The following is a 72,089-nucleotide window of genomic DNA, read 5'->3' as shown; positions in this document are numbered from 1 at the left end:
CGTATTTTTTTTACCCATAGACTAACATAGAACTACGCACAATTTGCTATCCAATATACAGCATAAGGACTTACGCGCGCAGATTTCGGAAAATCTACTCCATTCTCATCTTGCCACAAATTGCAGGTGCAGGAACCCTTGCACTGACTAAAAAAGCAACGTAACTCCCTGGAAGCCTTAACAAACACTTACATTTAAGCAGCATCTCAAGGTTAAAGGGACAGTATACTATGATATTGCTTTTTAAAGGTTTATTTGTGTATTTGAAATAGTTTGAAGCCACAACATAATCAAATGGATTGAGCTTGTAGGTACTTTATCACATTGTGGACATATACTTGCTTATTTACTTTCAATTGGATTACCTTCATCTCTTTAGAACCCACTGGAGTGTAATTTATTCTAATGCTAACACAGCTTGGCACTGATGCCAAAATATATAAACGGACAGTGAAGTCCAAAGAAAAACTTCTTCTTTTAAATAGGGCATATTATTTCAAACTACTTTCAGATTTAATTAGAGCACTTTCTTTGTTCTCTTGGTATTCTTAGTTGAAAGCAAAACCTAGGATGGCTCATATGATCATTTCTAACACCTTCTTGAAGGCTGCCTCTTTGCAATTGTGTCAAACCAATCACAGACACCACAACCTCTCACCTGCAGACTTAAAACACCTGATAATGCCCACCCTATCAGTAACATCACTACTATATATACCAATGTGTCAATTTATATTGGATGTGAGATACATTGATTTACATCTTAGAAGTGAATATTACTATATGTACCCTTCAGAAACAACTATTGTGGATGTGAGTTATAGTACAAGAATATGTCATAAACAGCATAATATTACCTTTTTTGGGCCATTTTCCGCACAGGCCTTATTATATGTTTTAACAATATTAGTGTACTAAAACACACCTCACATGGATGTGGATGAACAATTATCTGGTAAATAACAGAGGACAAAATTTATGGTGAACTATAAGAATATTTTTTTATTTTTTTGGCCTCTTGTATGAGGGAGCTGAGGTGGCTGTAGTGGATTGCCTTGTTCTCCTGGTTTGAGAAGATTCTTCTGTTTCTGCTGGTGTGCTGGCCACAGATGATAGGCTGGAGGCAGTGTCCTGCTGGTGTGTAAAGTGCTCAACCAACACACCCAAGAGTTGATTTTGTTCTCTCCATTTATTGTCCATTTGCATCTGCATATCAGACAGAATTCTCATCATCTGGGATTGGTTATGAACACTTGCACTTAAAGGGACAGTTTACTCAAAAATTTTCTCCCCTTTAATTTGTTCCAAATGATCCACTTTACCTGCTGGAGTGTATTAAATTGTTTACAAGTAGATCCTTTACCCTTATATTGGCATTTGAAATAGTTGATTTAGCATGTGGTATCCCCACCTATTCTGAAAGTTTGTGGCAGCAGGTCCTAGCTATAAATAAGCTTTGTAAACACAGCCAGCAGAAGAAATTATATTCTCAGTAGGATATAGCAGAGATAAGGTAATAAAATGTTTGATTTTCCATTGTTCTCTCCAAGTACTGGTGATTGTTTTATGGACAGACATAAGATAAAGAAACAGGTTTGTGTACACAATGTGATACAGTAATGAGATCTGATTATACCTATAAGCTCAACCCATGTTATTAGGTTATCGCTTCAAAACACAAAATCAGAGCTTTAATATTCACAAATAAACCTTAAAAAAGCTAATTTTCATACATTTTTTACTCTGCAGTTGGTAAAAAAAGCAATTGTAAACACTTTAAGGGAAAACTATTTTACAGTATACTGTCCCTTTAATAATGTTGCTATGTCCCTCTGTAGCTCTATGCTACGTTGTTGGCTCCTCTGTTGGCCCTGAAGAACCTCTCTTGGCCTCTTTGTATATTTGCTGTGCTTGTTATGAGCCTCCTCTGGAGTGCAATGTATTCCTCACCCAGGGGTGAATACAATGCATCCACAGGCTCTTGAGCAGCAGGGCTTCTAGGTGCTTGAGGTGCAGGTTCAGCTGCATCTGGTGGTGCTTGAGGTGCAGGTTCAGCTACATCTGGTGGTGCTTGAGGTGCAGGTTCAGCTACATCTGCTGCTGCTTGAGTACTTTCAGCTATATGTTCTTCTGCAGATGAAGGAGCTCTTCCAAGTGAAGAGGATGGTGGTGCTCTTCCAAGTGAAGAGGATGGTGGTGCTCTTCCAAGTGAAGAGGATGGTGGAGCTCTCAGGGTGGATTGATAGTCCCACTGATGACCAGTGTGCGACCACTCAGCCTGTCCAGTTGGCACTTCTTGTGACATAGCCTGTGTGTAAAAGCCATGACTGCCCAGAGATTGTGTTGGGGGGGGGGGTAAATACATGGACCCTTTGTGGCTGTCTTGGCTCCCCCTCAAATCTAAAAGAAGAATATTCCTCTGTCCAGGAATCTTGCCAGGGGTCATATGTCAATGGTGGTGGCATCACTTCCGGGTCCTCAACTGAGCCCATCCAACCCTGCTCATGCCTGGGAGCATAATGTTCACGTGGTTGCCTGAAGACTGGTGGTGGTGGCTGCATGCCTGTGACTGGTAGTGGTGGTGGAGGTGGCTGCATGCTTGTGACTGGTGGTTGTGGTGGAGGTGGCGGCATGCCTGTTCGCATCCTGGTGACAGGAGGTTCTGTGGAGGAGTCAAATGATGAGAGGGATTAGTACATTTATATATATGTCCATGTGGGCATACAATGTACATTGATACATGCTAGGGCCTATACTCATTCTCAAGTCAAACTCTATAACATATGAGGGATTTGAATCTGCACAGTATACAGGTATGTGTTTCATATAATAGTTATGTGTACATGTCAATGATGGAAAAAATGTGTTCTTTAAGTGACACTATGGTTACATAATTTACTTAGAACCTGCTTTCTGAGCTAAAGTATTTTGATGGCTATAGTGTCCATTTACTGAAAACTCTACATGTGGCTTGTCGCCTGTGATACTCTGAGACATGTTAGTATTGCACTATTCCACCTCATATCATGAATTGCATTGTGTTAAGTAGCATTAATGTCAAATATAATTGTAGATGTTTTTGTTAGTAGGCCAAATACCATGCTCCTCATTGTGTACATGAATGTGTGATATTAAAGTATGTTATATCTCAAATACATATCATACTGGTGTGTGGGATGTTACTCACCAGCATGATGTGCTGTGGTTGCAGCCCCTGTGTCACGAGCCCCTGAAAGTCCACGGACTGCTGTGATACTCAGGGACGTGCGTATCATATCCGGCCAGGTGTTGTATTCTGTGTCCAGGGGTGGACCACCGCCTGTTCCCCTCTGGTGCATGACTTCCTGCCCCATCTTCTCTTTCACCTGCCTCTTACAGTCATTCCACCTTTTTTAAGGCCCTCAACTGTCCTCCTCTGCGGGGCCACACTGTTGACGGCATCCTTTACCACCAACCATGCTGTTTTACGCCTTCTGGCAACGCCTTTGCCCTTCTCCTGGCCAAAGAGGGCATTGTGATTGTCCATGATGGCCTGGACTTGGGCAACATTCTCATCGAATCAGAAGTTTGGACATCTCATCCTCTCATCCTCTGTGGACACCTGGCTTGCTCCCTGGTGTGGGTTCCTCCCTATCCTTCCCTCCTCCCCCCTTCTGTCCTCATGTGCACCCTCTGTCCCTCTCCTTGATGTGCCTGGTCTCTGGGACTCTCGGGCATCTCCCCTCCCATCATCCCTTCTAGCTCTCCCTCTCCCCACTCCACTTACTCCCTGACGGAGACCCCGCTGCTCCTCCTGTCCTCTACAATACTCCTCTCCCTGCCACTCCTCTCTTCTCCTCCCCTCCGCCCTACCTCTCCCTGCCATCCTCACACTACACACACTTACACACTCACACTCACTCCCAGTTCAATCACACACAATCACAACCAAACACTCAGCCTATCACACTTTAAAATTGAAATAAAATGTGTGAGGTGTTATAAAAAAAGTGTTGTGTATTTTGTTTATGTATGTATGCAATATGTGTGCAATATGTAAAAATATGTGTAAGTGTACAAGCTTTACCAACCAACAATGCGACCTAACTAACTCCTCTGTTTGCGCCTTTCTCTCTACTCTGACTAATCCTCCACTCCACTGTAGTGTGCTGTAGTTCAACGAACCATCCAAACACACTGAAGAAAATGGCGGCTGTGCATGGGTTTATATATGACTTTTGAATAGCGTAATTACGTGGCGCATTTTTAGATGGAGTCGCAGGTGATTTTTATGAGTTAGCCTAATTTGCATAAAACTACTCTTTATTGAGATTTTACGTGGACAAAATACAGGTGTAAGTTACTTGTGACGAGTAAAATGTGTATTTGCGCACTTTTCTGATGAACACCAGTTTGTCCTACTTACGCCAGTTAAGCATCTAATGGCGCAGTATATGTAATACCCTGATGTGCGAGGTGAAATTACGGGTGGCGCAGGTTCCCTCGCTTGCGACGAAAACTACTCCGTATATCAGATCGCGCCCTAGGTTTTGTTTTTACATATTCAATTTGCAAAAGGAATTGATCATACTTTTTTGTGAATACTTGGCATAACTTGCAAACACTACAGAGAATTCAAACAGTGCATAGAAAGAAAGAAAGAAAGAAAGAAAGAAAGAAAGAAAGAAAGAAAGAAAGAAAGAAAGAAAGAAAGAAAGAAAGAAAGAAAGAAAGAAAGAAAGAAAGAAAGAAAGTTTATAATTTCAAAGCTTGAGTGTCATTTGGAGAACATTGCCCCTAGTGAGAGAAAAAAACAAAACAAAGCTTGTTAGAATTATTTGAGCTACAGCATGAACAGTGTCCTGTGTCTCACACCTTGAGTTATCATATACAATCCTTGTTTGTCCTTATCTATTTAGAGCATCTGGTTATCATGATAGGGCTCCCTCAGGGATTGTTGTTTTGCCATAATCCCTGTGACACATCTGTTTTATCTTTCATGCTGATTCACACCCAGTGCTAAGCATCTCATTTCCATTGTTGTTTTTAGCTGAATTGTATATCTGCATTTGTATGACTATACTGTATATAGTTTATTTTAGAATATGATACTATTGTTTAATTTTTTTTATGTAATACCAATAAATAACATTTACAGTACTTTGTTTATGTATGTCTTCCTTTCTTAGTGCACATCTCTCATATCTGTGTGACTGGCACAATAGAATGCCATACCAAATGTTAGAGTTTAGCCCTGCCAAATAAATTAGCCAGCATAACTGTGCCTGTTGTAAGTGCCAAGTAAAATGTGCCAAGTGAAATGGGTCAGATAAACTGCACTTGAAATTAATTGTTAGGTAGCATTTTCCTCATTGTATGAGGAAATGCAATTAAGTTTGTTTGTGATTATTTTCTGGGGCATTAGATTAACAATTTGTACTTGTGTATGTGTTTTATCACTTATTAAACTGTGCTAGTCTAGTAATTCTGAGCATACTGCATTTGCAATAATTAACAGCAGATTTTAAATAGCTGCAAAGTATATGTTTACAAGCTTATTATAATATTAAGATACAAATCTAATTTCACAAACTGTGAAGTTTTTTTTAATCAATATTTTTGTTTATTGGCTACCATGGTACAACTTCATTGTACCTTAGATTTGAAATTTTGAGAAGTATTATCATATGTCTCCTGTATTCTGTTTAACTTCATAACAAAATGATAAAGCAATATTTCCACTTGGAAATAATAGTTAATATAGGTGACTAATAGAATGTTTAATGTTATACATTTCAATTTTATGTTAAACAGCAACAAGATGTGACAGTTATTAAAATGAGTGCAGTTTCTATATGAAATGTGTTGATCATATTAAAATTAGATCTATCACATGAATTTGTAGACTAAAGGCCTGATGATCAAAACCTCTCCGCTCAGGTGATATGATCTAAAATGATCATCCAGCACTGTGAGATCCCTAGTGAAATTTTCAAAAGGCAGATTTTGCTTTACCTCTCCAAGGGGCATTCCCTGCATTTCTGTATGTAAATGAGAGATAAGTCCTTTACACTTTCTATTTTATATATTATTTTTTATACAGTAGTGTATTTAGGATTGTGATTTTACAAATTCTGATTATACTTTGACAGTTTCTGTGTAACTTTAGCAAATTAGGATCATACTTTGTATATTTATGTATATGTTTTTACAAATTATATTGCACTTTGTATTTCTTCTATTTAAAATAAAACTGTAAAACTGTCCGCTTCAGTTTCCGGGAGAGCTTTATTACTTTCTTTGGGCCAGATTATCAAACATTTTCTAGTATGGAGATAAATTATCATGCACACTTCACAGGGACTGAACTCACTGAAAGGATAGAACTTGGAAGCCCAAGAGAGATTAGAGATGCCTTCCGTAGAAATTAATGAAGCTCTCTGGGATATACAATTTTATATAGGAGAGAGGAGTTAACTGGAGAGTACCTGGGGCTGATATTAAAGGGACACTGAACCCAAATTTTTTCTTTTGTAATTCAGAAAGAGCATGCAATTTTAAGCAACTTTCTAATTTACTCCTATTATGAATTTTTCTTCGTTCTCTTGCTATCATTATTTGAAAAAGAAGGCATCTAAGTTTTTTTGTTTCAGTACTCTGGACAGCACTTTTTTATTGGTGGATGGAATTTATCCACCAATCAGCAAGCCAATCGGTCACTAGCAGGGGGTGTCAATCATCCCAATTGTACTGGATCGGGATGATTGCTGTCCGTCACCTCAAAGTTGGCGGACGAGTTAAGGCTGCTGCTTAACTTCAGTTTCAAGGGAACCTAAAACTACGGGGGTAGATTGCAGCATCCGCTGCTTGATAAATCTACCCTAAAGGCTCAGTTTGCATTAATTACAAATAAAAATTAAATGTTTTCACTACAATTTAACTTGCTTTTGTCCATATTTTAGTATATATATATTTTTTTTTTTCAAATAGTTTTTATTAATTTTTTAACAATATATAACAATAAATGGGGACTCGCAGGACCCCTGCAAATTTCAGTGCAAAACATGTAGAAAAGTGTTAAGGAAAAATTACAACTGAGGCATTCAAGTTTCAAAGATAGAGTCAGTACATTTCCAAACAGCTGTCAAAGAAGGATAAGAGGGTGGGGGGTGGGGTGGGGGAAGGGTTCATCTGTAAGGATGGGGGAGGGGGGGGCGGGGGGGGGAATACTGCTGGGGATCGCCTGAGGCGCGTGGAACGAGGAATCTTAAACTCTAACCTGGGGAAGCCATGTGGTGTCGTGTGTGTCTGTCCAGTCTGCCCAAACCATTTCAAAAAGGTCACTTTTGTCCAAACTGTAGAATATGTCCTTTTCCATGGTGTGTAAGTAAGCCATTGTTTTGAGAATATCAGGCCAACGAGGGGGGGATATTTTTTTCCAGTGCCTGGCAATATTGGTTTTAACCGATGACAGGAGATAAACGCAGAGAATCTGCTGATGTTTAGGAAGGGCCTGCAGGTTTAGGTGCAGAAGTGCAGTGGCAGGGGTTTTTGGTAGCTGAATCCCTAGAGCAGACAGAGTACGGAAGCAGATATTCCACAGGGGAGTCAACTTAGGGCATTCCCACCATATGTGAAGCATATTTCCGTGAGAGCCACATTCTCTCCAGCATTGCGGAGAAGATGTCGAAAACATCTTAGATAGCCGAGCGGGGACCAAATACCATTGGGAGATAACTTTATAATAGGTTTCGAACATTGTCACACAATGTAATGATTTTTTGGTTAAGGTGAGGGACCTCTGCCAAGCATCTGCCGGGATTCGAGAGTGAAGAATAGTGTCCCACTTACGTAAGTGTGGGGCCAGGTCTGGGGGCTCAGTACCGTCCAGCAGGCTATAATGTCTTGAAAGAGGTTTGTGGAGTTATTTTAGTATATATTACTTTTCTGTTAGCTTAAATAAGTGTGTTGTGAATTTTTAGCAAACTTTACATGCACACACTTGCTACTACCTGCTCACAATGACATCACAATGGCAGTCTCTTCACATGCACACAGCTGGCAAGATTAATCAGTGAGACCAGCTTGTTTCAAATGCTTACATTGTTTTACAAGAATTGTGAGAGAGCTTCAGACATACCCTGGAAACTCCCATGTTCAGCCCAGGTAACTGCCATGTCCCTCCCACTTCCTGAGAGTGTCAGTTTTAATTTGCAATGAACCACATACAAGGAGCAATTTAAATTGTAAAATATATACATAAATATACAAAATTACAAGCCTAATGTGTTAAAGTAACATGGAAACTTTTAAAATGTAATTAGAATTTGTAAAATCCCTGCTGGATCTAAATATAAATGTATTAAAATATAAAAGATAAAGTGCAAAGCTTAAATGCAATAATACTGAAAGTACCCAATCTAATGTAAAATAATAAAAAATGCAAAGCACACAAAGCAAAATACAAAGCACAAAGTGCAAATTTGACAATATAATATAATATTAGAATGTAAGCCTATGAGCCCAGCTGTTTGCAGATCGCCTTCATAAGAGCCGACTACAACAGTGAAACTCTTGGCAGGGCCCTCTACCCACTTGATCCCTGCAAAAGCTATCCTGTATACTGACTGTGTTCACAGCGCTGCAAAATCTGTTGGCGCTCTTCAAATACCTAATAATAATAATACTACTACTAATAATAATATACAGTGCTGTATTGCACTAGGCTTGTATTTCCTTAATATACAGAAATGTGAGAGATGTCACAGTGCTGGAGAGTACCATCCTTTTTCTTTTGAGCAAGCTGGAGAATATTTGATCAGCAGGGCCTAAGAGAGGAGAGGAAAATAAAATAGAAATTAAACTTATCTCCCTCTATGAATTCAATAAAATCAGTCATTATATTACAGGATACATTACATTGAATTATGAGCTTGAGTAAATCTCATCTTTTATGGATTCATTTTGAGTTTCAGATGGTTCTGTTTAACACGTGTTAATCTATTGTAAGTATACTTTAAAGGCAATGTTCAAATGATAGTCTAATATTCATCATTTATACATTTAAATACATTTTACCCAAACAATGCATATTCAGTCTGACTCCCTATCTACTTCTGTATGATCTTTTCTTTTGCTATTAGAATAGCGAATTCAGAGATGCTAGCCTTTATGAATGCACATGCAACTAATTAATATTTAATACATTTTCAAAGGGCCTTGCCGCAAAATATGCCATTGATGTGAAATGGCCTTCAGTTTACTTAGAATGAACGTTTGGAATTAAATTAGAGTTTGTATTCTTTACACTTTGAAATTAGTTTTGCAGTATCAGCAGGCAAGATGAACATGAAGTTCCATATGTGTGTTAGCAAAGTTTTCTCACATAACTGTAGTAATTTTTTATCATCATTTTAAATTCATCCCGGTGCTGCTACAATAAGGCTTGCAACTAATAAGGATATAGCACAAACTAGGTTTTATAGGACTAAGATTTCAAATTAATTCAGTCTGGGCTAGATTTAATAAAACCTGTTTGTGAAACTAATATCTTGGGGGAGAAACTTGCTGTAATATTTCAACTCAACATTTGCATAATTCATAATGATTTGTACTTGCACCTCATCACAAGCTCGAGTTGCAAGTTAAGCTCCAAAATGATCAATGGAGCAGCATCTATCTTGTAACTGTTCACTTAGAATAGAACAAGTGATGAAAACCAGAAATGCCTTTGAAGCCTTACAGATCAAACAAATAAAAAAGGGCTCTATAGAACAGTCCATTCTTATTTATGAACAAAAAAGCAAACCTGAAAACAGCTAAAGAGAAATAAAAGAAAAAAGTAAACAACCTGTCAGTTTTGAAATAGCAACACACAATGGTGAAACAAGATACAAGGGCAATTGAGTCTTTATGAATTCCACTTCATGTGCCAAGGATTAGGGGCACATAATGACCATGCCTCTGGAACACATTAGAAAGCTCATGGCCAGGATCTGGAGCAACTTGTTTTGCTCTATCCCACAAGATTACTTTACAATAACAAAACAGATGTGTGACTCTTATAGTTACAACCATTTACATAAACTGTATAGCAAGCATGTGTCCTAAGTGTTGTAGTTTTAATGATTATTTTCCATAGTTATAATAAAAGTAATATAAGTTGAAAAAAAAGACACACAGTGCATCAAGTTTAACCTTTCACCCATTCCTGTCATTACTGCTGATCCAAATGAAGGCAACAACAAAAAATAAATACATTGAAGTGATTTCTACTTATGACTTAACGGGAAACAGTTCCATCTTACGTTACCCCCAAAGTGGCAATCAGATTTCTCCTTGGATCTACAAGCTACTATACTGGTAATACTAACTGTTAAATCCATGTATGTGCTGCTTTACCCAAAACATCTAGATATTTTTTTTTAAATAATCTATTGAAATTGCTAAAACAACGTCATTAGGCAAAGAACCTCTTCTGCTGCTAAATATCAGTTGATCATTTTTTATATGGGCCCTGTATATATTAGTATAATGTAATTCTATCCCATCATATCCCCTATTGTCTAGTACAATAACTCTTAAAAAAAAAAGTCCTCATTTAATTATATCCCTACCTCAAAACCATTAAGTTGCATATTTATTTATGCTGCCAAAATGCATATCTATGCATTTATCTAGAATACATCTCATCTGCTACTTGCCTGCCCCAGCCCCCAAATCAGTCTTTCTGTAGAAAAAGTAACATCCTGGCTGTATTACCTTGCTTAATTTTGTGTCATCTGCAAAAGCTGACACTCAATTTCCAATGCCTCTTTCTCTTGTTAAGTGTATCCAGTCCAGGGATCATCCATTACTTGTGGGATATTCTCCTTCCCAACAGGAAGTTGCAAGAGGATCACCCACAGCAGAGCTGCTATATAGCTCATCCCCTCACTGCCATATCCAGTCATTCTCTTGCAACTCTCAACAAAGATGGAGGTCGTAAGAGGAGAGTGGTGTTTTATACTTAGTTTATTTCTTCAATCAAAAGTTTGTTATTTTTAAATAGTACCGGAGTGTACTGTTTATCTCAGGCAGTATTTAGAAGAAGAATCTGCCTGCGTTTTCTATGATCTTAGCAGAAGTAACTAAGATCCATTGCTGTTCTCACATATTCTGAAGAGTGAGGTAACTTCAGAGGGGGAATGGCGTGCAGGTTTTCCTGCAATAAGGTATGTGCAGTTAATATTTTTCTAGGGATGGAATTTGCTAGAAAATGCTGCTGATACCGAAGTAATGTAAGTAAAGCCTTAAATGCAGTGATAGCGACTGGTATCAGGCTTATTAATAGAGATACATACTCTTATAAAAGTGTAATTTAAAACGTTTGCTGGCATGTTTAATCATTTTTTATATATGTTTGGTGATAAAATTTGTTGGGGCCTAGTTTTTTCCACATGGCTGGCTTGAATTTTGCCTAGAAACAGTTTCCTGAGGCTTTCCACTGTTGTAATATGAGTGGGAGGGGCCTATTTTAGCGCTTTTTTGCGCAGCAAAAATTACAGACACAGACATCCAGCTTCTTCCTGCATGATCCAGGACATCTCTGAAGGGCTCAAAAGGCTTCAAAAGTCGTATTGAGGGAGGTAAAAAGCCACAGTAGAGCTGTGGCAGTTGTTGTGACTGTTTGAAAAACGTTTTTGTCATTTATTATTCAGTTTTTGGTATTAAGGGGTTAATCATCCATTTGCAAGTGGGTGCAATGCTCTGCTAACTTATTACATACACTGTGAAAATTTTGTTAGTGTAACTGCCTTTTTTCACTGTTATTTCAAATTTGGACAAAATTTGTGTTTCTTAAAGGCGCAGTAAAGTTTTTTATATTGCTTGTAAACTTGTTTTAAAGTGTTTTCCAAGCTTGCTAGTCTCATTGCTAGTCTGTTTAAACATGTCTGACACAGAGGAACCTACTTGTTCATTATGTTTCAAAGCCATGGTGGAGCCCCATAGGAGAATGTGTACTAAATGTATTGATTTCACCTTAAACAGTAAAGATCAGTCTTTATCTATAAAATAATTATCACCAGAGGGTTCTGTCGAGGGGGAAGTTATGCCGACTAACTCTCCCCTCGTGTCAGACCCTTAGCCTCCCGCTCAGGGGACGCACGCTAGTATGGCGCCAATTTCATCAGGGACGCCCATAGCAATTACCTTGCAGGACATGGCTGCAATTATGAATAATACCCTGTCAGAGGTATTATCCAGATTGCCTGAATTAAGAGGCAAGAGCGATAGCTCTGGGGTTAGGAGAGATACAGAGCGCGCAAATGCTGTAAGAGCCATGTCTGATACTGCGTCACAGTATGCAGAACATGAGGACGGAGAGCTTCAGTCTGTGGGTGACATCTCTGACTCGGGGAAACCTGATTCAGAGATTTCTAATTTTAAATTTAAGCTTGAGAACCTCCGTGTATTGCTTGGGGAGGTATTAGCTGCTCTGAATGACTGTAACACAGTTGCAGTTCCAGAGAAATTGTGTAGGCTGGATAAATACTATGCGGTGCCAGTGTTTACTGACTTTTTTCCTATACCTAAAAGGCTTACAGAAATTATTAGCAAGGAGTGGGATAGACCTGGTGTGCCCTTTTCCCCACCTCCTATATTTAGAATTTTTTTTCCAATAGACACCACTACACGGGACTTATGGCAGACGGTCCCTAAGGTGGAGGGAGCAGTTTCTACTTGAGCAAAGTGTACCACTATCCCGGTTAAGGACAGTTGTGCTTTTTCAGATCCAATGGATAAAAAATTGGAGGGTTACCTTAAGAAAATGTTTATTCAACAAGGTTTTATTTTAAAGCCCCTTGCATGTATTGTGCCTGTCACTGTTGCGGCGGAATTCTGGTTTGAGGCCCTGGAAGAGGCCATCCATACAGCTCCATTGAATGAAATTATTGACAAGCTTAGAACGCTTAAGCTAGCTAACTCATTTGTTTCTGATGCCATTGTTCATTTGACTAAACTAACGGCTAAGAATTCCGGATTCGCCATCCAGGCGCGTAGGGCGCTATGGCTTAAATCCTGTTCAGTATACGTGACTTCAAAGTCTAAATTACTCAACATTCGTTTCAAGGGGCAGACCTTATTTGGGCCTGGCTTGAAGGAAATTATTGCTGACATTACTGGAGGCAAGGGTCATACCCTTCCTCAGGACAGGGCCAAATCAAAGGCCAAACAGTCTAATTTTCGTGCCTTTCGAAATTTCAAGGCAGGAGCAGCATCAACTTCCTCCGCTTCAAAACAAGAGGGAACTGTTGCTCATTCCAGACAGGCCTGGAAACCTAACCAGTCCTGGAACAAGGGCAAGCAGGCCAGAAAGCCTGCTGCTGCCCCCAAGACAGCATGAAGGAACGGCCCCCTATCCGGAAATAGATCTAGTGGGGGGCAGACTTTCTCTCTTCGCCCAGGCGTGGGCAAGAGATGTTCAGGTTCCCTGGGCGTTGGAGATCATATCTCAGGGATATCTTCTGGACTTCAAAGCTTCTCCTCCACAAGGGAGATTTCATCTTTCAAGGTTATCAGCAAACCAGATAAAGAAAGAGGCATTCCTAAGCTGTGTGCAAGACCTCCTAGTAAGGGGAGTGATCCATCCAGTTCCGCGGACGGAACAAGGACAGGGGTTTTATTCAAATCTGTTTGTGGTTCCCAAGAAAGAGGGAACCTTCAGACCAATTTTGGATCTAAAGATCTTAAACAAATTCCTCAGAGTTCCATCATTCAAAATGGAAACTATTCGGACCATCCTATCCATGATCCAAGAGGGTCCGTACATGACCACAGTGGACTTAAAGGATGCCTACCTTCACATACCGATTCACAAAGATCATCATCGGTTCCTAAGGTTTGCCTTTCTAGACAGGCATTACCAATTTGTAGCTCTTCCCTTTGGGTTGGCCACAGCCCCGAGAATTTTTACAAAGGTTCTGGGCTCACTTCTGGCGGTTCTAAGACCGCGAGGCATAGCGGTGGCTCCTTATCTAGACAACATCCTGATACAGGCGTCAAGCTTTCAAATTGCCAAGTCTCATACAGAGATAGTCCTAGCATTTCTGAGGTTGCATGGGTGGAAAGTGAACGTGGAAAAGAGTTCTCTATCCCCACTCACAAGAGTCTCCTTCCTAGGGACTCTTATAGATTCTGTAGAGATGAAAATTTACCTGACGGAGTCCAGGTTATCAAAACTTCAAAATGCTTGCCATGTCCTTCATTCCATTCCATGCCTGTCAGTGGCTTAGTGCATGGAAGTAATCAGCTTAATGGTAGAGGCAATGGACATAGTGCCATTTGCGCGCCTGCATCTCAGACCGCTGCAATTATGCATGCTAAGTCAGTGGAATGGGGATTACTCAGATTTGTCCCCTCTACTAAATCTGGATCAAGAGACCAGAGATTCTCTTCTCTGGTGGCTATCTCGGGTCCATCTGTCCAAGGGTATGTCCTTTCGCAGGCCAGATTGGACGATTGTAACAACAGATGCCAGCCTTCTAGGTTGGAGTGCAGTCTGGAACTCCCTGAAGACTCAGGGATCGTGGACTCAGGAGGAGAAACTCCTCCCAATAAATATTCTGGAGTTAAGAGCAATATTCAATGCTCTTCTAGCTTGGCCTCAGTTAGCAACCCTGAGGTTCATCAGATTTCAGTCGGACAACATCACGACTGTGGCTTACATCAACCATCAAGGGGGAACCAGGAGTTCCCTAGCGATGTTAGAAGTCTCAAAGATAATTCGCTGGGCAGAGTCTCACTCTTGCCACCTGTCAGCGATCCACATCCCAGGCGTAGAGAACTGGGAGGCGGATTTTCTAAGTCGTCAGACTTTTCATCCGGGGGAGTGGGAACTCCATCCGGAGGTGTTTGCTCAACTGGTCTATCGTTGGGGAAAACCAGAACTGGATCTCATGGCGTCTCGCCAGAACGCCAAGCTTCCTTGTTACAGATCCAGGTCCAGGGACCCGGAAGCGATGCTGATAGATGCTCTAGCAGCTCCTTGGTTCTTCAACCTGGCTTATGTGTTTCCATCGTTTCCTCTGCTCCCTCGACTGATTGACAAAATCAAACAGGAGAGAGCATCAGTGATTCTGATAGCGCCTGCGTGGCCACGCAGGACCTGGTATGCAGACCTAGTGGACATGTCATCTCTTCCACCATGGACTCTGTCTCTGAGACAGGACCTTCTAATACAAGGTCCTTTCAATCATCCAAATCTAATTTCTCTGAGACTGACTTCATGGAGATTGAACGCTTGATTCTATCAAGGCGTGGCTTCTCCGAGTCAGTCATTGATACCTTAATACAGGCACGAAAGCCTGTCACCAGGAAAATCTACCATAAGATATGGCGTAAATATCTTTATTGATGTGAATCCAAGAGTTACTCATGGAGTAAGGTTAGGATTCCTAGGATATTGTCGTTTCTCCAAGAGGGTTTGGACAAAGGCTTATCAGCTAGTTCTTTAAAGGGACATATCTCTGCTCTGTCTATTCTTTTGCACAAGCGTCTGGCAGAGGTTCCAGACGTCCAGGCATTTTGTCAGGCTTTGGTTAGGATTAAGCCTGTGTTTAAAACTGTTGTTCCCCCGTGGAGCTTAAACTTGGTTCTTAAAGTTCTTCAGGGAATTCCGTTTGAACCCCTTCATTCCATTGATATTAAACTTTTATTTTGGAAAGTTCTGTTTTTGATGGCTATTTCCTCGGCTCGAAGAGTCTCTGAGTTATCTGCCTTACAATGTGATTCTCTTTATCTGATTTTTCATTCAGACAAGGTAGTTATGTGTACCAAACCTGGGTTTTTACCTAAGGTGGTTTCTAACAGGAATATCAATCAAGAGATTGTTGTTTCATCATTGTGTCCTAATCCTTCTTCAAAGAAGGAACGTCTTTTGCATAATCTGGACGTAGTCCGTGCCTTGAAGTTTTACTTGCAGGCTACTAAAGATTTTCGTCAAACATCTGCCCTGTTTACTCTGGACAGAGGAGAGGTCAAAAAGCTTCGGCAACCTCTCTCTCCTTTTGGCTTCGGAGCATAATACGCTTAGCCTATGAGACTGCTGGACAGCAGCCCCCTGAAAGGATTACAGCTCATTCTACTAGAGCTGTGGCTTCCACCTGGGCCTTTAAAAATGAGGCCTCTGTTGAACAGATTTGCAAGGCTGCGACTTGGTCTTTGCTTCACACCTTTTCAAAATTTTACAAATTTGATACTTTTGCTTCTTCGGAGGCTGTTTTTGGGAGAAAGATTCTACAGGCAGTGGTTCCTTCCGTTTAAGCTCCTGCCTTGTCCCTCCCATCATCCGTGTACTTTAGCTTTGGTATTGGTATCCCACAAGTAATGGATGATCCGTGGACTGGATACACTTAACAAGAGAAAACATAATTTATGCTTACCTGATAAATTTATTTCTCTTGTAGTGTATCCAGTCCACGGCCCGCCCTGTCCATTTAAGGCAGGTCTAAATTTTAATTAAACTACAGTAACCACTGCACCCTATGGTTTCTCCTTTCTCGGCTTGTTTCGGTCGAATTACTGGATATGGCAGTGAGGGGAGGAGCTATATAGCAGCTCTGATGTGGCTGATCCTCTTGCAACTTCCTGTTGGGAAGGAGAATATCCCACAAGTAATGGATGATCCGTGGACTGGATACACTACAAGAGAAATACATTTATCAGGTAAGCATAAATTATGTTTTCAAGATAGTTAATAAACAGATTAAAGAGAAGTGGACCCAGCAGAAACACCTGAGGCACTGCCCTTACCATTTTTGCCCCATTAACAACAACTCTCCACACTCTATCCTTAAGCCAGCTATTCACAAGCCAATGTTCAGTCCAAGTACAAGCATTTTCCTCCATAAAAGTTAGGCTATTTCTAGACTTATCTCACTGAGTACCCATGGGTTTCTATCACCTGGCCCTGGTGCTTTATTTACCTAAAAGGGCCATGATACTCAAATAATGAAACACTTGAAAGTGATGCAGCATAGCTGTAAAAAGCTGACTAGAAAATATCACCTGAACATCTCTATGTAACAAAGGAAGATATTTTACCGCAAAATGTCCTAACTATTCAAACCCCTTTGCAAAGGACTTTAAGCAGCAAATCAGTATGTCTGTCCCGGGACAGGCAAGGGAGTGAGCTTCGTGCTCATGTTATTTCCCTATTCAGTTTAAGGAAGTTTACTATGAAATCTCATGAGAGTTAAGTGAAATCTCATGAGATCAGAGTAACAGAGTTCATGACCACAGCACTGCTCATGCTGATTGGCTGCAGTTCATTTCTTCATTTTTTACCTGCAGCTGGGCAGCAGCTGAAGTATAACTTTTTACACAATACTTACTCTGGTGAGCTGTGGAGATTGTGAGGTAAAATGTCTTCTTTTTTTACACAGAGATGTTCAGGTGATATTTTCCAGCTTTTTACAGTTATACTGCATCAGTTTCAAGTGATTTAGCAAATGAGTATTATGTCCCTTTAAGATTGTTTAATCGTTTAGCACTTTATCTTGTGCCAGCCAATAATATATTTTCTGCAAGGTTTTTGTTACATTTATTGACAAATCTACAGCCATTTACTGCAAGGAATGCCCACTAAAGAAACACTGGAAAATAGGTGAAGCAAAGCTCAATAAACTTCAAACATGATCTCACTAAGGCTGAAAAGAAGCCTTAAGGAACGTCTATGAATCTAGGTTTATTTGGATCATTCCATTTAATAATTGATAGGGATGTGCCTTTAGTAGTGTTGTTAGCTGCTGAATATGGAAGAAGGTGGGCTGGCCACTCTCAGCATTCGCCTCTTTTAGGAGACTTTTCTTCTTGTGAAAGTGCAACACACTAAGATCTAAATTTGCACAGATCAAGAAGAAAAATGGCTCTGAAAAGAGGTGAATGCCGCAAGCAGCCACCTTATTCCACATCTAACAGCTAATGAAAATTCGGAATGCACATCCCTAATAATGAAAATGTGAGAAATATATATATAAATATTAAATATTTAACAGTTTCCCTGTAGGGCCTTGTAATTCTTATCAATTTTTTATTTCATGATTCAGATAGAGCATGCAATTTTAAGCAACTTTCTATTTTATTTCTATTATCAATTTTTCTTGATTCTCTTGCTATTTTATTTGAAAAGCTAGAATGTAAAGTTTAGAAGCCGGCCCATTTTTGGTTCACAACTTGGGTTGTCCTTGTTGATTGGACAGCACCAATACACAAGTGCTGTTCAGAAAAACCCTCTTATTTAGTACTGGCAGACTTTCTGCCAGTACTTAAGATGGCGGTAACAATTGTGGGGTGGGGGAGGGAAGAGAGCTGTTTGGGAGGGATCAGGGGGTGGGATGTGTAAGGTGGGAGGCTGATCTCTAAAATTAACCCTGCAAGCTCCCTAAAAGCTACCTAATTTAACCCCTTCACTGCTGGGCATAATTCACATGTGGTGCGCAGCAGCATTTAGCGGCCTTCTAATTACCAAAAAGCAACGCCAAAGCCATATAAGTCTGCCATTTCTGAACAAAGGGTATCCAAAAGAAGCTTTTACAACAATTTCTGCCATAATAGCACAAGCTGTTTGTAAATTATTTCAGTGAGAAACCTAAAATTGTGAAAAATGTAAAGTTTTTTTTTTATTTGCTCGCATTTGGCGGTGAAATGGTGGCATAAAATATACCAAAATGGGCCTAGATCAATACTTGGGGTTGTCTAATACACTACACTAAAGCTAAAATTAACCCTACAAGCTCCCTAATTAACCCCTTCACTCCTGGGCATAAAACACGTGTGGTGCGCAGCGGCATTTAGCTGCCTTCTAATTACCAAAAAGCAACCCCAAAGCCATATAAGTCTGTTATTTCTGAAAAAAGGGGATCCCAGAGAAGCATTTACAACCATTTGTTCCATAATTGCAGAAGTTGTTTGTAAATAATTTCAATGGGAAACCTAAAGTTTGTGACAAAATTTATGAAATAGTTAACTTTTTTTTTTTTTTTTATCGCATTTGGCGGTGAAATGGTGGCATGAAATATACCAAAATGGGCCTAGATCAATACTTTGGGTTGTCTTCTAAAAAAAAATATATACATGTCAATGGATATTCAGGTATTCCTGACAGATATCAGGGTTCCAATGTAACTAGCGCTAATTTTGAAAAAAAGTGGTTTCGAAATAGCAAAGTGCTACTTGTATTTATTGCTCCATAAATTGCAAAAAAAGTAAAGAATGTGTAAACATTGGGTATTTCTAAACTCAGGACAAAATTTAGAAACTATTTAGCATGGGTGTTTTTTGGTGGTTGTAGATATGTAACAGATTTTGGGGGTCAAAGTTAGAAAAAGCGTGTTTTTTTCCATTTTTTCCTCATATTTTATCTTTTTTTTTTTTAGTAAATTATAAGATATGATGAAAATAATGGTATCTTTAGAAATTCCATTTTATGGCGAGAAAAACGGTATATAATATGTGTGGGTACAGTAAATGAGTAAGAGGAAAATTACAGCTAAACACAAACACTGCAGAAATGTAAAAATAGCCATTGTCATTAAGGGTAAGAAAATGGAAAAATGGTCCGGTCATTAAGGGGTTAAGCATCTAATAGAATCTGGCCAGAACAAACTACTTAAGAGAATCGGGCCCTTAGAGTGAAACCACTGTGTTTATTTAGCAGGGCCACTTTAAAGGGTAATGTAACATAGTCATATCTGTGATTGACGTAAACTGCCTCATTCTGTATTACTTTGATGTTTTGACCATAATACACATTTCTTTTTCTCATGCAACATTTGTTATTGAATCAAATCTATTCTTGACTTTCCATTTTCTTACAAACTTATAAACGTCTGCCAGTAATTTTTTTTTACAACAGTACAGTATATTCATCCAAATCAAGCAATATAGCTGAAAGAAGGCTATAACAAAAGATCAATAATAAAAATAATGAAATCCAAACAACTATAATAATAATAGTGGTTGCTGGATACAGCCCAATACAAATCCTTGTAAGAACAATAAAATACATAGACTACTAATGCAAGAAGGATGTCTACCCACCAAATGCAAGATAAATTGCAAGCAAGGAATATAGATCAAATAGAAAATGATATAAGATAACATTTAAAGGTCCATTAAGATTTGTATATTTATTTTAATCATTGACTTTTCTTTTTCTTATCACTGCCAGGCTGCATAAATTATATTGGGTAATTAGTTTGCTTTTAATATAAAAGTCACGGGTACTAGGAAACTGTCAAATCAGCACAGGTGATAGATTCCTTTTGATTCCACATTACACTCTATCAGAAGGGACATGCAACAACTATTTTTTTTCATGTTTGGGTGATTTTTTGTTGTTTTTTTCCCCCCCAATGATTCCAAATCTATTAAAAAGGCTGTTTATGGATTAGTTAATGATAAATATGAAAAGAAAAAAAAAAATCTGGTTAAACGCAGGGGCAAAAGATGCATGGCCAATTCAAAATAAAATAAATAGTAATTAACTCATTGGTGATCACGACGGCCTTATATGGATTTGATATATTATGAGTTGAAAGTAAACTGTTTTTGCTCTCACGCTAACATGACAAGTGTAAAAAGACAAATAATGGTATTTTGCACAAATATATATTTATACTTATAAATTGACATGATTCTATATACAGGGAGTGCAGAATTATTAGGCAAATGAGTATTTTGACCACATCATCCTCTTTATGCATGTTGTCTTACTCCAAGCTGTATAGGCTCGAAAGCCTACTGCCAATTAAGCATATTAGGTGATGTGCATCTCTGTAATGAGAAGGGGTGTGGTCTAATGACATCAACACCCTATATCAGGTGTGCATAATTATTAGGCAACTTCCTTTCCTTTGGCAAAATGGGTCAAAGAAGGACTTGACAGGCTCAGAAAAGTAAAAAATAGTGAGATCTTGCAGAGGGATGCAGCACTCTTAAAATTGCAAAGCTTCTGAAGCGTGATCATCGAACAATCAAGCGTTTCATTCAAAATAGTCAACAGGGTCGCAAGAAGCGTGTGGAAAAACCAAGGCGCAAAATAACTGCCCATGAACTGAGAAAAGTCAAGCGTGCAGCTGCCAAGAGTCCGTTATTGTTTTGTTGCATTTTTACGGCTCAACCGATATGAACACCTGAGACAACACAGATTCTCATCACCAAGAGGATAAAGAGAGTTCAGGATTTTCCATTGCCTTTCAACAAACGATACCAGAGAGTCCAGGATTTTCATTCAAAACAACTTACCGCTGCCAGGAGTCCCCTGGAAACAAAGATCCTAAGGGTTCCACCAAAAGAAAGATTCCTTCAGTAAAGAACAAAGCCAAATCGACCGGACAAGAGCCAAAGAAACATCACTAACCCAAACAATTCTACAACTTACCTCATATGATTGAGGTTACCTCTGGTAAGCACAAAATCACTTACCTCAGACAAAGAAGTGTCGAATATTCTAAAGTATAATACTGAAAATTTTTACAATAACAAACCAAGGACATTATTATTCTTTATTATTTTTTATGCCCTCTTCCTGTATTCCACTACTATAACATCACTGTTTAGAAAGTAACAAACTTACTCTACAAATAGCTAATATATATTCTAGTGCCAAGCTGTGCGCCCTCTTGATTTCCTCTTTCCTATCCATATATATATATATATATATATATATATATATATATATATATATATATATATATATATATATATATATATATATATACACATTATATGATGGGGTGACATATTCTAGACTTAAAGGTAATCCAACCATGGGGTTCAAAAAGGACATGGACGACCTATTATGTTTAGCGCAAACTGCGAACATAATTTTTTTTTTTTTAATTATTTTTATTGTAAGAGACAAACAGGACATGACATATAATCAGGTATTACAGCATGTGGCATAGATAATTTAAGAGTATTTTCCACCATACTCCATTTTTCACTGTACATAAAATGTTCATGCGGATTGTCCAAGTCAGTCCATACAAAGAATGGCAGGAGCATAGGTTGTAGTCGCTGTGTCCTGCGATTTGATACTTTTAGCAAGATTTGTCCATGAAGTTTTGCATGCCATATCCGTCTCCATTTTTAGAATATAACATGTAACAGTTTGACCACAAACATAACATATTAACATTAAAACAACATGTTAAAAGGAGAAGTGGGAAAGTCTGAGGGTCGAGAGGGGGAGAGAAAAAAAAAAAAAAAAAAAAGAAGGGGGGGTTTGGACCCTGTTACCTAGAAAAGCATTTCCTCAGTTGGGTATCGGATCCCATTATGAATTTCCCCTTGATCCCTGAGAGATTGTTCAGTCACAGTATAATTAAGTTGAGGCATTACCTCGGACTGTAGGAATGGTCTCATGATCTGGCTTTTTAAGTCCATGTTGAAGGTATTGATAAGAGGGGACCACTTCCTCCAGAAGGGTCGCAGTCTTCGGGTCACATCTAGCCTTACGTCATATTGTTCTATGTATAGTTGTTTTATCAGTAACTGTTTGAATTGTGCTATTGTTGGTGGATGTTTGGAGATCCATCTTGCTAGGATACAGTGTCGTGCTAGTATAGTGCACATCGTGAGTAACCGCTGCTGCCGCTTGTGTGTGTCTCCCCACTTAAAAAGATATATCTCAGCTGTAGTGAACTCTATTTCAATGTCAAGTGTGATTTTTACCCAGTGTTGGAAGTGACCCCAAAAGCGCCTAATAATCGGACAAGCAAAGAAGTAATGTAGAAAAGAGGGGGCAGCACTACTGCACTTGATACACTGGTTGGGGTGTAGGTTGCTCCATTTTGCTAGTCTATTGGGAGTGATGTAATCTCTGTGTAATAGTCGAACCTGGGCCTCCCTGTGAGTGACTGCAAGTGTAGCTTGTTTCGTGCTGTCTAGGCTGTCTTTCAGGTCTTGTACTGAAATCGTGACGGGAATATCCGCAGCCAACCTTGTCAACATGTTAGCTTGTATTAGGGTCTCGGACTGTTTCATTAGTTGTACATAAAAGTATGACAAGGAGAATCGTCCCACAAGGAACAGCGTCTGAGCAATGGCAAAGGGTGATTTGTCCCAAAAGCCGACATTTGATGACTGCAGAGATGCTATGTAGTGTCGCAGTTGAAGGTACGCGTAAAAGTGTTGGTTCGGGATATTATACTTCGCTTTTAGCTCCTGGAAGGAGCGTATTGTATGAAGTAGTGGGTCCAAGACGTCTCCCACCGTTTTGATACCGAGGGTTTCCCAAATGCGGAATGGCTCATGCTCATTTCCTGCTGAAAAGTCGGCATTCCCGCGAATGGGTATATGTCTCGGGGGGGGACTGTCCACTTTCAAGAGTTTATGGATCAGATGCCACGCTTTCAGTGGGTCGCAATATAACACACTGTTAGTGATTAGTGATGGTAGGGTCGAAAATTTTGCATAGGGGAGGTAGGCCAGTGCCAGGGGGGCAACTTTTGCTTCTTCCAGTATCGCATCACTAAAATGCTTCGTGTTTAGTTGCCAGTCAGTGACTATCCTGGCCAGAGCTGCCCAGTTATATAGTTTGAGATTTGACAGACCCAATCCTCCCTCCGAGTATGGAAGATGTAACTTAACCGCCGCTATCCGGGGTTTGCCTCCCCTCCAAATGAAATGTGATATGGCACCTGAGAGCATCCACAGATTCTTTTTTGTCATTAGAAATGGTAGCATAAGCAATGGGTATAGGATTTTGGGTAGGATTGTCATTTTAATTAGACTAATCCGGCCTGATAGGCCCAAAGGGAGATTGGCCCAGTTTGTCAATTGAGAGACTAGCTCTGAGCACTTATGGGCTATGTTAAGCTCATACATCTTAGCTGGGTCTCTATGAAGTTTGATGCCCAGATAGGTAAGGCCCTCTGGGACCTCTACAAATGGGTAGCCTTGTGTTGAGTTCTGGTGTCTATGTAACCACAGTACCTCAGACTTTGAGGTGTTTATCTGATATCCCGAGAAGGTGCTGAAGTCTGCGATCATGCGCAATATACGCGGCATATGGACAGAGGGAGTGTCCACAAACAGCAACATGTCATCGGCGTACAACGCTAGGTGCAGGGGAACCCCCTCCACCGTAATCCCTGGGAAGAGTTTCCGTAGTTTCAGCGCAAGGGGTTCCAGCGCTAAGTTAAATAGCAGCGGCGAGAGGGGGCAACCCTGCCTGGTGCCCCGCTGCAATTTGAAATCAGGAGAAAACAGTCCATTGACAATGACCCGTGCCACTGGATGATGGTACATTTTACCTATGACCTCTAGGAATGGGCCCCTGAAACCGAACCTCCGCATGGTGTCCAGCAAATGAGGCCACTCCACCCGATCGAAGGCCTTCTCTGCATCCAAGGATAGCAGGAAGGCCTCCGAGGTGTCCCCCCCCCTCTCCTTTCCAATTGTCCAGTACTGCTCTATTACCTGCATGACCCTGCGGAGATTCACCATGTACGAGCGTTTGAAAACGAAGCCCGTTTGGTCTGGGTGTACCAGGTCTGGAAGGATCACCTTCAGTCTGTTGGCCAAGATTTTCATAAACAGCTTGTAATCTGTGTTCAACAGGGAAATTGGTCTGTAGGACTCTGGTCTTGAGCAGTCTTTACCTGGCTTGGGGATCAGCGTAATATGTGCCGAAGTAAAATTGTTAGAGGGGGAGGTTTCCGTCTGAAGGAAGGCATTATATAGCCTGGTCAGTGTAGATGTGATCTGGGGTTGTAGGGACTTATAAAATTTGGCCGGGATGCCGTCTGGCCCTGGTGCCTTTCCCACTGGCAAGGACCTCAGGGTGAAGGTGAGTTCCTCGACAGTCACCGGGCCATTTAGACTGTCAATTTGAGTCTGTGTCAATTGGGGGGGCTGCAATGATTGCCAAAATTGTGTCTGGACCCCATCTGGGGCCACGGCTTGTTGGGTATAGAGTTTTGCATAGTATTGTGCAAAGCACTGTGCTATGTCAACTGATTTTGTGTGGGTTAGGCCCTGCGCTCTGATTGCTGTTATGTTAGCCCTTGCTGTCTGGGGTTTTGATAGGGTAGCCAGCATCCTGCCTGCCCTCCCACCAAATCTGTAGAATTTACCTGCTGTCTTTAATAGCCCTGAGGTAGTTTGTTGCCTCATGAATGCCTCGAGCTCTGCCTTTGCCGCTAGGTAGGTCTCATAGGTTGTTTTTGTTTTAGCTTGTAAATAGGCTTGATAAGTCTGTCCCAGCTGCTTTTGTAGGCTCTTACATTTATATTGTGTATTGTGTTTCAGTTTGGAGACATATGAGATTATGGAACTGGCAAACACTGTTTTCGCCGTTTCCCAGAGAAGTTGGGTGCCGTCTGCGTGCGCTGCGTTGTCAGTGAGAAAGTCCGTCCATGTATGTTGTAGATACTTCACAAATGCCTCTGAGGTGGTCAAGTAAGTTGGAAATCTAAGAGTGTTCCTATTGGAGGGTGTTCTCTGGGATCCCAGGGCAATCTCTACTGGTGCATGGTCTGAGATTAAGATGTTGTGTATCTTACAATGATGTACCTGTGTGGTTAGTTCCCCAGCAATCATAAATAGATCGATTCTGGACAGGGTATGCTTGGCTTTAGATAAACAGGTGTATTCTTTTCCTTCTGGGTTCAATAGTCTCCAGATGTCACAGACCCCTAAATCTGCTTCTAGCATGCTAAAGATTTTTGTTTCGTATCTGGCCTTATAGTTTGTTTTTGGGTCTCTGACAGAGTGAGATGCTAACCAGAGTCTATCCAAAACATGTGTAGGCAAGATATTAAAGTCTCCGCCAATTATCAGGGACGAACCCATGTGCGGAGCTAAGTGTCGAAATAAATCTGACCAGAAGCCTGTTGTTCTGTGGTTGGGGGCATATAGGTTGCAGAATGTATATTTCACAGAATTTACCGTTGCCTGTACTATCATAAATTGTCCTTCCCTGTCCAGGTAGGTGTTATCTACTGTCGCTGTTACCTTTTTCCCAAATACAATGGCTAAACCCCGGCTTGCACTAGTGTAAGATAAGAAGACTACCTGTCCCACCCAGTCCCTTTGTAGTTTTTGATGTTCTGAGTCTGTCAAATGTGTCTCCTGCAATAGGGCTACGTCCGTTCCCAGTTTCCTGAGATGGGTGAGAATTGATTTGCGCTTTATGGGCGAGTGGATGCCACCCACGTTCCAGGTCACTATCTTAAGCGACATTCTCAGTTACAGGGGATCATAGCTGGTAAGGGAGGAGAAAGGGAAAAAAAAAAAAAAAAGGAGGGAGGGAGGGGGAGGGGAAGAGAGGGGAGACGGGGAGAGACATTAGGCGGGTGAGAGAGAGCCCAGTGGGATCTGGACGTAAAAAAAGACAAAGAAGGAAGAAAACAGGAGGAAGAGCATAAAGTATACAGCATTCTGGACCTTCAATAATGACACTTATATTTGATAGACATAGGCTTGGACTTATCTTTGCATATACATAATTAAGCTCTACATTTATTGCATGCTCAGACAGAGCCGGGACTATAAGTATGTAGATTCTCATCCCGATCATAAGCAGCTGTTCGAGGCCCCTATCCTTAGGAGAGCTAGATACTGCTGGGGAATATAGGCGTGTGTGACTCCCTGAGTTAGGCATAGGAGGGGTACCCTGAGTAGTAGGCTGGTAAAACATCCCAGCAATATTTAACTTGCCCTGGTAGTATATATATGTGTGAGTGACCTCCGTGGAGTTGACAATAATAGGGGTGTAGGTAAGAGGGGCATTCCTCTTGAGAGGGGGTGGTTCTGTTACCAGACTAAGGCGGATTGGGTCTAAGTAAGCACTATGTTCTGAGGGTCCTCTGTTATCTCTGTGGCAACTGAAGGTCCCCTCTAGATTACAATATCTTTGATTTCTATCACTTTCAGGCTGGGTATTTAAGTCATCATCTACCTGTGCCTCATAGTAGCTATCAGCATATTTTATCAGAGAGCTCGGGCATGTACATGCATGGTGACTCATATTGTAAGATTTAACATTGTCAAAACCAGAATAAAGCAAATCACATTGTAATCCCCCCCCTTCCCAAATAAGGTGTCAGTAGTATTAACCCGTTGTTATGACACAATAAGAATTTAAAACATGTTAGAGATAAACAACAACAACAAAAAAAGAAACAAATAGAACAAAAAAAAACTTATAGGAGGTATCACTATTCAACATTACCCTAGAGGCATTGTCCTGCCTCCTTGTGAAGTCCATCGACCCCTTGGGGTAAAAGTCTCTTCCAGTCCAGGAAAAGGCCAAGCAACAAAGAGATTCAGCCATCCTTTACTTTTGAGGCTTAAAAACAAAGCAAGAAGGAGAAAACAACAGAGGAAGCATCCTCCTAATAGGAGCTTGTTATTTTCAGGTTGGAGGGTGTTGATTTTCCGTAGCCAGGTAGCTTCTCACCGCTTGTGGTGAATGGAAGAATTTTACGCCATATGGTGTTTGTAGACGAAGTTTCGCCGGAAAAAGCAGTGCTACTTGGCGTCCCTGTTCATGTAGTTGGGAGCAGAGCGGGGCAAATTCTTTCCTCTGTCTAGAGACCTCCAGTGAGAAGTCCTGGAAGAGGAGCAGCTTTGAGCCTTCGTATATTAGCTCTTTATGTGAACGGTAGGCTCTCAGGATCTTTAATTTTTCTTGGAAATTTAGGCACTTGAATATGACCTGTCTAGGTTTGGCTCCTGCTTGATCCCCTGCCCTTTCCGGGCCCACTCGGTGTGCTCGCTCTACATCAATTGGTAGAATGTCAGGATGTATGCCCAGCAGCCTGGGGAGCTTCAGTGCTGTGAATTCGAGCAGGTCTTTGCCCCTAATGGATTCTGGGACTCCTACGATACGTAAATTGTTGCGGCGACTTCTGTTCTCCAGATCATCTATGCGATCCTGGAGCACTTGTGTTTTCTTTACTAATTGCTTGACTGTGGTATCTGTGGCAAATTGCCTGTCTTCCGCATCGGAGATGCGGGTTTCAGCTGCAGTTAAGCGTGAAGAAAATTGGCGTACCTCGCTTGTTAGCGTGTCAACCCCTGTTTGCAGAGAATCCATCTTTGGGAGAAAGAAGGATTTTAATTCTTGCAAGAGAGCAGAGTGTGAGGCTGGATCTGAGGCCCCCGCTTGGTCTGGTATAGCTGAGCCCTCTGCCTGAGTGTCTGATAAGTGTTTCAGTCTCTTTTCACTGGTCTTTGATCTGTGAGACATGTCAGGTTTATTGGAGGGAGAGAGTTTATGAAAGTATTTGTCCACTTTCATTAGAGTGGGGTGTGGGGTCTTCTGTGTGTGTAGGGCAGTTAAGCGTGATGGTGCAATATTCAAGCAGATGCTAGCCTCTGGCGTTGTGCCCCAAGAGGATGCCTTAGTCTTGGGGGGTAGAGATGTTCAGTCTGACACCCTTTTACTGTTGCGTAGTTTCTGTACAGCTGTTGGAATGGTGTGTGCTGCCTTGCTATATCCTGATGCAGTTGAAGGAGGTATAGACAGGATCAGCTATAAGTGTGTCTATTGATGTATGTGATTGTCGCTTGATGAGGTGAGGAAAATATCCCCCACTGTTGTGGGGTGGGAGGACACAGAGGGATCTTTAATGTGATTCTGGGCTATGCAAGCACCTGTTGATATACAAACAACAATTTTCACTTCCTAGGATAGCGTGGCGCAGTTAGGGCAGACTGCAAGTTGGGGCCACGATGTAATAAAAAAAAGAAAAACGTTCCCTGTGCAGTGTTCAATAAACTCTCACTTTGCCCACCTCTCTTGAACCAGTCCTGATACACTATTGTCCCCAGAGAGCAAAGAGAAACAGTAGGTTGTCTGCGCAGTTATCACTTAGCTGTGGTGTGTTTTCTTTGGCTGCGTGTCCCCTGTCCTTTCCCCACCTCACCATCCACTGCCGTCCTTCCACACAAAGCTAACGTTCGCAACTTTCATGAGCGTTACTCACTATTGCCCACAATATGGAGTGTATCGGGTGTTTTGTGACACTTCTTCTTTGCGCCCCTTTGCTCCCTCCACACCTGTGACTGAGGCCGGGTAGAGTCCAAGATGGCGTCGGTAGTGTGTGAATTCCTCTTACGATCAATGGCCTCCAGGAGCCGGAGCTGATGGAATATGCTCCGCGCACTTCAGTAGACGGCTGCCACTGTGCGATGGTCACTAGTCCAGCAAGTCTGTCATGCGGGGCCCAGCAGAAAATTGTCAGATTTTAGGGGTATTTGCGATCCGACCAGCGGAGCTCTGTTAGGACACGTCTGCTCCTTTGGCCCGCCCACCGGAAGTCCAAACTGCGAACATAATTTATGATGACACGTGGTTATTTCTGACTGTGGACAAACCTATTTGTCCTATTTTGTATCTCCTCCCTAAAATCCACAAGTCCTTAGATAACCCCCCTGGCAGACCTATTGTCTCTGCCAGGGGTTCTTTGCTACAGCCTTTGGCTGAATATATTGATTTTTTTCTGCAGCCTGTTGTTCAGGCCACAAACTCCTATCTAAAAGACTCCTTTGAGTTTATCAACCTCTTAAAAACACTGGAGGTTGATAAGCAACTTGATTTATTAGTAACTATGGATGTGGTTAGTCTCTACACATGTCCATGGCAAACAAATGATCCAAGAGTGTCTGATCAACAGTGAGCATTATACAGGCCCACCTATTGAATTTTTGTTGAATTTGTTGGGGACTTCTTCCATTTTGAAAATGAATTTTTTCTGCAAACACTTGGTACGGCCATGGGATCAAGCATGGCACCTGTTTATGCCAATTTATACATGGCTCAATTTGAAAAATATCACGTTTTCAACCCTAAGCACAACTCCATCAGATTCTACCGTCGCTACATAGACGACGTGTTTCTTGTTTGAAGGGGCACTCCAGCATCACTAATTGATTGGTTTAAAGCCCTCAACGAGTTGGACTCGACAATTAAATTTAAAATTGATTGGAATGTAGACAAAATTCATTTTCTAGATCTAGAGATCTACAAAACCGACTCTATGGGTACTGGCATTTTACATACCACCCTATTCCATAAAAACACAGACAAAAACTCCATACTACACTACAACAGCTTCCATCCTCACACTCAGAAAAATTGTGTCAGCTCCTTGCAGCTCCTGAGAGTAGTTCGGAATAACATGGATGAACATCACAAGAAAATGCAACTGACCGAAATGGCAGAAAAGTTTCTCCAACGTGACTACCCCCCACAACTGATTGAAAAACAGCTCCTGGTTGCCGAACATCAAACCCGTGATAGCCTTATGATAAGGAACAAGGAAAAAGAAGAAGATCTAAGGATGAACTTTGTTACTACATACATTCCACTCTCAGAAAAGATATCTAACACCATCAGGGACAACTGGAAAATTGTAGCTAAAGATGTTAGCTTACCGTTCTATGACCTCCCGCCACCACGGATGGTCTATAAAAGGTCTAAAAATCTACGAGACCTCTTGGTCTTGAATGACCTAGTGCACTGTTACGAACGACGGACTTGGCTACCCAAGGCCAAATTGGGATGCTACAGATGTGGCAATTGCGTCACTTGTAACCACATGATGATGGCAAATACTTTCCACCACCTACATACAAACAGGAAATACAAGATCAATCACAGATTGACATGTACATCAGAGTATGTGATCTATGCAATAATTTGTCCGTGTCCTCTGTACTATATTGGCAAAACAGTCACCACCTTCAAGGAAAGACTAGCCAATCACAAAACAGCCATACGCCAAGCTATCAAATCGGGTGAATCCGAGCAACCAGTTGCGAGACATTTTGCACAGGCAGGACATTCATTGTCCTCACTGAGGGTCATTTTGATTGACCATGTGCCACGACTACGGCGTGGTGGGGACAGAGCATTGACCTTATTACATTTGGAGGCCAGGTGGATATTTAATCTTAACACAGTGGCTCCTAAAGGTCTTAATTCCACCATTGACTTTGGTTGTTGCTACAAATGACTGTTTAAATCATCTTCTTACCTATGTTATAATTATACATAGGCTTCTGTTTGCTAATTCCTATCTATGTCCCCTGTATCCATCATGTGATCATGGCTCCTATGATCACTGCTTAATATTAGCTCTGTTTAAATGTATTGGCATTTCTGATTTTACATGCAACTTGCAGTAGTCTCCCATTGATACTTTTATTGTATAGAGTGGTTATGTATATTTAACATATAATTGACTACCTGTTTCTTGGTAGCATTTATGCACATGATTTATGCTGTATGCTGCCCTGTATGCTGCCCGTATTCCCAATGTGCATATTATCTTGTGCACACACCCCCTAGCACTCCACCTCGCTCTGTCCCTTGGTATACGGTCTGATGTTTACCGTTACCATGACTCCCACACTTGGCCTCGTTTTGGCCTCCGTTACGCGTGACGTCATCACGCCATCTTTGCTGCATTTGGGACTCCCACTGAACCAGGCGGATCGCTAGCATACGGTTTGGCGCTAATTATGTAAATATGGTTATCACTGCATGTATATATGGTGGGTCACTTCTTAGGTACTGTATCTCTCACATGGGCTCCATTTGATAAAGGTCTAAGTGTAGACCGAAACGTTATGGGTTAAGTCCCTGCTGTTTTTTCCTTTGATTGGAATAAAGGCTTTTTGATTGAACTCCCTGTGTTGCCTGCTGTTTTTCCGGATACCTGTAACACTTAAGCTGAGTGTGTATTTGGAATACTACCTACATGCAATACTTTATCTTGCAGTGTACCGGGTAGCTGCTTGATTGGTGTGTGCCACTCTTCCTGCATTTGTGTGTATATATATATATATATATATATATATATATATATATATATATATATATATATATATATATATATATATATATATATAATATATATATATATATATATATATATATATATATATAATATATATATATATATATATATATATATGACCACTAAATTTGGTAAGGTATTGTGACTAAGGGGTAGATTTATCAATGTTTGTCCGACATGATATGCTGTAGCGTAATCATGTCCGACAGACATCGCTGAATGTCGACAGCATATGCTGTCAGCATTTATCATTGCATAAGCAGTTCACCAGAACTGCTTGTGCAATGCCGCTCCCTGCAGATTTGCGGCCGCTAGCAGGGTGTGTCAATCAGCCCGATCGTATAGGATCGGGCGGATTAAAGACTGCAGCCTCAGAGGTAGGGTTGCCACCTTTTGCCCAGAAAATTCCTGGACACTTTTTAAGTGGTCGTGGAGGGTGTGTGTCTCAGGGCGTGGTTTGGGGTGTGGTTTGGGGCATGGCTTCTTGTGGCATCAAATTTATAATGAAATTGATTTTTATATTTTATATATATATATATATATATATATATATATATATATATTATATGCCCTGCCTCTCTCTCTGCTGGAGGATGTGACGACTCCCCTCCGACCCTCTTCCCCCCTCCCACTGTGTCACACATCATCATACTCCATATCTCCTGCAGACTACCCGTTTTTTTTTAATAACCCCGGGCTAAGCGCTCCTCTGGCCATCTTATATTTTGTAAAGTCTGTGCTCACTGTGCTAGGGGTTCGCTTAGCCCGGGGCATTTGAGGCTACCCTACTCAGAGGCAGCGGACAAGTTATGGGGCAGCGGTCTTTAGACCGCTGCTTCATAACTGCTGTTTCCGGTGAGCCTGAAGGCTCGGAAACATGGGGAACAAGGGCCATTTGGCCCTTGTTAAGTCGACCCCTAAGTGGCCACAAAAAAATATGGATTGCCATGACGGGGTAATTTTCATTACTGGGCTGCCATAATGTCTTAAAGGCGACATAGGCCCAGAAAATCAATGTGCCAAATATTTGATTTTAAAAGAATGCCTTATTTGCCCTCTAAAAAACAATATTTAATGTGTGGGTGCACTAAATTTTAAAGAGGTAAATTATAGCTGAACAAACATATAGCCAAAATTATTGATATCGATATTGAGAATGAACACAAGAAGAACATTATTTATATATATATTTTTTGCAGATCTTTTATATATATGTAATTCTGGATTTGCACTAAATATTTTGTAATAAATCATACTTATTATAGATCACATTTTTTAGTAAGATAAGGAATATATTATTTACCCTTTTGACACTTCGGAGCACTCTTTGGGGCCGATTTATCAAGCTCCGTATGGCTCGCTGGAAACAGAAATCATTAAGCAGCGGTCTAAAGACCGCTGCTCCATAATTTGTCCGCCTGTTATGAGGCCGCGGACAGAAATCAACCCGATCAAATACAATCGGGTTGATTGACACCCCCTTCTAGAAGCCGATTGGCCACAAATCTGCAGGGGGCGGCATTGCACCAGCAGTTCACAAGAACTGCTGGTGCAATGATAAATGTAGACAGCGTATGCTGTCGGCATTTATCGATGTGCAGCGGACATGATACTCTACATCATATCATGTCCGCTCGCACTATGATAAATCTACCCCTTTAGCTGCACACACTTAGCTTTTAATCTGATGGGCAAGTTTGCTGTTGTTTGTAGCCATATTGTCTGATAGATTTGGCTGAGGTCATTACAGGGAAAAAAGGTGTAATGGCCCATTTTGAGCTTTGGTGTGCTATGGTAATGACTGGAATTATAAAGAACTTTTTTGTTTTTGTTATAAACATACATTTATATCACTTTATTAATATTAGCAAAGAAGGTTTTGAAAAATGACACAAATAATTAAAGGCCAAGGGGCCTGTCTGTCAATTTGAAGGGTTGGAATAGTAGATACAGGGGAAAGAAGATAAGCTAATCTAGAATGAGATAAGATATTCACAGCTGGTAACACAGGTGAACAAGGTATAGGATAGGTCTGGAGCAGATAGTTGTGTTTGTGGTGAGCATAGGAGTGATGCTGAAACTCCACAAAGAACAGAAACACTTACATTAAAACAACTTATTTGCTTAATTAATTACTCAAAATGTAAAAAAAAAAACAATACAGTCAGACCTTAGTTAATTCTCCACTTGAGGACCAAAATGTTTTTATGTTTTTGTTAATTAATAAAGCAAATAAGCTGTTAATGGTGCTACTACAGGAACTAGCATCTTGCACTGCACTCTTAATCTTGATGCTGAACCTTAATGGGATTGTGATACTGAAACATCTAAGAAGTTATTAAAGGGACATAATACTCATATGCTAAATCACTTGAAACTGATGCAGTATAACTGTAAAACGCTGACAGGAAAATATCACCTGAGCATCTCTATGTAAAAAAGGAAGATATTTTACCTCACAATTTCCTCAGCTCAGCAGAGTAAGTTCTGTGTAAAAAGTTATACTTCACCTGCTCCCAGCTGCAGGTAAAAATAAAAAAAAAAATTGAAGAAATGAACAGCAGCCAATCAGCATCAGCAGTGCTGAGGTCATGAACTCTTACTGTGATCTCATGAGATTTGACTTAACTCTCATGAGATTTCATAGTAAGCTTCCTTTACCTGATTGGTGAAATAATATGAGAGTTCACGAGGCTCATCCTTTCAGATGTCCCAGGACAGACACACTAATATGCTGCTTAGAAATCCTTTACAATGGGAGGTGGCTACTGAGGAACTTTTGAGGTAAAATATCTTTCTTTTTTGCATAGAGATGCTCAGGGGATATTTTCTAGTCAGCTTTTTACAGCTATGCTGCATCACTTTCAAGTGTTTAAACATTTGGGTATTATGGCCCTTTAAGGAACCTAGGGAAAATGTGTAGCATTAAAAGAAAACGGGAGTGAGAATCAAGTCTGTGACCCTCAAATAGAGATGTTATTGTTAGAAAGATAAGGTGCAGAGATGTCAAAGGATTGGAGAATCTGGTGCAGGAGAGAGTGGTCAAGAATCAAAAGTATTACTATAATTAAAAAAATAGTTAAAAATGTCATAATAAATAAGTGAAATGATTCACCTAAAATGTTTCGGGAGGAAAATATATAAAAGAATGACATTGAAATGGTTTTTAATCCTCTATTTACTATCATTCAGCAAGATTACAATTTTTATGTGGTATGGTGCGGTATGGATATACCACTGAAAATTTGTCTATTGTGTGTGGAATGGCAGGTCTGCTGTATTACAAGTCACTGTGGTATAACTATAATGCAAGCATTTTAACCTGTAACTCAACAATCCATTCCGCACTCAAAAAATGATGTTTGAGTGCGAGATTGCCATAGCGCCATATTACAGGTTGTGCGGTCTGACTAAAATGCTTGCGTTATAGCCTATACTGCCCAGTAGTTATGGATTTTGCAAAACAAAAATGTTTCATGAAACTTATAATTAAAATGTTACAAAGTACACTAACACCCATAAACTACCTTTTAACCCCTAATCCGCCACCCTCCTGCATAGCAAATACTATATTACATTTATTAACCCCTAATCCACCTCTCACCCACATAGCCAATACTATATAGAGCTATTAACCCCTAAATTGCCACCCCCCACATCACTAATACTATAATAAACGTATTAACCCCTAAACCGCGGCCTCCACATCGCAATTAATAATATAAACCTATCATCCCCTAATTTGAACAGCCAATAGGATTTCAGTAGCTCTCGTCCTATTGGTTTATTTGAAAATATCAGCCAATAGGAACGCAAGGTACCCCAATTTTAAACAGGTACCTTGCATTTAAGCTTCAGTGTACGGCGGGGATCGTATGAAGAGGATCCTCCACGCTGGATGTCCGTGCCGCCGGCGATGATGCTTAGCGATGGATGAAGATGTCGCCACCTGGATGAAGACATATCGCCGCCTGGATGAAGATAGATGTTCAGACTTCAGGAACTGTGAGTAGATTTCCTGGGGTAAGTTTTAGTTTTTGTTTGTTTGTTTTTTTGGGTGTTTTTTTTTTAGATTAGGGCTTTGGGCACAAAAGAGCTGAATGCCCTTTTAAGGACAATGCCCATACAAATGCCCCTTTAGGGGCAATGGGTAGCTTAGGCTTTTTTAAACTTAGTTTTTTAGCTTAGCTTTTTTTTATTTGGGGGGGTTGTTTGGGTGGGGGTTTTACTTTTAGGGGGGACTTTGTAATTGTTTAAGGCTAAAGAGCTGATTGCTTGAGGTCAATGTCATACAAAGGCCCTTTTAAACGCTATTGGTAGTTTAATTGTTAGATTAGGGGGTGTTTTTATTTTGGGGGACTTTTTTGTTTTTATAGGGGTATAAGATTAGGTTTAATTGTTATTATTTTGGATAACTTTGTTTATTATTTTTTGTAATCTTAGAGGGGTTTTATTCTCGTAATTTTAGAGTTTTCGAAATGTATTTTTATTTATTTTTTCGTAGGATTTTTTTAATTTGTAATTTCAATTTTTTTATTTTTCGTTAATTTTATTGTTTTAAAATAGTAATGTTAAGTTGCTTTATAGTTTAAACTTAGTTTTTTTTTTATTTCACAGGTAAGTTTTCTCCTTTTAAGTGTGATCAGTCCACGGGTCATCATTACTTCTGGGATATTAACTCCTCCCCAACAGGAAGTGCAAGAGGATCACCCAGCAGAGCTGCTATATAGCTCCTCCCCTCTACGTCACACCCAGTCATTCTCTTGCACCCAACTAATAGATAGGATGTGTGAGAGGACTGTGGTGATTTTACTTAGTTTTTATAACTTCAATCAAAAGTTTGTTATTTTAAAACAGCACCGGAGTGTGTTGTTCCTTCTCAGGGAGAATTTGATGAAGAATCTACCTGAGTTTTTTCTGTATGATTTTAACCGGAGTAGTTAAGATCAGGTTGCTGTTCTCGGCCATCTGAGGAGTGAGGTAAACTTCAGATCAGGGGACAGCGGGCAGGTTCACCTGCAAAGAGGTATGTAGCAGCATATTATTTTCTGAGAATGGAATTGACTAGAAAATACTGCAAATACCTATATAAAGTAAGTTCAGCCTTAAATGCAGTAGTAGTAACTGGTATCAGGCTGTCATGTATGTATATTTTCACTTCAGTATTCTGGGGAATGGCATTTCACTGAAATTATACTGTTTACATAAAACTTTAGCCTATTTTGCAGTTAAAACGGCTTGCAGCAGGCTTTTTATGACAAATACATTTATTGAGGTTAAACGTTTTTTCTGGCATGTGAAATCGTTTATATTTCTGAGGTACTGGGTGAAAACTTATTTGGGCATTAGTTTTATCCACTTGGCGGGCATTTTATTTGATTTATGACAGTTTACTGATCTCCCTCACTGCTGTGTGTGAGGGGGAGGGGCTGAATTTGGCGCTTTTACTACGCATCAGAAATTCAGTCACAAGTCTGTTCTTCTTCCCTGCATGATCCGGTTCGTCTCTACAGAGCTCAGGGGTCTTCAAAAGTTATTTTGAGGGAGGTAATCACTCACAGCAGACCTGTGAGATTGTGCTTGACTGTGATAAAAAACGTTACATTCTGTACTTTTTTTCTGCTATTAAAGGGCTAGTTATCCATTACTAATGGGAGCAATCCTTTGCTAAAATTGTATTTTTACTGAGAAAAAAGTTTGTTTTTCATAAAATTATCTGTTTTATTGTACTCAACTGTCATATCCTTCCGTGCTTTTTAAAGGCACAGTGCGTTTTTGCATACTATTTATAAAAGTGAATTGAAAAGTATTTCCAAGTTTGCTGGTTATTTGCTAGTGTGTTAAACATGTCTGACTCAGAGGAATATCTCTGTGCTATATGTGCTAAAGCCAAAGTGGAGCCCAATAGAAATTTATGTACTAATTGTATTGATGCTACTTTAAATAAAAGTCAATCTGTACAAATTGAACAGCTTTCACCAGACAACGAGAGGAAAGTTATGCCGTCTAACTCCCCTCACGTGTCAGTACCTGCATCTCCCGCTCGGGGGGTGCGTGATATTGTAACGCCGGGTACTTCAGGGCGGCCATTACAAATCACATTGCAGGACATGGCTAATGTTATGACTGAGGTTTTGTCAAAATTGCCAGAACTTAGAGGGAAGCGGGACCACTCTGGGGTGAGAACAGAGTGCGCTGATAATACTAGGGCCATGTCAGATACTGGGTCACAGTATGCGGAACATGAGGACGGAGAGCTTCAATCTGCAGGTGACGGTTCTGATCCCATTAGAGTGGATTCAGACATTTCTAATTTTAAGTTTAAGCTTGAAAACCTCCGCGTACTGTTAGGGGAGGTATTAGCAGCTCTGAATGATTGTAACACCGTTGCAATTCCAGAGAAATAATGTAGGCTGGATAGATACTATGCGGTACCGGCGAGTACTGACGTATTTCCTATACCTAAGAGGCTTACAGAGATAATTACTAAGGAGTGGGATAGGCCCGGTGTGCCCTTTTCCCCCCCTCCTGTATTTAGAAAAATGTTTCCAATAGACGCCACCACACGGGACTTATGGCAGACGATCCCTAAGGTGGAGGGAGCGGTTTCGACTCTGGCTAAGCGTACCACTATCCCGGTGGAGGATAGCTGTGCTTTTTCTGATCCAATGGATAAAAAATTAGAAGGTTACCTTAAGAAAATGTTTGTTCAACAAGGTTTTATATTACAACCTCTTGCATGTATTGCGTCTGTCACGGCCGCATCAGCCTTTTGGTCCGAGTCCCTGGAAGAGACTCTTGACTCAATAACTATAGAGGAAATTTCAAACAAGCTTAAAACAATTAAGCTAGCTAATTCATTTGTTTCAGATGCCGTTGTACATTTAACTAAACTTACGGCTAAGAATTCCGGATTCGCCATTCAGGCACGCAGAGCACTGTGGCTAAAATCCTGGTCAGCTGATGTTACTTCTAAATCTAAGTTACTCAACATACCTTTCAAAGGGCAGACCTTATTCGGGCCCGGTTTGAAGGAAATTATCGCTGACATTACAGGAGGTAGAAGGCTAGACAGTCTAATTTTCGTTCCTTTCGTAATTTCAAGGCAGGAGCAGCATCAACTTCCTCTGCACCAAAACAGGAAGGAGCTGTTGCTCGCTACAGACAAGGCTGGAGACCTAACCAGTCCTGGAACAAGGGCAAGCAGGCCAGAAAACCTGCTGCTGCCCCTAAGACAGCATGAATTGAGGGCCCCCGATCCGGGACCGGATCTAGTGGGGGGCAGACTTTCTCTCTTCGCCCAGGCTTGGGCAAGAGATGTCCAGGATCCCTGGGCGTTAGAGATCATATCTCAGGGATATCTTCTGAACTTCAAATCCTCTCCCCCAAAAGGGAGATTCCATCTGTCAAGGTTGTCAACAAACCAAATAAAGAAAGAGGCGTTTCTACGCTGTGTACAAGATCTTTTATTAATGGGAGTGATCCATCCGGTTCCGCGGTCGGAACACGGACAGGGGTTTTACTCAAATCTGTTTGTGGTTCCCAAGAATGAAGGAACCTTCAGACCAATCTTGGATTTAAAGATCCTAAACAAATTCCTAAGAGTTCCATCGTTCAAAATGGAAACTATTCGGACAATCCTACCCATGATCCAAAAGGGTCAGTACATGACCACAGTGGATTTAAAGGATGCTTACCTTCACATACTGATTCACAGAGATCATTTCCGGTATCTAAGGTTTGCCTTCCTAGACAGGCATTACCAGTTTGTAGCTCTTCCATTCGGGTTGGCTACGGCTCCAAGAATCTTCACAAAGGTTCTGGGGGCTCTTCTGGCGGTGCTAAGACCGCAAGGAATCTCGGTAGCTCCATACCTAGACGACATTCTGATTCAAGCTTCAAGCTTTCAAACTGCCAAGTCTCATACAGAGTTTGTACTGGCATTTCTAAGATCGCATGGGTGAAAGGTAAACGAAAAGAAGAGTTCTCTCGTTCCACTCACAACGGTTCCCTTCTTGGGGACTCTTATAGATTCTGTAGAAATGAAGATTTACCTGACAGAAGACAGGTTAACAAAACTTCAAAACGCCTGCCGTGTCCTTCATTCCATTCAACACCCGTCAGTGGCTCAATGTATGGAGGTGATCGGCTTAATGGTAGCGGCAATGGACATAGTCCCCTTTGCACGCCTACACCTCAGACCGCTGCAATTGTGCATGCTAAGTCAGTGGAATGGGGATTACTCAGACTTGTCCCCCACTCTGAATATGGATCAAGAGACCAGAAATTCTCTTCTGTGGTGGCTTTCTCGGCCACATCTGTCCAAGGGGATGCCATTCAGCAGGCCAAATTGGACAATTGTAACAACAGACGCCAGCCTGTTAGGTTGGGGCGCTGTCTGGAATTCCCTGAAGGCTCAGGGATCATGGACTCAGGAGGAGAGTCTCCTGCCAATAAACATTCTGGAATTGAGAGCAGTTCTCAATGCCCTTCTGGCTTGGCCCCAGTTAACAACTCGGGGGTTCATCAGATTTCAGTCGGACAACATCACAACTGTAGCTTACATCAACCATCAAGGAGGAACAAGAAGTTCCCTAGCGATGATGGAAGTATCAAAGATAATTCGTTGGGCAGAGTCTCACTCTTGCCATCTCTCAGCAATCCACATTCCGGGAGTGGAGAACTGGGAGGCGGATTTCCTAAGTCGTCAGACTTTTCATCCGGGGGAGTGGGAACTTCATCCGGAGGTCTTTGCCCAAATACTTCGATGTTGGGGCAAACCAGAGATAGATCTCATGGCGTCTCGACAGAACGCCAAGCTTCCTCGTTACGGGTCCAGATCCAGGGATCCGGGAGCAGCCCTAGTAGATGCTTTGACAGCACCTTGGACCTTCGGGAGAGCTTATGTGTTTCCACCCTTTCCGATGCTTCCTCGATTGATCGCCAGGATCAAACAGGAGAGAGCATCAGTAATTCTAATAGCGCCTGCGTGGCCACGCAGGACCTGGTATGCAGATCTAGTGGACATGTCATCCTGTCCACCTTGGTCTCTGCCTCTGAGACAGGACCTTCTGATTCAGGGTCCTTTCAAACATCAAAATCTAATTTCTCTGAAGCTGACTGCCTGGAGATTGAACGCTTGATTTTATCAAAGCGTGGATTCTCTGAGTCAGTAATTGATACCCTGATACAGGCTAGGAAACCTGTTACCAGAAAGATTTATCATAAAATATGGCGTAAATACCTGTATTGGTGCGAATCCAAGGGTTACTCTTGGAGTAAGGTTAGGATTCCTAGGATATTGTCTTTTCTACAAGAGGGTTTAGAAAAGGGTTTATCCGCTAGTTCCTTAAAGGGACAGATCTCAGCTCTGTCCATTTTGTTACACAAACGTCTGTCAGAAGTTCCAGACGTTCAGACTTTTTGTCAGGCTTTGGCCAGGATTAAGCCTGTGTTTAAAACTGTTGCTCCGCCATGGAGTTTAAACCTTGTTCTTAACGTTTTACAGGGCGTTCCGTTTGAACCCCTTCATTCCGTTGATATAAAATTGTTATCTTGGAAAGTTCTATTTTTAATGGCTATTTCCTCGGCTCGAAGAGTCTCTGAGTTATCAGCCTTACATTGTGATTCTCCTTATCTGATTTTTCACTCGGATAAGGTAGTTCTGCGTACTAAACCTGGGTTCTTACCTAAGGTAGTCACTAACAGGAATATCAATCAGGAGATTGTTGTTCCATCCTTGTGTCCTAATCCTTCCTCAAAGAAGGAACGACTTCTGCACAATCTAGATGTAGTTTGTGCCCTAAAATTTTATTTACAGGCAACTAAAGATTTTCGACAAACATCTTCCCTGTTTGTCGTTTACTCTGGTCAGAGGAGAGGTCAAAAAGCTTTGGCTACCTCTCTCTCTTTTTGGCTTCGTAGCATAATACGTTTGGCCTATGAGACTGCTGGACAGCAGCCTCCTGAAAGAATTACAGCTCATTCCACTAGAGCTGTGGCTTCCACTTGGGCCTTTAAGAATGAGGCCTCTGTTGAACAGATTTGCAAGGCTGCAACTTGGTCTTCGCTTCATGCTTTTTCCAAATTTTACAAATTTGACACTTTTGCTTCTTCGGAGGCTATTTTTGGGAGAAAGGTTCTTCAGGCAGTGGTTCCTTCTGTATAAAGATCCTGCCTATCCCTCCCGTCATCCGTGTACTTTTGCTTTGGTATTGGTATCCCAGAAGTAATGATGACCCGTGGACTGATCACACTTAACAGGAGAAAACATAATTTATGCTTACCTGATAAATTCCTTTCTCCTGTAGTGTGATCAGTCCACGGCCCGCCCTGTTTTTTATGGCAGGTCTAAATTTTTAAATTATACTCCAGTCACCACTGCACCCTTTAGCTTCTCCTTTCTCGTTGGTTCTTGGTCGAATGACTGGGTGTGACGTAGAGGGGAGGAGCTATATAGCAGCTCTGCTGGGTGATCCTCTTGCACTTCCTGTTGGGGAGGAGTTAATATCCCAGAAGTAATGATGACCCGTGGACTGATCACACTACAGGAGAAAGGAATTTATCAGGTAAGCATAAATTATGTTTTTCTTTATTTAAAGATAGTTATATTGTAAATTTAAAATAAGGGGGTGTTAGGTTTAGGGGTTAATAGTTTAATTTAGTGTGTTGCGATGTGGGGGGCTGGCAGTTTAGGGGTTGATAGGCTTAATTTATTAGTAGCGATGTGGGGAGGTGCAGTGGTTTAGGGGATAATAGGTTTATTTTATTAGTAGTGATGTGGGGGATCGGCGGTTTAGAGAGTTAATAGGTTTATTTAGTGTCGGCAATGTCGGGGGCAGCGGATTAGGGGTTAATCATTTTATTTAGTGTTGCAATGTCGGGGAGCGGCGGATTAGGGGTGTTTAGACTAGGGGTTTATGTTAGGGTGTTAGGTTTTAACATAACTTTATTTTCCCCATAGACATCAGTGTGGTTGCATTATGGCGATCGCCATTCCTCGATCGCAGGTTTTAGTTTTTTTCTGATACTTTCTCCCCATTGATGTCTATGGGGAAAGCGTGCACGAGCATGTAAAGTCAGGCCTTATTTGTGCGGTATGGAGCTTATTGCACCATACCGCACAACAAGAGAAGGTTTTTCCGTAACTTGTAATGGAAATGGAAAGTGCGATAACGCTATTTTTTTTGTGTTATTTACACACCCGGTATAGCGCAGAACTTGTCATCTTGGTGATTGTTATCTATTTCTACAGATACGTTCCATGTTTCTTTTTATAACTGTTTATAAATGAAGATTGATATCACTCATTCCCTCTACAAGTGTGTGTCCTTGATAAATTGCATTCAGGAAACATGTAAATAATTTGGAAGCCATGAAATGAGCTCCCAGTATAAAATTTTTCATATCATGTTTATAATACATTTTAGTATGTAATTGTAAATCTGGATATTTTTAAAAGCTAAGTACAGCAGTTAACCAGCTGTAGGAGTCAGTCCATTTCAATTTGTCTATGAAAAGCTCATAAACTGTGGAAGTCCATCATCAATCAAACAGTTTACTGATATGATGAGGATAAAATGTTTTTTATTATTGAATACTATGTCTTTTTCTATATATCAAATGCATAAAATTGCCTCTGTAGGCCATAAATGTTTATCCTTTCACAATGTGCTTAGTTTTGTTCAAATAGCTATTATACAGTCATAAAGTATCCTTATCATGCCCGATATGCTTTTTATACAATAATACTCTAATTTTGAAAATTCTGCCTTCATTTTAATGACAATTACTGCTAAAGAAGTTTCTCATGTCAAGGGAACATTACTACAAATGTTTAAAAACTGTCATAAATCAAATATAATTTTATGAACCTTGTAAGATGGGCAGCCTCTGTAATCATAATTTGTGTTTAATATTTTATCATGTGTAACCAATCACCGTAAGTTTTCAAGGGTGAAGGTTTTATGTCAATCTGAAAAAGTCACTTTCACCTTGAATTTGAGTAAGATATTTGATAGAAAAAGTATGCTGAGTTTGAGAATGTTTTATTTTAGCATTAATATGAACATTTATTTTAAAAGCCCTTTCATTTTATACTGTGTTTTCTGCTGTTTATAAAAGAGGGGTTTAACCCCTTAAGAAACAGACCATTTTTCAATGTCTTTCCCTTAAGGACCAGGGCTATTTTTACATTTCTGCGGTGTTTGTGTTTATCTGTAATTTTCCTCTTACTCATTTACTGTACCCACACATATTATATACTGTTTTTCTCGCCATTAAATGGACTTTCCAACGATACCATTATTTTCATCATATCCTATAATTTACTTTAAAAAAAGATAAAATATAATGAAAAAATTGAAAAAAACACACTTTTTCTAACGTTGCCCCCAAAATCCATTACACATCTACAACCACCAAAAAACACCCCTGCTAAATAGATTCTAAATTTACCCAATGTTTACATGTTCTTTGCTTTTTTTGCAAGTTATAGAGCAATAAGTACAAGTAGCACTTTGCTATTTCCAAACCATTTTTTTTTTTCAAAATTAGCAATAGTTACATTGTAACACTGATATCTGTCAGGAATCCCTGAATATCCCTTGACATGTAAATATATTTTTTTAGTAGACAACCCAAAGTATTGATCTAGGCCCATTTTAGTATATTTCATGCCACCATATTACCGCCAAATGTGATTAAATAAAATTAATAATAAGAATTTCAGTAGCTCTTATCCTATTGGCTGATTTGAACAGCCAATAGGATTTTAGTAGCTCTCATCCTATTGGCTGATTTGAAGTTTCAAAAATCAAATCAGCCAATAGGAATGCAAGGGACACCATTTTGAAATGGCTCCCTTACACTGAAGATTCAGTGTACGGCAGCGACAGAGGACATTCCGTGCCAGATGTCTTGAAGGATGGACCCGCTCCGCGCCTCCAGGATGACGATAGAAGACGCCACCTGGATGAAGACTTCTTGCCGCCTGGATGTCCGGACTTCAGAAACTGTAAGTGGATCATCGGGGGTTAGTGTAAGCTTTTTTTTTTTTTTTAATATATTTTTTATTGAGGTTGTGAGAAGTATTACAGCAAATATTCATCCAGTCACAATGAACATATAACATAGAAACAGATATTGTTAATCCAAAGACAACAGAACAAAGTAGTAGAAATACTATAAATCTGGGTTTGGAGTCTATGCGACCTAAAAAAAAAAGCATCATAACAATAGATATACAATATAAGGCTGAGTCTGGTATTCGTATCACAAGTACTGTAGATAGAGAAGTTTACAGCAAATATCTAGCAAAAGTGAGTAATGTTATAAAACATATATAACCAGTATAACAATAAAGAATAATGAAACCTCGTTTTATATTATAGAACTAATAAGTATTGTCTCCCCCTTGCCATTTATAGAATTATTTAATCTAACAGATAAATTGGGACAAGAGAGAGTTAGTTATTGTTTGGCCACTTTTGGACCAAGTTAGCGGGAAGGGGGAAAGGGAGTACAGCGGGCAAGAGCCGCTCTAATTGGAGTGGGGGAGGGGATGGAGGGGCGGAGTCTTATAAGATACGAAAATAGTAAGGTGCAGGGAACAAATATAGGTCATGCTACCTAGTCACAAGGGAAGACTTCAAAGGAACAACGTATTGTTTATCTAACTGATGGGGAGGAGACTATCAGTTCAATGTACAACACTGTCTGTCTAGCTTAAGACTGTTAGATTACTAACAATTGGGATAATATGCTTACTGGGGAAGGTAGTATATTAAATGGATGAGTCCTCTAGGCTGCATGTATAGGGTGAAAAGAGCGGTAATAGTAAATAACAACAACAGTGAACTAGTAGGACTCACTAAGCAAACCCCTGAGGTGAATATATCCTTAAACATATATAAACTTCAAGTATATCTGAGCAAGAGTATAAGTGGCAATTTCAAGCAAGAGTGTTAAAGAAAAAAAACAAAACAAAACAAAGTAAGCAGTTAAAATTCTAATTGGTATAAGTTAAAACCCAACATGTTCATTGCAGGCATCAAACAATACCAAGTCAGAAATAATAATCTTAAATCTAAAATATAGAAACTAAAAAGAACAGCTTATCGATATATATATCCATGTTAAATGGTTTCAGCTTATTTGCATGAAGTTTTATGTAGAGCTAACGGTGAGCTTAAGTAAAAATGATATAAGTTTGTATCCCACATTTTCATTGCACGGCATCAGACAAAGCAGGGACAAAAATAATAAACTTAAGTGAGTAGCTAATCTGCATATCTATGTTATATGATTTCAGCCTATGTGGATGGAGTTTTTCTTTTTATAAAACTGACATTGAGCTTAAGGAACTTTTAACACACACCGAACAATAGACCAATACCCTGAATTACATTTAAAATTAGTTGAGCGGCTAAAGATATAAGGACATATTAAGGCTCACTAATATACAGAATGGCTTAATAGCAGGATAATATTATAGAGGATCATTTGTAAGGTAGCATTAAGAGCAATCAGTGTACCTAGCAACATAGTGGAGGGTAGTAGTAGTCAAGGACCCAAACGTCCACAGCTTGCTCCGGTCTTTATGCTAAATTGGTCAAGGGCAGCTGTTACTGAAAACCTAGACAGGTAGCATACCATAGTTTGTAACATAACATGTTTTATGAAGCCGTATAAAACAGCCCCAACACAAATTTATTAGGGGCTATTTTGAGTGCCACAGTTACACATTGCAGTCTACCAATAGGTGACTATATTAAAAAAAGTGAATACGGGGGAAGGTTATGATACTTATGTACTTATGTACTAATTACCGAAGATTAGTGATGTTGCAAACCTAAAATTTTGCGTTCACAAACGGCGAACGCGAACTTCCTCAAATGTTAGCGAACGGTCACACCGGGGAACTGCCATAGACTTCAATAGGCAGGCAAATTTTAAAACCCACAGGGACTCTTTCTGGCCACAATAGTGATGGAAAAGTTGTTTCAAGGGGACCAACACCTGGACTGTGGCATGCCAGAGGGGGATCCATGGCAAAACTCCCATGGAAAATTACATAGTTGATGCAGAGTCTGGTTTTAATCCATAAAGGGCATAAATCACCTAACATTCCTAAATTGTTTGGAATAACGTGCTTTAAACCATCAGGTATGATGTTGTATCGATCAGGTAGTGTAAGGGTTACACCTGCTTCACAGTGACAGGCGAGCACGCGTGCACGGGGAGGGAGCGGGTTGGAACCGCTACACTACAGAAAAAAAAATGTTTTTATAAGTGGGAGAAAGGGGTGCAAAATATTTAGTACTTGGAAATCTAAGAGATCTGGGAGCGGGTGGGGGATTGGTCTTGGGGGGGAAGCTACACTACAGAAAAATGAAATTAAAAAAAAAAAAAAAAAAAAAAAAATTTTTATTTGCAAACTGGGTACTGGCAGACAGCTGCCAGTACCCAATATGGCCCCCAATAAGGCAGAGGGGGAGGGTTAGGAAGCAGTTTTTTTTGGGGGGGGGGGATCAGGGAGGTTGGGGGCTAAGGGGGGGATCCTACACAACAGCATATGTAAATATGCTAATATATATATATATATATATATATATATATATATATATATATATATATATATATATATATATATATAAAGATACCTTTTTCTTTAGTACTGGCAGACTTTCTGCCAGGTCTTAAGATGGCAGGGACAATTGTGGGGTGGGGGAGGGAAGAGAGCTCTTTTGGAGGGATCAGGGGGTCTGATGTGTCAGGTGGGAAGCTGATCTCTACACTAAAGCTAAAATTAACCCTGCAAGCTCCCTACAAGCTACCTAATTAACCCCTTCACTGCAGGGCATAATTCATGTGTTGTGCGCAGTTGCATTTAGTGGCCTTCTAACTACCAAAAAGCAACGCCAAAGCCATATATGTCTGCTATTTCTGAAAAAAGGGGATCCCAGAGAAGCATTTTAAAACATTTGTGCCATAATTGCACAAAATGTTTGTAAATGATTTCAGTGAGAAACCTAAAATTTTGAAAAATGTAACTTTTTTTTTTTATTTGATCGCATTTGGCGGTGAAATTGTGGCATGAAATATACCAAGATGGGCCTAGATCAATACTTTGGGTTGTCTACTACACTAAACTAAAGCTAAAACTACCCCAAAAAGTTCCCTACATGCTCCCTAATTAACCCCTTCACTGCTGGACATAATACACGTGTGGTGCGCAGTGGCATTTAGCGGCCTTCTAATTATCAAACAGCAACTTCAAAGCCATATATGTCTGCTATTTCTGAACAAAGGGGATCCCAGAGAAAAATGTACAACCATTTATGCCATAATTGCACAAGCTGTTTGTAAATAATTTCAGTGAGAAACCTAAAGTTTGTGAAAAAATTTGTGAAAAAAGTGAACATTTTTTTTTATTTTACTGCATTTGGTGGTGAAATGGTGGCATGAAATATACCAAAATGGGCCTAGATCAATACTTTGGGATGTCTTCTAAAAAAAAAAATATTTACATATCAATGGTTATTCAGGGATTCCTGACAGATATCAGTGTTCTAATGTAACTAGCGCTAATTTTGAAAAAAAAAATGGTTTGGAAATAGCAAAGTGCTACTTGTATTTATGGCCCTATAACTTGCAAAAAAAGCAAAGAACATGTAAACATTGGGTATTTCTAAACTCAGGACAAAATTTAGAAACTATTTAGCATGGGTGTTTCTCCTGTTAAGTGTAGTCAGTCCACGGGTCATCCATTACTTATGGGATATTAACTCCTCCCCAACAGGAAGTGCAAGAGGATCACCCAAGCAGAGCTGCTATATAGCTCCTCCCCTCTACGTCACACCCAGTCATTCTCTTGCACCCAACTAATAGATAGGATGTGTGAGAGGACTGTGGTGATTAAACTTAGTTTTTATATCTTCAATCAAAAGTTTGTTATTTTAAACGGCACCGGAGTGTGTTGTTTTCTTCTCAGGCAGAATTTGAAGAAGAATCTACCTGAGTTTTGTGTATGATCTTAGCGGACGTAACTAAGATCCATTTGCTGTTCTCGGCCATTCTGAGGAGTGAGGTAACTTCAGATCAGGGGACAGCGGGCAGGTTCACCTGCAAAGAGGTATGTTGCAGTATATTATTTTCTAAGGAATGGAATTGACTGAGAAAATACTTCTAATACCGATATAATGTAAGTACAGCCTTAAATGCAGTAGTAGCAACTGGTATCAGGCTGATATGTATGTATGTTTACACTTAAGTATTTCTGGGGAATGGCACTTCACTGGGAAAATACTGTATGCATATAACTTTTAGCCTAACTTGCAGTGTGAGCGACTAGCAGCAGGCTTTTAATGACATTTCATAAATTAGATTTTAAACGTTTGCTGGCATGTTAAATCGTTTAATTATCTGAGGTACTTGGTGAAAAATTGTTTTGGGCGTTATTTTCCACATGGCTGTCGTTTGTTTTAACTTAAAACAGTTTACTGAGCTTCCCTCACTGTTGTATTGTGAGTGGGAGGGGCCTATTTTGGCGCTTTTACTACGCATCAGAAATTCAGTCACAGTCTGCCTTTTTCTCCCTGCATGATCCAGGACGTCTCCACAGAGCTCAGGGGTCTTCAAAACTAGTTTTGAGGGAGGTAATCACTCACAGCAGACCTGTGAGACTGTGCTTTGACTGTGATAAAAATGCTTATATTTTCAATTGTTATCCGTTTTTTCTGATATTAAGGGTTAATCATCCATTGCTAATGAGTACAATCCTTTGCTAAATTTATGCTTTTACTGTGAAAATTTCGTTTCTATAACTAATCTGGTTCATTGTTATTCAACTGTGACAGTTTTTGTGTGCTTCTTAAAGGCACAGTAACGTTTTGCATATTGCTTGTAAATTTAGTTGCTAGTTTGTTTAAACATGTCTGACACAGAGGAATCTCTTTGTGCAATATGTTCAAAAGCCAAGGTGGAGCCCAATAGAAATTTATGTACTAATTGCATTGATGTTACTTTAAATAAAAGTCAATCTGTACATGTTAAGCAACATTCACCAGACAACGAGGGGGAAGTTATGCCGACTAACTTGCCTCACGTGTCAGTACCTGCATCTCCCGCTCAGGAGGTGCGTGATATTGTAACGCCAAGTACATCAGGGCGGCCATTACAAATCACTCTACAAGACATGGCTAATGTTATGACTGAAGTTTTGTCTAAATTGCCAGAACTTAGGGGTAAACGAGATCACTCTGGGGTGAGAACAGAGTGCGCTGATAATGCTAGGGCCATGTCTGATACTGCGTCACAATTTGCAGAGCATGAGGACGGAGAGCTTCATTCTGCGGGTGACGGATCTGATCCAAATAAACTGGATTCAGACATTTCAAATTTTAAGTTTAAGCTGGAAAACCTCCGTGTATTACTAGGGGAGGTGTTAGCGGCTCTGAATGATTGTAACACAGTTGCAATCCCAGAGAAAATGTGTAGGTTGGATAAATATTTTGCGGTACCGACGAGTACTGACGTTTTTCCCACTCCCCAATAGACGCCACCACACGGGACTTATGGCAAACGGTCCCTAAGGTGGAGGGAGCAGTTTCTACTTTAGCTAAGCGTACCACTATCCCGGTGGAGGATAGTTGTGCCTTTTCAGATCCAATGGATAAAAAGTTAGAGGGTTACCTTAAGAAAATGTTTGTTCAACAAGGTTTTATATTGCAACCCCTTGCATGCATTGCGCCTGTCACGGCTGCGGCAGCATTTTGGTTTGAGTCTCTGGAAGAGACCCTTGACTCAGCGCCATTAGATGAGATTACACACAAGCTTAAAACCCTTAAGCTAGCTAATTCATTTATTTCTGATGCCGTAGTACATTTAACTAAACTTACGGCTAAGAATTCCGGATTCGCCATTCAGGCACGCAGAGCGCTGTGGCTAAAATCCTGGTCAGCTGATGTAACTTCTAAATCTAAATTACTTAACATACCTTTCAAAGGGCAGACTTTATTTGGGCCCGGTTTGAAAGAAATTATCGCTGATATTACGGGAGGTAAAGGCCATGCCCTGCCTCAAGACAGAGCCAAACCTAGGGCTAGACAGTCTAATTTTCGTGCCTTTCGTAACTTCAAGGCAGGAGCAGCATCAACTTCCTCTGCTCCAAAACAGGAAGGAGCTGTTGCTCGCTACAGACAAGGCTGGAAACCTAACCAGACCTGGAACAAGGGCAAGCAGGCCAGAAAACCTGCTGCTGCCCCTAAGACAGCATGAAGTGAGGGCCCCCGATCCGGAAACGGATCTAGTGGGGGGCAGACTCTCTCTCTTCGCCCAGGCTTGGGCAAGAGATGTCCAGGATCCCTGGGCGTTGAAGATCATATCTCAGGGATATCTTCTGGACTTCAAAGCTTCTCCTCCACAAGGGAGATTTCACCTTTCAAGGTTGTCAACAAACCAGATAAAGAAAGAGGCGTTTCTACGCTGTGTACAAGACCTTTTACTAATGGGAGTGATCCTCCCAGTTCCGCGGTCGGAACACGGACAAGGGTTTTACTCAAATCTGTTTGTGGTTCCCAAAAAAGAGGGAACCTTCAGACCAATATTGGATTTAAAGATCCTAAACAAATTCCTAAGAGTTCCATCGTTCAAAATGGAAACTATTCGGACAATCTTACCCATGATCCAAAGAGGTCAGTACATGACCACAGTGGATTTAAAGGATGCTTACCTTCACATACCGATTCACAAAGAACATTACCGGTATCTAAGGTTTGCCTTCCTAGACAGGCATTACCAGTTTGTAGCTCTTCCCTTCGGGTTGGCTACGGCTCCAAGAATCTTTACAAAGGTTCTGGGCTCTCTTCTGGCGGTACTAAGACCGCGGGGAATTTCGGTAGCTCCGTACCTAGACGACATTCTGATACAAGCGTCAAGCTTCCAAACTGCCAAGTCTCATACAGAGTTAGTACTGGCATTTCTAAGGTCGCATGGGTGGAAAGTGAACGAGGAGAAGAGTTCTCTCTTACCACTCACAAGAGTTCCCTTCTTGGGGACTCTTATAGATTCTGTAGAAATGAAAATTTACCTGACAGAGGACAGGTTAACAAAGCTTCTAAATGCTTGCCGTGTCCTTCATTCCATTCAACACCCGTCAGTGGCTCAATGCATGGAGGTAATCGGCTTAATGGTAGCGGCAATTGACATAGATCCTTTTGCACGCCTGCATCTCAGACCGCTGCAATTGTGCATGCTAAGTCAGTGGAATGGGGATTACTCAGATTTGTCCCCTACGCTGAATCTGGATCAAGAGACCAGAGATTCTCTTCTATGGTGGCTTTCTCGGCCACATCTGTCCAGGGGGATGCCCTTCAGCAGGCCAGACTGGACAATTGTAACAACAGACGCCAGCCTACTAGGTTGGGGCGCTGTCTGGAATTCCCTGAAGGCTCAGGGATCATGGACTCAAGAGGAGAGTCTCTTTCCAATAAACATTCTGGAATTGAGAGCAGTTCTCAATGCCCTTCTGGCTTGGCCTCAGTTAGCAACTCTGAGGTTCATCAGATTTCAGTCGGACAACATCACGACTGTGGCTTATATCAACCATCAGGGAGGGACAAGGAATTCCCTAGCGATGATGGAAGTATCAAAGATAATTCGCTGGGCAGAGTCTCACTCTTGCCACCTGTCAGCGATCCACATCCCAGGAGTGGAGAACTGGGAGGCGGATTTCCTAAGTTGCCAGACTTTTCATCCGGGGGAGTGGGAACTTCATCCGGAGGTCTTTGCCCAAATACTTTGACGTTGGGGCAAACCAGATATGGATCTCATGGCGTCTCGCCAGAACGCCAAGCTTCCTTGCTACGGGTCCAGGTCCAGGGACCCGGGAGCAGTCCTGATAGATGCTTTGACAGCACCTTGGACCTTCAGGATGGCTTATGTGCTTCCACCCTTCCCGATGCTTCCTCGTTTGATTGCCAGGATCAAACAGGAGAAAGCATCGGTGATTCTAATAGCGCCTGCGTGGCCACGCAGGACCTGGTATGCAGATCTAGTGGACATGTCATCCTGTCCACCTTGGTCTCTGCCTCTGAGACAGGACCTTCTAATTCAGGGTCCTTTCAAACATCAAAATCTAATTTCTCTGAAGCTGACTGCATGGAAATTGAACGCTTGATTTTATCAAAGCGTGGATTTTCGGAGTCAGTAATTGATACCTTAATACAGGCTAGGAAACCTGTTACCAGGAAAATTTACCATAAGATATGGCGTAAATACTTACACTGGTGCGAATCCAAGAGTTACTCATGGAGTAAGGTTAGGATTCCTAGGATATTGTCTTTTCTACAAGAAGGTTTAGAAAATGGTTTATCTGCAAGTTCTTTAAAGGGACAGATCTCAGCTCTGTCCATCCTTTTACACAAACGTCTGTCAGAAGTTCCAGACGTTCAGGCTTTTTGTCAGGCTTTGGCTAGGATTAAGCCTGTGTTTAAGACTGTAGCTCCACCGTGGAGCTTAAACTTAGTTCTTAACGTTTTACAGGGTGTTCCGTTTGAACCCCTTCATTCCATTGATATCAAGCTGTTATCTTGGAAAGTTCTGTTTTTAATGGCTATTTCCTCGGCTCGTAGAGTCTCTGAGTTATCAGCCTTACATTGTGATTCTCCTTATCTGATTTTTCATTCAGATAAGGTAGTTCTGCGTAGTAAACCTGGGTTCTTACCTAAGGTAGTCACTAACAAGAATATCAATCAAGAGATTGTTGTTCCATCATTGTGCCCTAACCCTTCTTCAAAGAAGGAACGACTTCTGCACAATCTAGACGTAGTCCGTGCCCTGAAATTTTATTTACAGGCAACTAAAGATTTTCGCCAAACTTCTTCCCTGTTTGTCGTTTATTCTGGACAGAGGAGAGGTCAAAAAGCATCTGCTACCTCTCTATCCTTTTGGCTTCGTAGCATAATACGTTTAGCCTATGAGACTGCTGGACAGCAACCTCCTGAAAGGATTACAGCTCATTCTACTAGAGCTGTGGCTTCCACTTGGGCCTTTAAGAATGAGGCCTCTGTTGAACAGATTTGCAAGGCTGCAACTTGGTCTTCTCTTCATACTTTTTCCAAATTTTCCAAATTTGACACTTTTGCTTCTTCGGAGGCTGTTTTTGGGAGAAAGGTTCTTCAGGCAGTGGTTCCTTCCGTATAAAGATCCTGCCTGTCCCTCCCGTCATCCGTGTACTTTAGCTTTGGTATTGGTATCCCATAAGTAATGGATGACCCGTGGACTGACTACACTTAACAGGAGAAAACATAATTTATGCTTACCTGATAAATTCCTTTCTCCTGTAGTGTAGTCAGTCCACGGCCCGCCCTGTTTTTTATGGTAGGTCTAAATTTTAAATTATACTCCAGTCACCACTGCACCCTATAGTTTCTCCTTTCTCGTTTGGTTTTCGGTCGAATGACTGGGTGTGACGTAGAGGGGAGGAGCTATATAGCAGCTCTGCTTGGGTGATCCTCTTGCACTTCCTGTTGGGGAGGAGTTAATATCCCATAAGTAATGGATGACCCGTGGACTGACAACACTACAGGAGAAAGGAATTTATCAGGTAAGCATAAATTATGTTTTTTTGGTGGTTGTAGATAAGTAACAGATTTTGGGGGTCAAAGTTAGAAAAAGTGTGTTTTTTTCCATTTTTTACTCATATTTTATAATTTTTTATAGTAAATTATAGGATATGATGAAAATAATGGTATCTTTAGAAAGTCCATTTAATGGCGAGAAAAACAGTATATAATATGTGTGGGTACAGTAAACGAGTAAGAGGAAAATTACAGCTAAACACAAACACAGCAGAAATGTAAAAATAGCCCTGGTCCCAAACGGACAGAAAATGGAAAAGTGCTGTAGTCATTAAGGGGTTAATGTACACTACTGTTACACCAGATATGAGTTGCACTGGTGTGACACTGGATGAAACTGACTGCTATTATTTCACAGTCAAAAAAGTGTTGTTTTTTTTAAATGTACACTACTGTTACACCAGATATGAGTGGTGGCACTGGGCAAGTGGGCACAGTATACGCTGTATAAAACTTTTTTGCGCTGCCTAATGGGGTAAGCGTTTTACTCCTAGGATATTTTCCCCAAAAAATATCTTACTTAGGTGTACAGGAGAGGTTTTGGAAATTTTTGGAGTGTAGGCGCAAATTAATGCTTTTACCCCTGTCTTGATTATTCAGTATCCTTATCTAAGGGAATTGTATAAAAGATTTGACACTTGTTTAAAAAACAAATATATTTATTTGAAAAATAAGAAAAAATCTCTTTAAAAATTTCAATAGGACTTTGTGACACGTAGTTTACAAGTACTGATTGAATTTAGACAGATATGTCTTGTAACCAATATGTGAAGTCTATGACTAATGTTACACGATTAATGGTATAGGTGCATAGTAACAATATGTTTGGTAACGATATGTTTAGTGACAATATGTTCATATGAAATACAAAGAAACAACCTGTGTGTTTGGAAAATGTTTTAAAAATAGGACTCATTAGAGTGTTGTACCTAGTGCATTGAAAACCTAGTACACAGCCTAAAAAAGTAAAATATACAGTTTGAAAGGGATCTTTATGTTTGTAGAGTTTTGCTATTCCTAATATTTCTAGTGTTACTATATATATATAGAAAAATATTTTTTGGTGCTTGTTCCTGGTATCAACAATTATTAGCTTTCACACAAATCACTGTCATATGAGAAAGGAAAGGAACATGTTGGAACATTTGTTGCTTAAAATCTTACAAATATTTGTTGCTTAAAATCTTACAAATATTTCATAAAACATATATTGCTAAAAATGTAAAAATGTATATTTACGGTTAAAACTGTATTTCTGCAATTATAAACTTACTAATAGTCGGCCGACTAGTGTATGGCAATTTAAATTGCACAGGAATTTTTGTATTCGTTGGTAACCCAGTATCAATAGTAAAAGAAAAAGAAAAACCACCGGTGGATTTGTTGTTTAAAAGTCGTTTTCTTAAAAGCTTTTTTGGATAATTTGTGTCAGTTTATATTAGACACTCCTTTTTGCACCAGTATCCTTGAGTGTTAAACACTGTCAATATGTGTTGAGATAAGAATTATATTTACCAAAGCTCTACGGTCTAAGGAAGTATTAGAGTAAGGAGCGTTAAGACTTACTGTACTCCTAACCGATTCTGGAGCCTGGTTCGAGTTGTTGCGCTCTTTTTTGCTGGAGGATGTCGAGTTCCGCTGACTGTGTGCAGCTCCGTATCCCTCTGATGTGGGTAGTCTTTGTAACGGTCTGCTGGTATAGACTGAAGTGCTGGAGTTGATACAAATTGGAAGTGTTTTTCTTTGAAGGCTTTGATCCGTCTTTTACCGCTTATCCAAAAAGCGGGAGGTGTAAAAAACTGGGCTTATATCAGGTATTGTTTATAGCCTCAGTAGGTAAAATCTTTTCTTTGTTAGTACCACAGTATTTCGCTACGCGTTTCGGCCGTTACACTGGCCTTTTTCAAGCTGTAATACTGTGTGTTGGTTTGGCGGTCTTTTTATTTGCACAATATCTTCAATTAGATACTTAGTATTCAATCATTCAATTTATTTTTCAATGGATGGGCATGCAGCTGTTTTGAATTGTCTTTGTAGTTACATTTTGTGTATCACCCATAGATGTAACAGTATTCATTCCTAATTATAAAGATGTAGGCAATTTTCTTTGTGGTTACATTTTGTAGCAATATTCATTCATAATTGTAATGAAGTAGAAAGCGAAGAACTTTTTGCGTACAGATATAATAGTAGATAATGCGTGTTAAAAAGTAGAAAATGCGTGTTAAAAAGTTTGTAATGTCAATTCTGATTTTTACATTAATCTCATTATTAGTTGTGAATTGTTGGTTGTTTACAAGATGTTTTCAAAATGTTTTTAAGCTACTCTGATGTGAGAAAGTGTAAACAGGAATTTCTGAAGATATAAACAAAATTTAAACAAAATTTCTGAAGAAATAAAAAATACTTGGTAGAGTCAGAGGAAAAAATGCTTTGTCGTTTGTTGAAGATCATTTGGTAATGATATATTTGTATATGGTATGTTTATACTTTTATTAAAAAACTTGTTTTGACCCTCATATTCCTTTGTTGAGGAGACCTATGATTATCTGAAAGAGTATTGTTATGTTTCTTATAGAGGTTTTTGAATATGTTTAAACATATTCGTGATCCTTTGTTGAAGGGTTTAGAGATCTATGATCGTATGGAAAAAATCTATGATTGTATGGAAAAAATGTATGGAAAAAATGTTGGAGAAATATTCTTTCAGATATAATACGATCAAATATATATATATATATATATATATATTCTTCTCCAATCTTAGTCGTTTATTGAAGAATTAGAGATTTTTCTATCTGAAATTTTTTTTTTTTTCTTTTTTGTAAAAAGATTTTTTCAAAATTTCATCATTATTGTGAGGACTTATATTATTGACTATTTGGGGGTATTTTATTGTTTTAAGAAGCTGTTTAGGTTGAAATCTATATTGAGACCCTTTGGCTGTAGTGTTTGTAATTTAAAAATCCATTTTGCTTCTGCTTGTAGTAGTGCTGTGGATTGGTTACCCCCTCTAATGTTTTTCTTTATCTTTTCTATAGCTGTAAAATTAAAGAATTTTAGATTGCTGTTATTACATAGTCTGAAGTGTTTTGGGACAGGTAGTTCTAAATTCCTTTTCTCTTCTGAGTTTTCTATAGACAGGATGTGTTCACGTATCCTTTCTCTTATAGTTCTTTCTGTTTCTCCTGTATATTGTAGATTGCATTTTTTGCATTCTATAAGATAAATTATATTTTTGTCCATACACCTGATAGTATTGTTTATCTTGTATGTTTGTTTCGTATTATTAGATGTAAATGTGTGGGTCTTTTTTGAGTGCCTGCAGGCCTTACAGATATGGCAAGGATAAAAACCTTTTAGTTCAGTTCCTAGTACCCCTTTCTCAACGTTTTTACATCTGTTATTCTTCATTGATGGTGCTAATCTATTTTTTAAGGTGTTTGCTCTCCGATATATAAATCTTGGCCTTTTTGGTAGTAGAGGTCCAATATCTGGATCATAGCTGAGGATGTTCCAGTGTTTATTTATGATTTTTTCTATAGCCTGCTTATCTTCTCCATATTGAGTGATAAATGGTACATTTATTTTGTCGATTGTTGTGTTAGGAAGTTTATTTTTCTTGGAATTGTGATTCAGGATGTCTGATCTATTAATGTTCCTAACTTCTTCTATATCTTTTTCTATTTGTGATATATTGTAACCTCTATCTATAAATTTTTGTTTAAAAATTTCCCTTTGTTCTTCAAAGACTTTGGGATCATTGCAGTTTCTTTTTAATCTTAGAAACTGTCCTTCTCTTTCTTCTCCCTGAGTTTTGATTTGGGCCTAGTTCTAAAAAAGAGGGATGTTGGTTTGTGTTGGTTGTGTGTGGTGTGTTTTTATCTTCTTCCCTTCTTGGTTCTTTTATTTCATTCCTTTTTGGTGGTTCATAATTTTCTAGAGCTGAGAATCTATTGTAGTTGCTAAATGATTTATTATGTGTATTTTGGTATTCGTTGTAGGTGTTACCTGATTGGTAATGTGCTCTTTGTTGTCCATGTGTTCTTTTATAATCATTATGATTTTGATAGTGGAAGGTGGAATGTCACCAAATCAAATTGAATTCATCTTAGATGGAATCAATTTTATCTTAACACATAATTATTTCCTATATGACGGTGCTTTCTATGAACAGGTTTGCGGGACTGCCATGGGCACTAAATTCGCCCCCAGTTACGCAAACCTGTTCATGGGCCTATGGGAAGACAATTTTTTCAACAATAGTCCATATAAAAAGAACATTATACTGTACAAGAGATACATAGACAATCTCTTTTTTATATGGAAAGGCTATGAGGAAGATCTGACAAACTGCATACAGACCATGAACAATAACAATAAAAACTTAACTTTTACACACACCTTCAGTAAAGATAAAATCAGCTATTTAGATCTAGAAATCTCAACAAATAAAGACAAAATTAATACAAAAACATTCTTCAAAGAAGTGGATGCAAACAATTACATCCACTGGGAAAGCTGCCATTTAAAAAGATGGAAACAAAACATACCTAAAGGACAGTTTCTAAGATTAAAAAGAAACTGCAATGATCCCAAAGTCTTTGAAGAACAAAGTGAAATTTTTAAACAAAAAGTTATAGATAGAGGTTACAATATATCACAAATAGAAAAAGATATAGAAGAAGTTAGGAACATTAATAGATCAGACATCCTGAATCACAATACCAAGAAAAATAAACTTCCTAACACAACAATCGACAAAATAAATGTACCATTTATCACTCAATATGGAGAAGATAAGCAGGCTATAGAAAAAATCATAAATAAACACTGGAACATCCTCAGCTATGATCCAGATATTGGACCTCTACTACCAAAAAGGCCAAGATTTATATATCGGAGAGCAAACACCTTAAAAAATAGATTAGCACCATCAATGAAGAATAACAGATGTAAAAACGTTGAGAAAGGGGTACTAGGAACTGAACTAAAAGGTTTTTATCCTTGCCATATCTGTAAGGCCTGCAGGCACTCAAAAAAGACCCACACATTTACATCTAATAATACGAAACAAACATACAAGATAAACAATACTATCAGGTGTATGGACAAAAATATAATTTATCTTATAGAATGCAAAAAATGCAATCTACAATATACAGGAGAAACAGAAAGAACTATAAGAGAAAGGATACGTGAACACATCCTGTCTATAGAAAACTCAGAAGAGAAAAGGAATTTAGAACTACCTGTCCCAAAACACTTCAGACTATGTAATAACAGCAATCTAAAATTCTTTAATTTTACAGCTATAGAAAAGATAAAGAAAAACATTAGAGGGGGTAACCAATCCACAGCACTACTACAAGCAGAAGCAAAATGGATTTTTAAATTACAAACACTACAGCCAAAGGGTCTCAATATAGATTTCAACCTAAACAGCTTCTTAAAACAATAAAATACCCCCAAATAGTCAATAATATAAGTCCTCACAATAATGATGACATTTTGAAAAAATCTTTTTACAAAAAAGAAAAAAAAAAATTTTTCAGATAGAAAAATCTCTAATTCTTCAATAAACGACTAAGATTGGAGAAGTATATATATATATTTTTTTGATCGTATTATATCTGAAAGAATATTTCTCCAACATTTTTTCCCAACATTTTTTCCATACATTTTTTCCATACAATCATAGATTTTTTCCATACGATCATAGATCTCTAAACCCTTCAACAAAGGATCACGAATATGTTTAAACATATTCAAAAACCTCTATAAGAAACATAACAATACTCTTTCAGATAATCATAGGTCTCCTCAACAAAGGAATATGAGGGTCAAAACAAGTTTTTTAATAAAAGTATAAACATACCATATACAAATATATCATTACCAAATGATCTTTAACAAACGACAAAGCATTTTTTCCTCTGACTCTACCAAGTATTTTTTATTTCTTCAGAAATTTTGTTTAAATTTTGTTTATATCTTCAGAAATTCCTGTTTACACTTTCTCACATCAGAGTAGCTTAAAAACATTTTGAAAACATCTTGTAAACAACCAACAATTCACAACTAATAATGAGATTAATGTAAAAATCAGAATTGACATTACAAACTTTTTAACACGCATTTTCTACTTTTTAACACGCATTATCTACTATTATATCTGTACGCAAAAAGTTCTTCGCTTTCTACTTCATTACAATTATGAATGAATATTGCTACAAAATGTAACCACAAAGAAAATTGCCTACATCTTTATAATTAGGAATGAATACTGTTACATCTATGGGTGATACACAAAATGTAACTACAAAGACAATTCAAAACAGCTGCATGCCCATCCATTGAAAAATAAATTGAATGATTGAATACTAAGTATCTAATTGAAGATATTGTGCAAATAAGACCGCCAAACCAACACACAGTATTACAGCTTGAAAAAGGCCAGTGTAACGGCCGAAACGCGTAGCAAAATACTGTGGTACTAACAAAGAAAAGATTTTACCTACTGAGGCTATAAACAATACCTGATATAAGCCCAGTTTTTTACACCTCCCGCTTTTTGGATAAGCGGTAAAAGACGGATCAAAGCCTTCAAAGAAAAACACTTCCAATTTGTATCAACTCCAGCACTTCAGTCTATACCAGCAGACCGTTACAAAGACTACCCACATCAGAGGGATACGGAGCTGCACACAGTCAGCGGAACTCGACATCCTCCAGCAAAAAAGAGCGCAACAACTCGAACCAGGCTCCAGAATCGGTTAGGAGTACAGTAAGTCTTAACGCTCCTTACTCTAATACTTCCTTAGACCGTAGAGCTTTGGTAAATATAATTCTTATCTCAACACATATTGAGAGTGTTTAACACTCAAGGATACTGGTGCAAAAAGGAGTGTCTAATATAAACTGACACAAATTATCCAAAAAAGCTTTTAAGAAAACGACTTTTAAACAACAAATCCACCGGTGGTTTTTCTTTTTCTTTTACTATTGATACTGGGTTACCAACGAATACAAAAATGCCTGTGCAATTTAAATTGCCATACACTAGTCGGCCGACTATTAGTAAGTTTATAATTGCAGAAATACAGTTTTAACCGTAAATATACATTTTTACATTTTTAGCAATATATGTTTTATGAAATATTTGTAAGATTTTAAGCAACAAATATTTGTAAGATTTTAAGCAACAAATGTTCAAACATTTTCCTTTCCTTTCTCATATGACAGTGATTTGTGTGAAAGCTAATAATTGTTGATACCAGGAACAAGCACCAAAAATATTTTTCTATATATATATAGTAACACTAGAAATATTAGGAATAGCAAAACTCTACAAACATAAAGATCCCTTTCAAACTGTATATTTGACTTTTTTAGACTGTGTACTAGGTTTTCAATGCACTAGGTACAACACTCTAATGAGTCCTATTTTTAAAACATTTTCCAAACACACAGGTTGTTTCATTGTATTTCATATGAACATATTGTCACTAAACATATCGTTACCAAACATATTGTTACTATAAACCTATACCATTAATCTTGTAACATTAGTCATAGACTTCACATATTGGTTACAAGACATATCTGTCTAAATTCAATCAGTACTTGTAAACCAAGTGTCACAAAGTCCTATTGAAATTTTTAAAGAGATTTTTTCTTATTTTTCAAATAAATATATTTGTTTTTTAAACAAGTGTCAAATCTTTTATACAATTCCCTTAGATAAGGATACTGAATAATCAAGACAGGGGTAAAAGCATTCATTTGCGCCTACACTCCAAAAATTTCCAAAACCTCAACTGCAATTAGATTACACAGGGAAAAAAAAAAGCAGACTGATGTTCTAGCCCTAAAAAGGGCTTTTTGGGGTGCTGTCCTTACATCAGAGATCAGATGAGTCCTTCAGGACTGTAGTGGACACTGAATACACTCGCCTAGCTATCGATTTCCCTATTAAATCAGCAGCAGCTACACTGTCCCTCCTCTCACTAAGAATGCAGCTTCCAAATGAATCTAAAATGGATGCTGTCCAGGAGGTAGGAGGATCTGGGAGGGAGGGTCTGCTGCTGATTGGCTGGAATGTGTCTGCTGACTGTGAGGTACAGGGTCAAAGTTTTACTCAATGATGAAGAATAGGGGGCGGATCGAACATTGCATATGTTTGCCTGCCACAGTGAGCGCAAACATGCTATGTTCGCCGGGAACTATTCGTCGGCGAACTATTCGCGACATCACTACTGAAGCCCAATAATAAGATTTAGGATTATAATACATCTGGGGCGGGGTAGATCTTGCTATAGCTGCATGAAGTATACAGAGGGTGCTCCTGCAATACCAAAAACATGAACAGTAGGAGCAAATAGGCCATTAACCAAGAACCATAAAACATGCAACATTTTCCTCTAAGTGAACTTAAACATAGATCGTTAATCTAAATGCCTAACATGTAAAATAGGGAGATAAGACTGGTGTCAGGTAAAATGGTGTCTCTTGGCAAAATTAAGTGTTATTAGCCTATCCCTCTTGCAAACATTGCATGTCAGAAATCCTAGCCTGGAGGTTATGGATGTCACTAACGGGTGCCGTAAAAGCAAAGTTCCAGCCTCGGTGTAAAGAGCTCATAAGGCGGGCATCATGTATGTGAAGGCTCTGGGAAGCAGTGAGAGGAAGCAGGTCATTATGATTTAATTTGCCCTGGTGTCGAGGCTGCTTATGGAAAAGTAAGTATTACAGACCGATCGCACACACCGCACGGCTGCATCATGGGCCAGAGGCAAGTTCCCAATCCTTGATCTAGATGCCGGTCTCTCCCTTCGCTAGAAGTTTCCTCTTTAGCAGAAAATGGGTGCGTGGCTGTAAGGAGCCAGTTATCCGGAGAAGCGTTCTCAATGAGGCTAAAGACAGTTATGTCTACTTCAGCTCCCGCCCCGACTGGCCGCTCTGAGGCAGAAGCAGGGTAAGTGGCGAGGGAGTCACAAGTGACAGCAGACTGCCAGGGTAGTGTAGAAGGGTCTAGACTAGTCGCATCCGCCATCTTATCTTGCCGGAATGTGTCCCTGACCGAGGGGGGTAAAATATTAGAAACTCCCTCTGTTATGTTGGTGATTGGCTCCAAGTTTAGCGATAGGCACTGGGAAAGAATGTTGAACTGCGCATCCATGTGGCATCCCAGCGTGGCTAGGGCTTCCATTATCATAGTATTCATCTTCTCGGTTTGATATGAGAGCAGATCAACGCTTATTTTTCTGATAATTACTCCAGAGTGTAGGCTGCGAAGTCTATTAAAAAGTCTTGTATCTCTTTAGCTGGAATATTTTAAGGCCATTTAGTAGCTTTTGGTAGATTATTAGAGCAGGAGCTCCCAAAGCCTGCGTCTACTCAGTTTGATAGTTGGCTCCGCCCCCGTAAGCTTTTTTTTTTTTTAACTTTTTTGGGGTGTTTTTTTTTTTTTTTTTTAGATTAGGGTTTGGGCTTTTTTAAAAGAGCTAAATGCCCTTTAAAGGGCAATACAAAAGAGCTAAATGCCCTTTTAAGGGCAATGCCCATACAAATTCCCTTTTCAGGGCAATGGGTAGCTTAGGTTTTTGTTTGACTTAGGTTTTTTATTTTGGGGGTTTGGTTGGGTGGTGGATTTTACTGTTGGGGGTCTTTGTATTTATTTTTTCAGGTAAAGAGCTGATTTCTTTAGGGCAATACCCTACAAGAGGCCCTTTTAAGGGCTATTGGTAGTTTATTGTAGGCTATGGTTTTTTATTTTGGGGGGCTTTTTATTTTTATAGGGCTATTAGATTAGGTGTAATTGTTTTTATTTTGGATAATTTAGTGTTTGTTATTTTTTGTAATTTAGTGTTTGTTATTTTTTGTAATTTTAGATTATTTTTCTTTGTAGTATTAGTTTTTTTTTTAATGTGTAATTTAGTTTATTTAATTGTTAGTTTTTTAATTTTAGCATAATAGTTGTTAGATTAATTGTTAGTTTAAACTTTTTTTTTTATTATTTCACAGGTAAGTTTTTATTTATTTTAAGATAGGGATATTGTCATTTTAATTTAAAGTTAGGAGGTTGTTAGGTTTAGGGGTTAATAGTTTAATTTAGTTTTGCGATGTGGGGGGCTGGCGGTTTAGGGGTTAATAGCTTTATTTAGTGGCATCTGGTCTCAGATAGCGGAATGTATAGTGTCGTATAGGCTGGAACGCAGTCATTGTAGCCTCACCGCACACCCTGCAATACCACCGCTAGGGAAATCCCACGCATAAACATCATTTTTTTGAGTGCTGGATTGACGTTGCATTACAGGCTAAAATGCTAGACTCGTAATGGCTGCGTTACGGTTTTTACGCTAAAATGACAATTTTTTCAGCGTTAAAACGGTAACGCAAAACTCGTAATCTAGGTGTTTGTAAACTATGGAACTTCTACAGAACAGAGTGGAATGTCCATTTATAATCTGATTTGAGTGAGATTCTTAAAAATCATTTGCTATCAAATCATGCAAAATTTTATACAATTCTTAGTTGCACACAACATGCAATTATAATTTTTTCTAATTTCCCCCCTTATTATTCATTAAATCCTCTTGGCCACTGTGGCATATACCCCTAGGAAAAACAAACAGCATCTTATAGGTTAATCTTGGCTTCATGAGATATTGTACTCATTGCGACAAGAAGCCCTATTAAACATGCTTTTGCGATGCTGCATTCAGTATACATATTTAGGTATATTCTTTTTATTTTAAGGCGAGGCTATTTTTTGGACCTTAATCCATTGACCCATTATAATGTACAGTATATATATATATATATGTGTCAGAGAAGAAAGGGTTTTTGTGATGTGAGCTGTATCTAGGTACAGGTCACACTGGAGGCGCAAAGATAATATTAACACCTAAACGAGATAAGCAGCTGGGGTGAACAGAGCAGTATGGTCACACTACCCTTATAAATGAACAAACTGAATTTTATGAGCAGAGAAAGAGTTGTTCACTTCACAGCGCTAATCTAACCAAATCTTGTGTACTATTACGGTACACCTAATGTATCAAATGTAATTGCATTAATGTATTCAAACAGTGATTCCGTAAACAGTGGACATCGCTATAATATATATATATACACACTAGGAAAATGATCCTGCTAATTAAATATTAGCTATTGTTGTTTCAATATTAAGTGGATAATACAAGGAGAAAATCTATAGTTCTCAAATATGTTGATCGAGTCTATAAAATGCAGGATTGTTCTATCTTCAGAAAGTGAACGATCAACCTTGCAAGCATGAAATTACAGCAACCCCCAGAATGGTTTCACAGGCTACTCACAATAGGTGACCTCAATCAAATGAGGTAAGGAGCGGGCGTTGTTAATGTGTCAGGTCCCAGCACTGATTCTCAAGTAGCGGGCTTAGAGTCCTAAGCGCTGTCCCTTGAAGATTCTCTGTTTGTCCGGTACTCCAATATTGTTGTCCGCAACCGGTCAGGGTGTCTTTGATAACTCCAACGTGTTTATGTAAAGGGAACAAACACGGCACATAGCATAATACTGTTTTAAAAGTAGTACGAATTTATTGCAACATAAGAATGGTACTCACAAACGGGACCTCAATTTATATGAGGTATCAATACAGCATCACAATAAAAAGGACAGTCGTCCCACACTATGATAAAAGATTCCACTTCGATCGTAAGTGTTATGTATAAAAAATCTTTAAAGATGAGCAGCCAGATTCAACACTCAGCCTTACGCGTTTCAAAGTTTAAAACTTCTTCCTCAGAGGCATTGTTGAATCTGGTCTGTTGTAGCCATTTTAAAAACTCCCGCTTAACGGGGAGGGTGGGTGTGTGAACCGGCTGCTCATTCATTGGTCCATTATGTTACACCCCTGTTATCATCCGGGGTATTGTTCAATGTAAATGTAATCGTACACGGCTTAAGATCGAATCATTTCGATGTGACCCTGTTTTGAAATATCTAATATAATATATTATATGCTGTGGGTCTAACCATAAGTACATTTATTATGATTAAATGTTCTATGTTCCGTATGTTAGAACCGGAGCCTATATTAGAACCAGAGCCTACATGTATATACAAATAATTAAAGGGACCTTTGTGATGTTCTGGAGAGTTAGTTGTCTGATCAGGCATTTAATTTGTTATATCACTATAATTGTTTGTTAGAGTACTAAAGTCTCTCAAAAGGTTTTTGACTTGCGTAGATATATATAAAAAAACTCTAAACGAAGTAATTTCCTCCTTATTTAATCATAGATGGTTGAGAGTAATCTCTTCTCTTCAATTGACTCACGTGAAAAAGGGATTTGTTTAACAGATTATAGTACCAATAATTTTGAACAGTAAAAAACCCTTATGTGTTGTCTATTTTCATTAGTTATATACAATGATTGTATTTCTCCAACATAGGTGTGTCCGGTCCACGGCGTCATCCTTACTTGTGGGATATTCTCTTCCCCAACAGGAAATGGCAAAGAGCCCAGCAAAGCTGGTCACATGATCCCTCCTAGGCTCCGCCTACCCCAGTCATTCTCTTTGCCGTTGTACAGGCAACATCTCCACGGAGATGGCTTAGAGTTTATTAGTGTTTAACTGTAGTTTTTACTATTCAATCAAGAGTTTGTTATTTTAAAATAGTGCTGGTATGTACTATTTACTCTGAAACAGAAAAGAGATGAAGATTTCTGTTTGTATGAGGAAAATGATTTTAGCAACCGTTACTAAAATCCATGGCTGTTCTACACAGGACTGTTGAGAGGAATTAACTTCAGTTGGGGGAACAGTGAGCAGTCTTTTGCTGCTTGAGGTATGACACATTCTAACAAGACGATGTAATGCTGGAAGCTGTCATTTTCCCTATGGGATCCGGTAAGCCATTTTTATTCAGACAGTAAATAAGGGCTTCACATGGGCTTATTAAGACTGTAGACATTTTCTGGGCTAAATCGATTCATATATTACACATATTTAGCCTTGAGGAATCATTTAATCTGGGTATTTTTGTTAAATAATATCGGCAGGCACTGTTTTAGACACCTTATTCTCTAGGGGCTTTCCCTAATCATAGGCAGAGCCTCATTTTCGCGCCGGTATTGCGCACTTGTTTTTGAGCAGCATGACATGCAGTCGCATGTGTCAGGAGCTCTGATACATAGAAAAGACTTTCTGAAGGCGTCATTTGGTATCGTATTCCCCTTTGGGCTTGGTTGGGTCTCAGCAAAGCAGATACCAGGGACTGTAAAGGGGTTAAAGTTAAAAACGGCTCCGGTTCCGTTATTTTAAGGGTTAAAGCTTCCAAATTTGGTGTGCAATACTTTTAAGGCTTTAAGACACTGTGGTGAAATTTTGGTGAATTTTGAACAATTCCTTCATACTTTTTCGCAATTGCAGTAATAAAGTGTGTTCAGTTTAAAATTTAAAGTGACAGTAACGGTTTTATTTTAAAACGTTTTTTGTACTTTGTTATCAAGTTTATGCCTGTTTATCATGTCTGAACTACCAGATAGACTGTGTTCTGAATGTGGGGAAGCCAAGGTTCCTTCTCATTTAAATAAATGTGATTTATGTGACACTGAAAATGATGCCCAAGATGATTCCTCAAGTGAGGGGAGTAAGCATGGTACTGCATCATTCCCTCCTTCGTCTACACGAGTCTTGCCCACTCAGGAGGCCCCTAGTACATCTAGCGCGCCAATACTCCTTACTATGCAACAATTAACGGCTGTAATGGATAATTCTATCAAAAACATTTTAGCCAAAATGCCCACTTATCAGCGTAAGCGCGACTGCTCTGTTTTAGATACTGAAGAGCATGAGGACGCTGATGATAATGGTTCTGAAATGCCCCTACACCAGTTTGAGGGGGCCAGGGAGGTTTTGTCTGAGGGAGAAATTTCAGATTCAGGGAAAATTTCTCAACAAGCTGAACCCGATGTGATTACATTTAAATTTAAGTTGGAACATCTCTGCGCTCTGCTTAAGGAGGTATTATCCACTCTGGATGATTGTGAGAATTTGATCATCCCAGAGAAACTATGTAAAATGGACAAGTTCCTAGAGGTCCCGGGGCTCCCAGAAGCTTTTCCTATACCCAAGCGGGTGGCGGACATTGTAAATAAAGAATGGGAAAGGCCCGGTATACCTTTCGTCCCTCCCCCCATATTTAAAAAATTGTTTCCTATGGTCGACCCTAGAAAGGACTTATGGCAGACTGTCCCCAAGGTCGAGGGAGCGGTTTCTACTTTAAACAAACGCACCACTATACCCATAGAAGATAGTTGTGCTTTCAAAGATCCTATGGATAAAAAATTAGAAGGTTTGCTTAAAAAGATGTTTGTTCAGCAAGGTTACCTTCTACAACCAATTTCATGCATTGTCCCTGTCACTACAGCCGCGTGTTTCTGGTTCGATGAGCTAGTAAAGGCGATCGATAGTGATTCTCCTCCTTATGAGGAGATTATGGACAGAATTATCTGCTCTGCAGTGTTCTCCTCCTTATCTGGTGTTCCATGCAGATAAGGTGGTTTTACGTACTAAACCTGGTTTTCTTCCAAAAGTTGTTTCTAACAAAAACATTAACCAGGAGATAGTCGTGCCTTCTTTGTGTCCGAAACCAGTTTCGAAGAAGGAACGTTTGTTGCACAATTTGGATGTTGTTCGCGCTCTAAAATTCTATTTAGATGCTACAAAGGATTTTAGACAAACATCTTCCTTGTTTGTTGTTTATTCTGGTAAAAGGAGAGGTCAAAAAGCAACTTCTACCTCTCTCTCTTTTTGGATTAAAAGCATCATCAGATTGGCTTACGAGACTGCCGGACGGCAGCCTCCTGAAAGAATCACAGCTCATTCCACTAGGGCTGTGGCTTCCACATGGGCCTTCAAGAACGAGGCTTCTGTTGATCAGATATGTAGGGCAGCGACTTGGTCTTCACTGCACACTTTTACCAAATTTTACAAGTTTGATACTTTTGCTTCTTCTGAGGCTATTTTTGGGAGAAAGGTTTTGCAAGCCGTGGTGCCTTCCATTTAGGTGACCTGATTTGCTCCCTCCCTTCATCCGTGTCCTAAAGCTTTGGTATTGGTTCCCACAAGTAAGGATGACGCCGTGGACCGGACACACCTATGTTGGAGAAAACAGAATTTATGTTTACCTGATAAATTACTTTCTCCAACGGTGTGTCCGGTCCACGGCCCGCCCTGGTTTTTTAATCAGGTCTGATAATTTATTTTCTTTAACTACAGTCACCACGGTATCATATGGTTTCTCCTATGCAAATATTCCTCCTTAACGTCGGTCGAATGACTGGGGTAGGCGGAGCCTAGGAGGGATCATGTGACCAGCTTTGCTGGGCTCTTTGCCATTTCCTGTTGGGGAAGAGAATATCCCACAAGTAAGGATGACGCCGTGGACCGGACACACCGTTGGAGAAAGTAATTTATCAGGTAAACATAAATTCTGTTTTTATCTATATCATCTGTAATTGATCTCCAAAGGTTTTGTGGAAACTTTGGTTTGTTTTGTTATTACCTCAAATGTAATCTGTAAGTTTTTTATAAGTAAATATATATGTGTATATATTGGAAACAATCCCTAAGAAATAATTTCCAAAATATAAAGTATATAAGGAAAAATTGTTCTGTATATGTATCCATACACCCACATCTGTATATGTTAAAAATACATATATCTATATACAAGCCAGCAGTAATGCTGTATGGACTTTTTATGGACAATGAATTTATATAATCCATAAATACTAATGTTTGATGTTATAGAAATGCTACAATATCTACATCTTTATTAAGTCCTCCTGGATGCAAAGTGTTAAAAGCATGTATCCAGTACGTTTCTCTTTGTCTTAATACTCTGACTCTATCTCCCCCACTCTGATTTTGTGGGATATGTTCGAGGATCGTTCCTTTTAAACATTTTGGATCCTTCTGATGGTATTTTCGGTAATGGTCTGAAAGGTTATGTCCTGTAAAACCAGCTTCAATATTTTTTATGTGCTCTAATAATCTAGTTTTATAGACTCTTTTGGACCTCCCGATATACTGGAGTCCACAGCTGCATTCTAATAGATAGACACAAAACTCACTTTTACAGTTCGTTAGAGTGTTTATTTTGCAGCTTTTATTATTAGATTTAGATTGGACCTCATGTGTTGGTTTATTCTTATTATATGCATGTGCACAGCCTTCACAATTTTTGCGGTTGCATTTATAAAACCCTTGGCTGTTACTTTCTAACCAGGTTTTTGGATGGTTTTTCTTTTTAAGTTTGCTGGGGGCAAGCATGTTTTTTAAAGATTTATTTTTTCTGAAAGTTACTGTAGGACAATCCCCTAGATTCTTCTTTAAGAACTTGTCCTGTTTTAGGACCGGCCAATGTTTTTTTTAAAATTTGTTTAATTTCATTGGAGGCCTCATTATATGTAGTAATGAAACCTGGGTCTCTTGAGGTTTCATTACTACATATAATGAGGCCTCCAATGAAATTAAACAAAGTTTAAAAAAACGTTGGCCGGTCCTAAAACAGGACAAGTTCTTAAAGAAGAATCTAGGGGATTGTCCTACAGTAACTTTCAGAAAAAATAAATCTTTAAAAAACATGCTTGCCCCCAGCAAACTTAAAAAGAAAAACCATCCAAAAACCTGGTTAGAAAGTAACAGCCAAGGGTTTTATAAATGCAACCGCAAAAATTGTGAAGGCTGTGCACATGCATATAATAAGAATAAACCAACACATGAGGTCCAATCTAAATCTAATAATAAAAGCTGCAAAATAAACACTCTAACGAACTGTAAAAGTGAGTTTTGTGTCTATCTATTAGAATGCAGCTGTGGACTCCAGTATATCGGGAGGTCCAAAAGAGTCTATAAAACTAGATTATTAGAGCACATAAAAAATATTGAAGCTGGTTTTACAGGACATAACCTTTCAGACCATTACCGAAAATACCATCAGAAGGATCCAAAATGTTTAAAAGGAACGATCCTCGAACATATCCCACAAAATCAGAGTGGGGGAGATAGAGTCAGAGTATTAAGACAAAGAGAAACGTACTGGATACATGCTTTTAACACTTTGCATCCAGGAGGACTTAATAAAGATGTAGATATTGTAGCATTTCTATAACATCAAACATTAGTATTTATGGATTATATAAATTCATTGTCCATAAAAAGTCCATACAGCATTACTGCTGGCTTGTATATAGATATATGTATTTTTAACATATACAGATGTGGGTGTATGGATACATATACAGAACAATTTTTCCTTATATACTTTATATTTTGGAAATTATTTCTTAGGGATTGTTTCCAATATATACACATATATATTTACTTATAAAAAACTTACAGATTACATTTGAGGTAATAACAAAACAAACCAAAGTTTCCACAAAACCTTTGGAGATCAATTACAGATGATATAGATAAAATACAATCATTGTATATAACTAATGAAAATAGACAACACATAAGGGTTTTTTACTGTTCAAAATTATTGGTACTATAATCTGTTAAACAAATCCCTTTTTCACGTGAGTCAATTGAAGAGAAGAGATTA

Source organism: Bombina bombina, chromosome 7 (assembly GCF_027579735.1).
Source record: "Bombina bombina isolate aBomBom1 chromosome 7, aBomBom1.pri, whole genome shotgun sequence".
NCBI classification, from domain to species: Eukaryota; Metazoa; Chordata; class Amphibia; order Anura; family Bombinatoridae; genus Bombina; species Bombina bombina.
Note: the sequence above shows the minus strand (reverse complement) of the source record.